This window comes from Hylobates moloch, unplaced genomic scaffold, assembly GCF_009828535.3.
Source record: "Hylobates moloch isolate HMO894 unplaced genomic scaffold, HMol_V3 SCAFFOLD_9, whole genome shotgun sequence".
NCBI classification, from domain to species: Eukaryota; Metazoa; Chordata; class Mammalia; order Primates; family Hylobatidae; genus Hylobates; species Hylobates moloch.
In genome coordinates, this window is record NW_026652284.1 from 24182977 (window position 1) to 24252155 (window position 69179).

A 69179-nucleotide genomic window follows, 5' to 3' on the forward strand; every position below is an offset into this window, starting at 1 on the left:
GAGTTCATCCCCTCTCTGAGCTTTCCTCATCTGTAAGAAATGACAGGTAAATCTCTGCCTTGGAGGGTGGCTGGAGAACTGAGAGACAGAGGCTGTGATAGCTCATGGCCAGCTGTGAGTTGTGGTACTTGCTGGTTGGATTAGCAATTGAGGAAACTGGTTTGGAAGGGGTTAAATGGAGACCCTGCCTCCCAGCCAGGAGCGAATCAGGGCTGGCAGGGGAGGAGCCAGGCTGCTGCTAAGGAAAGAGATCTAGATGGGCCAGATGCCGACTGGAGAGGGATGGGAGGAGACACCGTAGGGTTTGGGGGGCTTGGTACAGCGGCCCTGGCCTCTGCACTGTGATAGCTCCAAGCCAGATGGTGCAGGGCAGCTGCTGGGCTGCAGGGAAGAGGGGCTGCACTTCCTGAGCTGGTGCAGCGACAGAGTGGATGAGGACCAGGACCCCGAGCCTGCCTGGCCCTCCAAGGCGGGGGACACCGGCTGCACCCAGGCTGTGACCTCAGCTGACTCCGATGATCCACATGGGACGCAGGGTCTAATTTTAGCTCCAGCCACAGGGGCCACAGCCCAGGAGTGTCTGCCAGCGGGCACAGGGGCAGCCAGGGCTGCTCAGGCAAGGGGAGGAGTGGGAAGACCAGCCCAGCTCCCTTCAGCCTGTCCCTCGCCAGGCCGCCCCCTGTGGGAGCTCTGACTGGTCCCCATGGCCTGGCAGACAGCCCTCCTCTCAGTTGAGGGCAAGGTCAAGGGGTGCAGCCAGGAGGGCAGGGGGACACGGCCCTGCATTCTGGACAGGGTTTGCATCAGCCAGAGCAGTGCCCAGGGGCAGGGGTCCCTGCTGGGAGGGAAAAGACTGGCTTGGTCGTCCGAAGGCCGAGAAGGCAGAGTCCTGAGAGCAGGGGGGCCAGGCCAGCAAGCTGGGTCCCACCTGGCCTCCTCCTGCCTGGCTGGTGACTCACTGTCTGACCTTAGACAGGCGGCCTGGTCTGGGTGGGCCTCAGTCTTCCCATCTGTACAATGACAGCGCAGGACTAGCAGGTCGGTCCCAGCTCTGGTCTCCTGCCCCAGGCCCTGCTCTTCCTGCTTGCTGGCAGAGGCCTCCCAGCTTCCCCAGCCCTGACTGTGGGTGGCCACATGCAGTCGTGGAGGAGAAGAAAGTCCCTCTGGCTGGCACTGTCAGCCTCCTGGCTCCTGCTTGTCCTGCTGGGAGGCTTCTCCCTTCTCCGCCTGGCATTGCCTCCCAGACCTCGGCCCAGGGCTTCCCAAGGCTGGCCCCGGTGGCTGGACGCAGAGCTCCTGCAGAGCTTCTCCCAGCCTGGAGAGCCCCCAGAAGATGCCGCTTCACCTCCTCAAGCCCCTCATGGTGGCAGCTGCAACTGGGAAGCCTGCTTTGATACCTCAAAGTGCAGGGGCGATGGCCTTAAGGTATTCGTGTACCCAGTGGTTGGACCCATCTCTGAGACTCATCGCAGGATCCTGGCTTCCATTGAGGGCTCTCGCTTCCACACATTCAGCCCTGCTGGGGCCTGCCTCCTCCTCCTCCTCAGCCTGGACGCCCAGACTGGAGAGTGCAGCTCAATGCCTCTGCAATGGAACAGGGGCAGGAACCATCTGGTCCTCCGTCTCCACCCAGCTCCCTGCCCCAGGACCTTCCAGCTGGGACAGGCTATGGTGGCTGAGGCCAGCCCCACGGTGGACTCCTTCCGGCCTGGCTTTGATGTGGCCCTCCCTTTTCTCCCTGAAGCCCACCCGTTGCGAGGTGGGGCTCCTGGCCAGCTGCGGCAACACAGCCTCCAGCCCGGGGTAGCCCTGCTAGCCCTGGAAGAGGAGAGGGGTGGGTGGCGCACAGCAGACACCGGCTCCTCTGCCTGCCCCTGGGATGGGCGCTGTGAGCAAGACCCTGGACCTGGGCAGTAAGTGAAACTTTTGCCTTGGGGGCTGGATGGGAGGGGGTTGGAATAGACGCAAGCCCAGAGACGAGGGTAGAAGGCAGGACTGAGATGGGAGAACCAGGTAGTCCTGGCAGACTTAGGCCTCAGCTGCAGCAGGAGGGAGCCAGGTTAGATGGCAGAGAGCACTTCCATTAAGATGGGGACTTGAAGCAAGGGGTGTCTAAGGTAGGTTTTGGAATTCTCCCCCGGGGATCTTTCAAAACATAAAACACGACTCATTCCAAACCTCCTACCCTAATATTTTTTTCCCCACATCCACTTATATAGTGCTTACTCTGTGCCAAGCACTTATATAAATAATGATTATAATAAAATATGCTAGTTGTTAGCATTTAAGTGTTTGTGTACCAGGCACGAAAGCTCAGACGGGTTAAGTAATTTTTCTGAGGCCACCTAGCCGGAAAGAGCCAGTATTTTGGTCCAGAATTGCCTATCTCCAAAGCCTTCAGTATGAGAATTCTGAGTTTTAAGCAAAAGTTTATGATCAGCCTCATCAAATGCCTCAGAAGGGCCTCACAGTCACAGCTGGAAGCTGCTCCTGTGTCTAATTTTGGGGATTAACCTCTCAAGGAAACAGCCTTTGGCTATAGCAAATATGACGTAGGTCAGATCTAAAGAATTTCCTGCCAGTGAGAGGCCCTTGACATATATAAGGGGCTGGGGGCCTGTGGGATGTGGTGAGCTTGTACAGAAACTCTTTTCCACCTGGGCTATTTGGGTGATGTGCCTCAGGTGATAGTTACCCCCTAAGCACTCTAACCCTCTGTGTCCCCAGCAGGCCAGCAGCCTCTAAAGGCTAGCTGGGCAGGCAAGAACGGCAGTCCTTCTGAGGTTGTCCAGGGCCCCGGTGGCAGAGGGTTCCTTCTGTATCCCACCCTCTCCCAGGGCCAACCTGAGTCGGGAACTGTCACTCTGGTATCCTCCCTTTGCTCCTCCCACAGGTCTCTCTCCCTATTCTGAGCTCCACTCCCTCCCAGGAATTCTTGCCTCTGCTTGGGGCTCCTGGGACTTCTCTTGGCCAAAGGGCTCTTGTGGGAATGGGGATCCTTCTACTTCCCGAAGGTACATGGAGGCCTCCAGGGAGCCCTCACAGCCAGGACTAAGAACGGACTTGTCCCGGTCAGCCCCAGGGTCCTTTTGCCGGGACCTGTCTCCTAGTGTTCTCCAAGGTGGGAGCCTGAAAAGTCAGGGGTCTCCCCCAAGCCCCTGCAGCTCAGAGCTCAGGCAGAAGCTCACTTTGGGCGACAAGGCTCTCCCTTTGCCACGCCCTCCCTCACTTTTCCGATGAGGCACTCAGGTACTCTTGCTTGCGGGAAGTTCTTTTTTCAGCTGACTTTAGTTACCGCTAAGCACAGTTCATTATTGATGAACCTGAAAGTGATTTCAGTCTGAACTTTGAGAAACTGGAAGTTAGGGAACTGCGCACAGCAGGTAGGTGCTCATTAAATGTTTACTAATGGATCTGAAATTGGCCACAGACGGCCACGGTTTTCTAATTAGTGTGGGTCACCCTCTGAGTAGCATTTTTGATAAGTTTTATTTCCCAGGGGCGAAGCTTGGCAACCTTGGACTCTGACCTTCAAGTTTTGTCTGTGGCCTCAGCCTCCCTAAAGGTGACAGGACTTGTTTGAGCCTCAGTTTCTCCGAAGTGCCGGGCACTGCCTGGGCCAGACAGCGTAGGGACAGAGTGAGAGAGATAGCCTGAATAAACAAGTCCCAGCCAGAGAAAGAGGCTATTCACAGTCCCTGCCACCGCCCCACATTCACTCAGCCGGGCAAGAGTGGGGAGGGGAGGAGGCTACATTTGAGGAGTGCCTGGCTTGGGCCAGGTGCTGTGCCAGGCACTTAAGTCACTGCTGATCCTGTCATGCACCCTTCAAGGGAGGTATTATTATCTCCATTTCAGGGAACAGAAAACTGAGGCCCAGAGAGGTGGGGTAGCCCAGGGTGACAAGGTTCCCTGTTCTCCATGGGCCCCTCACTTTTCTAATCAGGCGCTTGGAAGCAGCGGAGTTGGGATTCAACTCTGTACTTCTGGCTCCAAAGCCCATGTTTTTCCACCTTGGTTGAATGGTCTCTTGTTGCTTTGGAATAAATCTCCACCCATTCAAATTGTTATTTATTCGTTTTTATGAATAGGTAATTCATTCACATGGTACAAAATTCCAAAGGCACAAAAGGGCATAGAGTGAAAAGCCTCCCTTCTATCCTTGTCTCTCGGCCACCCAGTTTTCCTGCCTGGAGCCAAACACCGCTTCCAGTTTCTTACGTGTCTTTTCTGAGAAACTCTGTGTGTGTACGAGCAATATGTATATTCTCCCCCATTTTTTAACATAAATTTGATGCATGCTTCAAAGTCCCCCAGGCTGTATCCATTGGGAACAAGGGGCACAGTCAGTACCTAGGGCCCATGATACTTTTATAGGCTCATGAAAATATTTTCATTTTTTGAAAATCAGGGCTGGGCACAGTGGTTCACGCCTGTGATCCCAGCACTGTGGGAGGCTGAGGTGGGTGGATCGCCTGAGCTTAGGCAACATGGTGAGACCCTATCTCTACAAAAATTACAAACATTAGCTGGGTGTGGTGGTGCAAGCCTGTAGTCCCAGCTACTTGGGAGGCTGAAGTGAGAGGATCGCTTGAGCCCAGGGTGTCAAGGCTACAGTGAGCTGAGATCACGCCACTGCACTCCAGCCTGGGCAGCAGAGTAAGAGAGACTCTGTCTCAAAAAAAAAACAAAAAAAACAGGCAGAATTAAAAATGAACTTTCAGGTAGAAGAAAAAAAAGTGGTGTTTTTTTTTTTTTTTTTTGAGACGAAGTCTTGCTCTGTCACCCAGGCTAGAGTGCAGTGGCACAATCTTGGCTCACTGCAACCTCCACTTCCTGGGTTCAAGCGATTTCCCTCCCTCAGCCTCCCGAGTAGCTGGGATTACTGGCACGCGCCACTACGCCCAGCTAATTTTCGTATTTTTAGTAGAGATGGGGTTTCACCGTGTTGGTCAGGCTGGTCTCAAACTCCTGACTTCAAATGATCTGCCTGCCTCGGCCTCCCAAAGTGCTGAGATTACAGGCATGAGCCATGGTGCCCAGCAGAAAATGTTTTAATATATAATATTGCTTGTTTTTATAACAACACAGTTATCAACTATATTCTTTTTTAATGGCAGGGGGGACTGTGAAGGCCAAGGTGCCTAGAGCACATGGAAGTCACAGTGCAGCCCTGCCTATGGCCAGGCCCCAGCAGAGCACTGAGGCCATGGGCACAGCCACACTGACCACCCTTGGGCACTGAGGCCCTGAGTCTATGGCAGGTACCTTACATGGTCACAGAAGCCTAAGACTTCTTCAGTGGTCACCACATAGATGCACAAGTTTCCTCTGTAACACACTCCCTGTTCCCCACCAAAGGTGCTCATCCAGTCTCTACTTATTTACCTTTACTGATGGGGAACTCACCACCTCCAAAGACCACCCAATGGCTGCACGCTCAGCCAGCTCCATCACTAGAATTTCTGCTGAAATTGACCTCCCACATACCTGGTCTCTTAGTCCCCGATCTATTCCCTAGTGTCTCACTGAGCATTTGGCAGCACCCACTGAGCTCCCATTCTCCACCAGGCACTCTGCTAGGCCCTAGGGATACTGAGATGAGGGAGGTACAGCCCCATCCTCAAGGAGCTCAGCCTTGTAGGAGAGACAGGCAAGTCAATTGTTTGACACACATTGTTAAGCAGAGAGAGGCTGCACCAGCTGCCTCCCTGGCTCCTCTACTCAAGAGCTATGTGACCTCTTTGGGCTTCAGTTTTCTCATCTGTAAAATGAGATAATAACAGTGCATACCTCCCCTCCTATCTCATAGAGGTGCTGTGAGAATGAACTGAGTTAATACATGTAAAGCACTTAGAACAGTGCCTGCAGCAAAGTACATACTCAATATAGGTCAGCTTGGATGGATCATTACTACTGCAGTCCACTGGGAGGTGGGAGCAGAGAAAGCCATCTCTGGAGAGATCAAGGAGGGTTTCCCAGAGGAGGTGATGTTTCAGCTTAGACATTAAGACAGCATAGGAGAAGGCCAGGTGTGGTGGCTCACGTCTGTAATCTCAACACTTTGGGAGACTGAGGCAGGAGGATCACTTGAGGCCAGAAGTTTGAGACAGCCTGGGCAACACAGAGAGACCCCATCTCTTAAAAAAAAAAAAAAAAAAAGCCAGCACGTGCCTGTAGTCCCAGTTACTCCAGAGGCTGAGGCAGGAGAATTGCTTGATCCTGGGAAGTCGAGGTTGCAGTGAGCTGTGATGGCACCACTGCACTCCAGGCTGGGTGACAGAGCAAGAGCTTGTCTCAGAAGAAAGAGATGAGTAGGAGGACTTCCTCAGGCTGACAAGGCAGGGAGAGGCTCTCCAACATGAGGGAGAAGGGATCTTAAAGGCACAGAGGATCAAGGGAGGTTAAGGCTCAGTGGTGCAGTTGATTCAGCCTTAACCTAGAGGTTTTCAATTCCTTAGAGGTTGACATAGGGGTGAAGGGGGCTGTACCTGGTTGGCTTCTGCTGTGGCTTTTCATGAGGTGAAGGGTGTCCTGATGCTTACTTGTGGCTTCTTCCAGGGAGGGCCTGGTGGACACTTAAGCATGGAGGGAGGACAAAGAAGGCTGGGGTCCCCTGGAAGACCCCGAAAGCAGCAGCTCTGGGGTGGTTCAGATAACTTGGGGTCAGGAGCTGGCACATCTCTGCTCTAGTCCCAGCTCCACCCCAACCCTATCTGTGACCCTGAAGAAAAAGATGAGTAGGAGAACCAGTCCTTGGGTCTCTCTGGGCCTCAGTTTCCCCATCTGTTCAATGGGGCCTGGCCCCGAGGCTCCTAAGTACTCCCGGGTCTGCTTCTTGGAGGTTCAGGCTCAGAGCCAAACAGGCTGTAACTGAGGAGGGTCCTAGGACCCGTTGGGCCCTAGTCATGAGTCCCACATTGAGCAGGCCTGTGTCCTGGTCCCTCCTTTTATCCCTCCTGCGGCTGGGTCACAGGCAATGGTCCCCTGGGTGGACAATTGCCGGGCTGGCTCTGAGGAGGCTGGGACTCCTGCCCTCCCCCACAGGCACACACAGCCTGAGTGTGGCCCTGGGCTAGGGCAGTGGAGGGGGTAGGTGGCAGGAACAGAGGGAGCCTGGCCTCTGGGCAGCAGTTTCCTGTGTGGTTCCAGGCTGGGGGCCCAGCCCACCTCATGACAGAGGAGCCTTTCACGGGCCTGGCTTTTAGCGTGGGGGAGGGCTGGGCTCAGAGGCCACGCAGGCAAGGGGTGCTGAAAGTCTGCCTGTGGCCGAGTGGGGGAGGGCAGACGTGCACGTCTAAGTCAGGCAGGGCCTCGGAAACAGCGTCCTCTGCCTCCCATTTTACAGATGAGGAAACTGAGGCCAGAGAAAGGCGAGGGAGGTGTCTAAGGCCACTGAGGGCAGAGGCAGAGCTAGAATGCAGGGCTCCTGCCTCCTAGTCCAACCACAGATGCGTGGCCGGTGTGAGGCTTGTGTTTGTGTTAGTGCGTCAGTGTGCGGCTGTGCATATGCATGAGTGGGTTTACACATTTGGGAGTGTGGGTGTGGGGTGCTCCCATTGAGGGAGCCCAGGGGACGAAGGGCACTGTCCAGGCTCATGTGTGGTGGGACCTCCCCATCTGCCTCTTTAGGACCCAGCGCCAGGAGACGCTGCCCAATGCCACCTTCTGCCTCATCTCTGGCCACCGTTCCAAGGCTGCCTCGCACTTCCTCCAAGCCCTGCAGGTACAACCCCAATTTGAGTATCACCCGTCCTCTGTCCCTCAGCACTCATGAGCTGGTAGAGTACTCTGGGTCCAGGCCAATGAGAAGGGGCAGTAAGCTGCCTGCTCCTTTACTCCTGGACTCAGGTGTGCCTGTGTCCCCATTCACTGCACCCTCTGCAGAGCAATCATAACCGCCCCTCCCTGAAAAACCCCATGTTCCTGTCCTCTTTGCCCTTTGCCCCCAACAGCAGCAGCTACTGACTTGGAAGTGGGCGGGGGGTGAGTATGTGCAGGGTGGGGCTGGGCTCCCCAGTGACCTCCCTGCCCCCCAGGCCGGCTGCATCCCAGTGCTTCTCAGCCCCCGCTGGGAGCTGCCCTTCTCCGAGGTCATCGACTGGACCAAGGCAGCCATCGTAGCTGATGAGAGGCTCCCGCTTCAGGTAGCTCAGAGTCCTGCCCACGGGGTGGGAACTGGACCCAGGACAGGGGAGGGAACCAGAATCCTGGATCGAGGCTGGCCTCTGTCCTCATTCCTATCTGCCTTCTATGGATACTGGTGAATTTCTCCTAGCACCAAGTCTCCCCTCTGGGGCTCCCAGAGGGTCTGATGGAGCTAGAGATTCCTAAGGGTTCTGAGAGCAAGTCCTGATCCTCTTCCAGCCTCAGTTTTCCCATCTCCACAATAGGATGAGCTAGACCAGACAATCCCCATGGGCCTAGCTCTAATGGCCTGTGACTGCTTAAATACCAATTTAGGGGAAGGCTACAAAAAAATTCAAACTCAGAGCGCCTCCATGGGGACTGGAGTGGGAAAGCAAAACGCATGGTGACTTTTCCATCTGATGAAACTAATTTTGTCCAGCTCTGAAAAATGTATGTGTGACCTGCCTTGAATCCCCTGAGAATGGTAGAGGGGGTTAATAGTAATTACCATATTTTTATTGAGCCTCTACAGTGTACTAAGCAATTAATGAGCAAATACTCAGAGAGGTTAAATAGCTTGACCACAGTCACATAGTTACCAAGTGGCATTCAGACCCAACTCTGTGTGACCCCTGAATGCTGCTGCTTCTTTTTTTTTTTTTTTTTAGATAGGATCTTGCTCTGTTGCTCAGGCTGGAGTGCAGTGGCATGAATATGGCTCACTGCAGCCTCGACCTCCTGGGCTCAAAATTGCTCTATTACCTGGCACTTTTCTCCCTCTCTGCCCCAGGTCCTGGCTGCCCTCCAGGAGATGTCCCCTGCACAGGTCCTCGCCCTGCGTCAGCAGACCCAGTTTCTATGGGATGCCTACTTCTCCTCAGTGGAGAAGGTCATCCATACCACTCTGGAGGTGAGGGGGCTCACCTGCTGGGGGTCCTGACCCTTGCCTCCTGCTTCATCCCTGTCACCTCTCCATACTTCTCTGCCCCAGTGTTTGGGGACCCCCCCTCCTCCTTGAAGATGGTCCTGGGATGAATCTGAGACTTGGCTGTGAGATTTGGGGCAAGTTTCTTGTCCAATCTTGGCCTCAGTTTCCCCATCTGTACAGAAGACTGCTGTGGCAAATAGATTTCAAGGCATGCACTAATGCCAGTTGACCGCCAACGGCTGCCTGGGGTGCTATGTTGGGAGGGATTCTGAGTCCTGAAAGAATGTCATGACCCATTAGTGACATCTGTCATGAGTGAGGAAGGAAGGGGAAGCAGTGACCCTGCCACCATCTCCCACCTCTGGAGCAACATCATGGAGTGCCCCCTACTCTAGGCTCAGATTCTGACCCCAGGGGTCTGGTGATGCAGCTGCCACCCTCCCCAGAGCTTGGAAGGGGAGGTGTGGCCATGGTCACACAGGCCACTCGCTCTGCTCAGCTCCTCTCTCATTTCAGGTTATTCAGGACCGGATCTTTGGAACATCAGCTCACACCTCACTGCTGTGGAACAGTCCCCCAGGGGCACTCCTGGCCCTGTCTACTTTTTCCACAAGCCCCCAGGACTTCCCCTTCTACTACCTGCAACAGGGTATGCCCTGGGGATGGGACAACCTGAAGTCCCCTCAGCTCTACCCAGGGCTGCCCCAGCCTCATCTGGAGAGCCCCACCAAGACCCTTCCCAAGTCCCGACATTTCTCCTGGCCCCCGGGGTTCCCTACTCAGGTCATTCTTCATGGGGTTCTGTTCCCTCCCACTCTAATAGCCTGTGTCTCATTCCCCCAGGCTCCCGCCCTGAGGGCAGATTCAGCGCCCTGATCTGGGTGGGGCCCCCAGGCCAGCCCCCTCTGAAGCTCATCCAGGCGGTGGCAGGCTCCCGGCACTGTGCCCAGGTCTGCCCCCTTCCCAGCTGGAGTCCTGGGATCCAGGGTTGGGGGTAAGGGACAGGGCAGGGCCCTGATGACTTCCAGACCCCAAAGATGACCACTATTTGAGGGGAGGCACGGGGAAGATTTCCAAGTGTTCTTGCTGCCTTCTTCTGTAAGTCCCAAGATTCTGTTGCCTTTTCCCCATGGAAATTGATGAAGCCACGTGGAAAGCAGATGTCTCTTGGGGAGGCTGGAGAAGGAAACATTCGTTCCTTTACTCCGCGGTCATTTTCTGAGCACTAGGCCCTGGGCTTAAGGCTGAGCAGATAAAAAGGAAGGAAGGATTCTGCCCAGAGATTCAGACTGGGTTCGCATTTTCTGGCACACAGACTGTCAAATCTGACTTCTAGAGAAGCCAGATAGACTAATAAGAGTCCTTGTAGAGGAAGTGAAGCAGTTAGCTCGGCCAGGGTGCACACAGGAGGGCTCCAAACAGGCCATTGAGCTGGGCTGGGAGTCATAAAAGAGCCTGAGGAAGAGAATGAAGGCTTCGAGAAAAGATGGGGATGGAGCATGGAGTCAGGGCCCAGGCTAGGGACTACCACAGACAACTCTCTTGAGTTCTAAAGCCACAGGTCACTACCCTCATGTCACCAGAATCCCTGCCTTCTACAAGCCCAGAGGCAAGGCGAGAGCCGCGGTGAAAGGACCATGGATCCAACTAAACCCTTCTCGCATGTGCAGTTTATAAAGCTGACTTCTCAAACTTCTTCCACCTTGAGAAAGATCACTCCTGCCCCTCGCAACCCGCCTTCTGCCCCAGACCCCAGACTTCAGGAACAACCCCCTATCCTCTAGATCTTGGTTCTCTGGAGCAATGAGAGGCCACTCCCATCCAGGTGGCCGGAGACAGCCGTGCCCTTGACAGTCATTGATGGGCACAGGAAGGTAAGAGATGAGGAGAGCCATGAAAGGGGTGGGCCCATGCTGGGAGCTGGGGGAGGGCACCCATGGGGTGTTTTATGAATACTTGGGCCTGAGCCGCAGTTGCGCCTGAAGAATGACACAGAGGTTTCAGCCGCAGGGCTAATAGTAATGATTCTCTTCCCTCCCTGGTCCCTGTGAACTGTGCTTCCAGAGCACTGGGGCTTATGTGATGGGGGAAGACAGAGGAGTGCGCTGACATCTCAGATGAGGAACAGAGGAGAAACCCGGGATCTTGAGAAAATACGGACCAAGGGCAGCACACGGGGCCAGGAAGGGGAGGCTTCTGGGAACCGTGATTGGTGTGAACCACCTGCCTCCCGCGTGGTTGTGGACAAGTCCCTTCGTCTCTCTAGATCTGTTTCTTTCAAATGAGGGATGTTTGACAGCTCCTCCCAGAGTTGATGCGACAGTATGACAATGGAGGAATCCCAAGATGTCAAAAGTGGAAGGGCCCCTAGAGACCAACTGCCCCATTTGACCAAAGGGGAAACTGAACTCCAAAGAGGTCAAACGAGTTGCCCAGGTCCCAAAACGAGCTCTGCACGGGCTTGCCATATTCGAGGCCCAGGTGTCTACACTGTGCCTGAAGGGAGGCTTTATTCATGGCCCAGGAGTCTACACTGTGCCTGAATGGCTCCTACTTATTGGATGGGGGTAGGGGGAAGGTTCCAATGGCTGAGTCCCCCTCCCCGCTCCCTGCAGGTTAGTGATCGCTTCTACCCATATAGCACCATCAGAACAGATGCCATCCTCAGCCTCGATGCCCGCAGCAGTCTTTCCACAAGTGAGGTGAGGGCTGGGCCCAAGAGAAGCCCAGTGTGGGTAGACACAGAGCCAGAGGGCCCTGGCAGCCCCTCAGGTTCCCAGGGTTGAGGGGACCCCAGGTCATGAGGTCCAGCCTCTTGCATTTGAAACCACCCCAGCAAGCCAGGCAGCCTCCTCTTTAGGAGTCTCGTGGAGGCTTCCCACGGACTCTTTTGAGATATTGTTTTTGTGGCCCCTGGAAGCTTTCATGCCACACTTCCAGCCAATTCCAAGTCTTGGCTCCCACGCCCTCTCCCCTGAGTCCTGCCCCGGCCCCTCAGCCAGGCTGCCCCTGCCTCCATTTCCCTGGATGTTCTAGGCATTTAGGAGGTCCCTCCTCACAGCTCACTTGAGTCCCTCTCCAGGTGGACTTTGCCTTTCTGGTGTGGCAGAGCTTCCCAGAGCGAATGGTGGGCTTCCTGACGTCAAGCCATTTCTGGGACGAGGCCCATGGTGGCTGGGGCTACACTGCTGAGAGGACCAACGAATTCTCCATGGTTCTCACCACAGCCGCCTTCTACCATAGGTACAGACCCCCATCCTGCACAGGGATCAGAGGATCAGACAGAGACCCTCCCCCAACCCCGAACGGAGCAGGGTGGCCTAGACCCCAGGGATCCAGGTCCAAGGCCCATATCTGCCACTTCCCAGCTGTGGGATCCTGGGCAAATCTCCTCACTTCTCTAGAGTTTGTTTTCTCATCTGTAAAATGGGATGGATTCGCCTCCCAGGGCTGGTGTGAACATTAAATGAAGTCCCTGGCACAGAGGTTCCACAAATGGTAGCTATTGTTATTTTCAGTAGAGCCATGCAGTGAGTAAGGGCAGTGTGTGGGTTTGCTGGTGGTGGGGTGACAAGAAAATAGTCCTGATGCTTTATAAATGTGGATGTGATGAGTTGGGGAACATCCCAGGCCTTCCAGAAGCTGCCTGAAGTGCTCCGGTCTTGAGGCAGGGACTGAATTCTTTAAGACCTCTTTAGAGGGGTCCCTTAAACATGTTTAAATCAAATATGCATAACCTGGAACCTCTTGTAGATTACTCAGGAGCCCGGCAGGGAATTCTCAGTAGAGTGAAGAATAACCTAATGTCTGCGAGATGAGGTTGGCCTGAGGGCCGTGTGAAGTGAGACTCACCTGGAGCAGTATCAGCCTGGTTCATCCACAACTGTTCTTTGGGCTTCCATGTTTGATGGCTTTGAAACCAGCTGATCCAAACCCATCTAATTCTGGCTCTGAGTTCAGCGCTCAGAGCCCAAGGATGGGGGGCCCAAGGAGCTGTGAGGGAGAGGGCAGGGAACACACCACTGACTGCGATGAACCACGGGGCACAGCACAGTGGAGAGCTGTTCACGCCAGGGATGGGAGCTCTCTGAGGCAGCCAGGGCTCAGAGGCTTGGGGATGGGGGTCAAAGGGAGAGGTGAGGTCAGGAGGGAGAATGGGGCCTGGGGATGGATTTGGCTGCAGTCTCTCCCTGTCTTTCCCCCTTGCCCAGGTATTACCACACTCTCTTCACCCACTCCCTGCCCAAGGCTCTGAGGACCCTGGCAGATGAGGCACCCACCTGTGTGGACGTCCTGATGAATTTCCTAGTAGCAGCAGTCACCAAGCTGCCCCCTATCAAGGTGCCCTATGGCAAGCAGCGCCAGGAGGCTGCTCCACTGGTGAGGGCTGAGGGGGATTGGTCGGAACTGGCAGGGATTGAGCGGGATGCCAGAGAGGATTCCCTCTCACTGTCTAATTCCAGTCTTTCTTGCTGCACGGGCGTGGGGAGTTCGGAAGGGCAGAGAAGCCCGTTAACGCATTGCTTCTTTCCCTCTTAGGCGCCTGGGGGCCCGGGGCCCAGGCCAAAGCCGCAGGCCCCAGCCTCCGGCTGCATCAACCAGATAGCGGCAGCGTTCGGCCACATGCCCTTGCTGTCCTCTCGTCTGCGTCTGGACCCGGTGCTGTTTAAGGACCCAGTGTCCGTGCAGCGCAAGAAGTACCGCAGCCTGGAGAAGCCCTAGGGGGCGACCCGCGGAGACCCCAGCAGAGGTCCCAGCACAGCTTCCAAGGGTCGCGGCGCCTGCCTGCGGGCTCCGCTCTTGGGACACTGGAGAACCTATCATGGCAGCCAGCGGGCCTACACGTCGGACCCTGGTTGGCCAATCACAACAGGGGGGCGTGGCCTTACCTTCTCCTGCCCGCCCTCAGGTGCGGAGCATCTGCTGAGGCTGAGCCCCGCGCCCGGAGCACCGCTCTCCGCTTCTCCACCCAGCTAACTTCTTGTCTTTCAGAGCATTGCCTCCTCCAGGGACTTGCCTGGCCCTCCTCCCCCACCGCCCCCGATGGGTTCGGTCTCCTTTGCGCTTTCGCAGCCCAGTGTTTGCCGCGGTTGCCGCACGGTCAGGCCCCAGGACTGGCTTGCGAGCCCCGGGGGGCGGGTCGTGTCGTGTCCTTTTCTCTCTGGCTAGGCAGGTGTGCCGCAAATACGTGACGAATAGATGGATGGCAGACATTAACTACGTGTCTGTCCCTATGAAGGCGGCGGCGGGACAGGGTGAGCGGAGAGACAGAACTGCCCCCGCCCCACCCCACCACCCATTCCTAGGGTTCCTAGTCCCGGGAAGGCAGCTACCCAAAGACGCCTGGGTTGTCAGGCTCAATCCTTGAGCCTCAGCCAAGGAGCAGAGGGGTGCGGGTAAACGAGGAATGGGGCGAGGAAAGCGGGATGGGAACAAGTGGCCTGTCCCCGCAAGGCCCGCGGCTCTGCCTCGGCTGTCTACCCTGCACTACCGAGACCGACCACTAGAGGTCAGCGCCGCGCCGCACTGTTCACCCGCATGGCCAGAGAGCGGCCGGGAAGTGGATGGTGAACGCTGTGGGCAGCTCGGGGGCTGAAAGCTGGGAAGAGGAATCTGAAGAACAGCCCCATCTCTTTGGCCTGCACACTTGGAACTCAGTAAGAAGGGACTGTTTCTAGGTGGGCTGGGAGCGAACAGGGACTGTCCCGAGCGGTACAGGTGAGAATGGAGTTGGCCGGGGCTGGGGGGACACTAGGTCCTCCGGGGTTCACCCACCTGGAGCTGGAATTATCACTTCCGAAATAAAGCGCGTGTCCTTGCCCCCTCACGCTCCAGGCTGTAAATACCCTTACAGCAGCTGCTCGAGGGAGGGGCTCAGGGCTCGCCTGGGAGCGCGTGCGACTCCAGAGGGTGAGGGTGGTGGGTCCAGCCCAGGTCCAGGATGTCAGGTGTTTTCCTGCTTTGATGGCCTCGCAGCTCTGGAAACTCCCGTGACTGTCTCACTGGCAGGAACATACTGTCCCCTTAGGCCTCTCCAAGGCCTTCCACCCCAACCCCCCAGCTTGACCTCGGCGGGCCCCTGGATGACTCAGGTCCTCCCTAGAGCCAGTCACAGCTGAGTGGCAGAGTGGGTTACCCTTGGGAGGCGTGGTGCTGTGAGATGCTTGAGGTACAGGGCGGACTGGAAATTAAAGAGGTGGGGGAGAGGCAGTCTGGCCCGGAGTCAAGAACTGAGGGGTGGTGGGAAAGCATACAGCTGCAGCCCAGGCAGCCTTCCCAGGGTGGGGAGGGAGCTGGGTGCCAGGCCCAGCCAGGTGAAAGAGGCACCTTTCCAATCACAGCTGTGACACCCAGGACACAACTGCCTTGGCATGTCCTCACCCGTGGGCCGGGCACTGCTGGTCCCAGTGGTTCGTATTGTACCAACAGGCAGCCCAGACCAGGTCCCCAGACCCTGCTGTAGAGGAAGGTCTACGGAAATGAGGCAGAACTCCCAGACCTGCCTGCACTGGCTATGTGACTTCAGGAAAACGATTCAACCTCTGAGCCTCAGTTTTTTCATCTATAAGAATGCAGGACAGCAGTGATGGTCTCTCTCTCTTTTTTTTTTTTTTTTTTTTTTAAGCTGGAGTCTCGCTCTGTCGCCCAGGCTGGAGTGCAGTGGTGTGATCTCAGCTCACTGCAACCTCTGCCTCCCCAGTTCAAGCAATTCTCCTGCCTCAGCCTCCCGAGTAGCTGGGATTACAGGCACAAGCCACCACCCCTGGCTAGTTTTTGTATTTTTAGTAGAAATGAGGTTTTGCCATATTGGCCAGGCTGGTCTCGAACTCCTGGCCTCAAGTCATCTGCCTGCCTCGGCCTCCCAAGGTGCTGGGATTGCAGGCATGAGCCACTGTGCCCAGCCAATGACTGTCTCTTGAGAGGGGTGTAACGACTTGGCATACAGCAAAGCCCAGGATCAAGTTCCTGGGGCCTGCCATGGCTTGGGTGGGGGGTGGGGAGTTGGGGAGGTTGAGTCCCCTGAGACTGTGGTGGAATGGAGCACCCACCGGCAGCCCCCCACCCCTCTCCAGGCCAGTGCTTTCCACAGACTTTTCACAGACCTGGAGGGGCTGAAGGACCCACCTACCTAGAACACAGGCGATCAGGATGACAGTGCTGGGAAGGCACAAAGAGGTCGTTTCACAGATGGAATGACAGAGATTTAAAGTGGGAGGCAAGTGACCAAACCCACCTCCTCCCACCTTGGGCCAGAACAGTCAAGACAAACTCAGCTCTGCCCCTGGGGAGCCTGGGAAGCCCACCTGGCTCCTCAGTGAGGCAGCCTCAGGCCACAGAGTTCCCTGTCTCCAGGATGATAAAAGTAACCAATCTTCAACAACCACACGTACTTGGCCAACTGGCTCTTGCTCTCAACCCTGTGAGGGAGGCATCAACCCTGTCGGTCTACAGATGAGACTGTGGGGCAGAGGCCAACTCGCCCAAGGCACTTGCTTACAATGGCAGAGACAGACCTTGTGACACAGGACTCACTGATAACTGGGCATGTTGTCTCGATGAGTTGGGGACAGGTCTCCCCTCTTGCATCTTGTAAACACAAGCCACCCCTAAGTCAGGAATCTTCACACACAAGCCCAGGAAGCTGCGGTTTCCCTCCTAGCTGGCCTCTGGACCGAGTGCAGCCCCACTTCTTTCCCTTTCCCTCCATCATGCCAGGTTCCGACTGGGTCAGGCCAGGTAGGCAACAGAGCTGGCCCAGCCATATCTTTCTGGAGACTCTGAATCCCCTGGGACACTCTCAGGGCAACAGAAGTGCCAGGGGGCTTCGAGGCTGTTAGCACAGAACCCAAGCTGAAATCTCTCTACCCCCCCCCCCCCCGCACCACCTGTGCCAAAGTTGTTTTTTGTGTTGGCACAGCTGAGGGAATAAGGAAAGAGGAAACAGGTCCCTTACCTAGTAAGAAGCCTCTCCCCTCCAGGAAAGGGAACATTTGGCTCACAGCTGAAGTGACTAAGGCACAGACAGGCCTCAGGTGCCTCCTGGCTCCCTGCCTCAGGGAGGCTCAACTGAGAGTGTGAGGGTCCTCACCCCCGTGCCTATTGCTGTAGGCAGAGGGAGGGGCTCAGATTCATAAAGGCAAAGGCCAGCCAGACTGAGAATGGGGGGTGAGGCAGGCAGTATGGCTGCGCTGGGGCCAGCCTCTCCTTGGACGTCCCGTGGCTCACCACCTTTGCCCCTGCGAGTGGTAGAACATTTGCTGAGGATTAGGCCCGAATACAGCCCTTCCAGAGCTGGCCCAGGAGCTGGAAGAGCAGGGTCACACTAGCTTTATACTCGCTGAGTCCCTGACCCTGGCGCTGGCTGTAGTCAGATGGGAGGCTGGGAAGCGCTCCATTCCTGGAGTGGGGCAAGGCTCTGCACTGAACATGGAACAGAGGTCAGGAGGGGGACCCGGTTTATAACACAGCTGGGGTAGGCAAAGTCCTGGCTGGGCCTGGGGGACACTCAGTCCAGCCACCTGCAGGTCCTGTTCGTGCCCCTGTGGGTGCCTGGCTGAGCAGTCAGTCTGAGGGGCCCTGGCATGCCCGACAGTCCCTCATGTCCTCCGAGTAGGCCTCGATCTGGATGGTCACGGTGTGGAAGTGGAACTTCCCTTGGAGGCGGCTGCTGGCTGTCTTCAGCACAGCCTGGGCGTCTGTATTCTGAGCTGGGGGCCGAGAGGACACAGCGGGGGAAGCCATTTACTCTGGCCCTTTGGAACCATCAGGAGCCCAAATCTCATACCCCATCCCCAGCAGAGCAGGATGGGGGACCATGAACATGGAGAAGCCCCCAGATTCCACTCCTCTGCCAGGTAGCCTCCCAGCCCAGACCTGGCTCATGCCTGAAAGAGCTGGTAAAGCACTGGCCTTAAGGCCAGGAATCTGCCACCTACTGCCATATACTAGCTGTAAAAGCCTGGGCAAGTAACTTTACCACCCAACCCCAGCCTCAGTTTCTTCATGGATAAATGAGATTGTGATGATCAGATGGAATAATGTGGATCAAGTACTCAGCATGAGGCTGGGCTTGATGCATGGGCACCGTGAGCATCTGGGGTCACCTGGACCCGCTGGGGATGGCACCAGGCCTTTGGCTCCCTGTCTCCCACCCCACCCTGAGTGTCCCAAGCACTCACCAATGGCGATGTGGACAGACAGAACAGGCTGGGCCACGGTCAGTGCCCAGATATGCAGGCTGTGCAGGGCTTCCACCCCCTCCACCGACAGCAGCAGATCCCGAACAGCTGTGAAGTCAACGCCCTTGGGGGTCCCTGAGGACGGCAAGGACGGGGGAAACTAAAGGAAACTACCCCTCTCACGCCTGCCCATTGGTGCAGGGCCGGCTCCTGCTCCTCAGGTGTCATCCCCTCAAAGAAAACCTCCTTGGCCTGCAGGTCTGAGGCTGCCTTCACCTCCCAAGCTCTCCGCCCTATCACTCTATTGTGTTTCTTCTCCACTCTTAACACTGAAGTTATTTATGAATGTACTTATTGTCAGTTTCTCCCTCTAAAATGGACACTCCATGAGGGCAGGACAGTCTCCTTTGATTACCACAGTATTCTCGGTGCCTAAAACAGCACCTACTCCATAGTAGGTGCTCAAGAAATATATATATATATATATATTTTTTTTTTTTTTTTTTGAGACGGAGTCTTGCTCTGTCACCCAGGCTGGAGTGCAGTGGCGCGATCTTGGCTCACTGCAACCTCTGCCTCCCAGGTTCAAACAATTCTCCTGCCTCGGCCTCCTGAGTAGCTGGGACTACAAGTGCATGCTGCCATGCCCGGCTAATTTTTGTATTTTTAGTAGAGATGGGGTTTCACTGTGTTAGCCAGGCTGGTCTTGAACTCCTGACCTCAGGTAATCTGCCTGCCTCAGCCTCCCAAAGTGCTGGGATTACAGGTGTGAGCCACCGCGCCTGGCCAATAAATATATTTTTTAATGGAAAGAAGGAAAGAACAGATCCTGAGAATCCTTGGACCCACCCAGGGCACGATCATCATCTTCATCATCATCGCTTTTATCTGGGTTAGCATGTGCTTGGAGAAAAAGCTCTGACCTGCAGCCGAATACTGCTAAGCCTAGGCCAGCACCCTACTCCATTCCAGACTGACCCCGACCATGCAGAGGCCTATGACCCTGGCCCAAGACCCCAGGCCTAGAGCATAAGAAAGCTAAGGTGCAGGGCCAGGTGTGGTGGGTCACATCTGTAACCCCAGCACTTTGAGAGGCCGAAGTGAGATGATTGCTTGAGCCCAAAAGTTTGAGACCAGCCAGGGCAAGATGGTGAGACCTCCATCCCTTTTTTTTTTTTTTTGAGACGGAGTCTCGCTCTGTCGCCCAGGCTGGAGTGCAGTGGCGCAATCTCGGCTCACTGCAAGCTCCGCCTCCCGGGTTCACGCCATTCTCCTGCCTCAGCCTCTCCGAGTAGCTGGGACTACAGGTGCCCGCCACCACGCCCGGCTAATTGTTTTTGTATTTTTAGTAGAGACGGGGTTTCACCGTGGTCTCGATCTCCTGACTTCGTGATCCACCCGCCTCGGCCTCCCAAAGTGCTGGGATTACAAGCGTGAGCCACCGCGCCCGGCCGAGACCCCCATCTCTACAAAACATTTAAAAGTTAGCCAGACATGGTGGCATGCGCCTGTGGTCCCAGCTACTTGGGAGGCTGAGGCAGGAGGATCACCTGAGCCTGGGAGATTGAGGCTGCAGTGAGCCGTGGTGGCACCACTGCACTCTAGCTTGGATGACAGAGCAAGACCCTGTTTCAAAAAAAGAAAAAAAAAAGGTAATTCAGGGCAGACCAGATCATTCTCCAGCACTGACCGTTCTCCAACCCCACAAAGTACAGCCATGTCCCACCAGGGTGTGGCATTGTTTGGTCCCCGAGATGTAGGAAAGGCCTGTGCTGCAGTGGATTCAGTAGCTTTGTCCAAGGCTGACTGTCCTTCTCAGAGTCTCTCTGTCCCCTCTGTGCAATGGGAAGCATCATCCTCACCCCCTCTCTCTTCCTGAGAGAAGGCAGCCAGAGCCTGGGGAAGTGTATAGGGGAGGCCTGGAGAGCTCCGGATGCTACAGATGTCCCCCAGAAGTCACCTGACCTGGCAGAGGAGGCACCCTTAGGGGTAGGGGGAAGGGAAGACTCGGGCTGGGGGATGGTTCCAGGAACTGCCACACCTGAAAGCCCAGGCTCTATGTCAAGGTCAGCCCGGGGGCCCCAGGAGGTTTTCCAGCCTATGCCGGGGCTCCAGATCCTGGCTCCCCGCCCCTGTGCTGGGATGCCCCAGACACACACATGCCCTATTTGAGCTGATTAGAGCTTGACAGCCAAGAGCAAAAAGGGAACCACAAAGCCCAGGTTACCTTCCATCAACACCAGGATCACATCTCTCAGAATGGTCAAGGTTGTCCCCAGGACCAGGATGGAGAAGACGAAGGTGCAGATGGGGTCTACATACTTGTATTCTGGCTGCAGGAAGACAGGAAGGCAGACCTGGAGTTCACCATCTAACACCTCAGCTTCCCTTCTCCCCTCCCACCCAGCACTGTTGGGGAGAGGTGCTCTCTCTGCTGGGTGGGCATGAGCCTCGCCCCGGCCCTGCCTCCCAGTTTTCTGCTCTTTATTTCACATCTGCAAGAGCAGAAAGGACAGACCACAGTTCAGGATAAGGCGATCCCTTCCCACCCCTCCTTCTCAAGGAGCTGAGACATGGACAGAGCAAAAAGGCATCTTAGATCCCATCTGATCTGCCATCCATCCCCATTTGACAGATGGGGAAATTGAGGCTCCATTAGAGCAAGTAAACTCACCCAACATCGCGTGGCTAGCAAGGAGGAGAGCCAAGCTTCAGAGCAAACGCCTGCCTCCTTCCACTACAGCTCCCTGCCTCTATGTGATGGGCATTGCCCAGGGTTTGACAACACACAGTCGTAGGTTTGAATCTGGCTGTGTGCTTTACTGGCTGTGTGACACTGTGCAAGTCACTGAACCTTTCTGGGCTGCAGAAAACACTACCACCTACCCTTCAGGTTGTTGTGGGGATCAGAAGTGCTGACACTTGGTAGGTATTGGATAAATGTTCCTTTCCTCTCCCCACCCTTTTCCCTAGAACTGGGAGGGAGCTAGAATCTGAAAAGGACCCCCTGTAGAGAGTATACTCAGGTGGTCTACACTCCCCTGCCACCCCCACTGCCCTGTGTCCCAGCTCTGACCTTGAAGTATAAAATATAGGCTGCCACTAGGACACCCATGCTCTGCAGAAAGTCCCCGATCACATGGATGAAGGCAGCTCGGACGCTGGGGTTCTCCTCCTGCTGGTTGGTGGTGCCGTGGCTGTGCCCGTGGCCAGACTGGTGAAGGGTCAACCCCATTCTATGGAAGTGGAGACAAACCCAAGGGCTCGCTGAGGTCGCAGATGGAGGTCACCTATTAGGACTAGCCAACTTGTAGGGCAAAAATCTCAAGCCCCCAAACCTTGTGATCTCTTTGGTCATGTGAGAAGTCCAACCCACGTGGCCTTGGTTCAGACGGCCATGAGAGATAGGGCTCAGCGCCAATGCCAGGCTGAGTCTGGGCACAACAATGCCACAATGCCAAATCTCAGAGCAGGAGGGCATTAGGGAGGTCACTATAAGTTCACTCCATCATGTCACAGATGGGGAAACTGAGGCCTCTGAACAAAGAAGAGAAAGACCCTGAAAGAGACACCCATTGTCTCTAACTGAAACCAATTTCAGACTTGGGTTCTGCCCCTAGGGACAGCTACTCCTGCAACAACTGGCCTGTTCCCGCCCCACTTCATGTATGAAGCCACCAAGGTTAGTCCCTGACATGTATCAGGGAGTGGGTAAAGTGGCTGACGACTCCGATTTACAGCTCCCAGTGTTCTTGGCCTAGGCCTAAGGTGGGACCCAGGTGTTCCAGGTGCCAGAGCTCAGACCATTAGGGAAGTTCTGTCCCTGTAGCATATGCTGGAAAGTGGCACGGTCTCCTTCCAAAAAGCAGACATAGGTGTGGGTGTGAGAGGCGGGAGGAGGAGGGGAGATGAGGGAAACTGGGGCCCCACTCACATGATGTTCACAGCCACAGCGCAGCCCGACGTGATCAGCATGGTCCCCCCGTCAATTTCATAGTCCCCAGAGATCAGCCGCTCCACAGCCAGGTACACCAGTACCCCAGTCACGACCCAGATGGACAGTACAGAGACCAGGGCTCCCAAGATCTCTGAGGAAGAACCCAACCCCAGCACCCACCTTGGCATGGGCCTGAGGCTAAGGAGGCTTCCCCCTTCCTTCAGGATCCTCCCCACCCAGCCCCCACACAGAGTCAGGGCCTGGGTCCCACTGGGCTCTGCTGAAGGTATGGCCGGCATGGCTGCCCCTTATCCCACCCCTCATATATCTAGGAAAGTAAGAGCCAGAAGGAACTAATAAGTCATCATCTGAATCCACCTTTTTGGTTGTACATGTAAAGAAGCTGACTTATTAAAATATGTGCCTTTTGTTCAGCTAGTAAACTGAGGCTTCTGGGGAAGACAGGCTGGGCCATCTCCCACAAAGAGGAAGGTGACGACGCAGTCCCGGGTGAACGGAAGACAGGTTAAAGCCTATACCTTCCAGCAGCCTTTGCCGGCCTTCCCCTCCCCCCAGAGCTGATCCACAGAGTTATGTGCAGTGTTAATGCCATTGTCATTTGTTCTTGAAGCTTGGCTACCTCACTTCTTAGGAAGGTCAACTTTGCTTCCCTGCAGACTGAGAGCTCCTGGATGACTGGGACCAGGGCTCCCCCATCAGACCAGGATTTCCCAGAGGACAGAGGCCGTGGTTGACATCCTCTTCCCCCATCCAGATCACCCTCCTGGCCTCACTCAGGGGAGGAATGGAGCATCCACCCTTTACAGCCACCTAAGAACCACTGTTCTAACCCACCCTCTCTCTCAACCCCATCTCCAGCCAAACCGCGATCCTCACCAGCTCTCTGCCAGCCGAAGTTCATGGTCTTGGTGGCTGGCCGGGAGGACATCCAGAGGGAGAAGAGGCTGATGAGCATGCTGGCAAAGTCTGTGAGCAGGTGCGCTGCGTCAGTCATGACAGCCAAGCTGTGTGCCAGGTACCCACCTGCAGGGTAGAGGGTCCTTATCAGCTTCCCAGAGAGCTGGCTCCCAAGACTGTGTGTGCAGCAGGGAGACCACAGGCTCTGGAAGAAGACATTCTGGGCTCAAGATCTCTCTACCCATGAGCTGTACAACCGTGACAAGTGACCTACTCTCTCTGAGTCTCAACTTCCACTCTCTGTGAAACGGGCCACCAATATCTACTTAGAGGGTGAATGTGCACATCAAGTTCAAATAGGGACTGGAATGCATAGTAGATACTCAGTAAATGCTCTTTCCCTCTAGGAATTCAGGCCTTCCCTTAGCTACTAGTTGTGCGTAATCTTTGGCAAGTTTCTTAACCTGAACGTGCCTCAGTTTCATCATCTGTAAAATAAGGAGAATAACGTCACCCGTGTGATAACAGAGGTTGTTGTTAGACCTGCATCAGATAATGTGTATATAAAGGCTTAGCGTAGTGTGTGTCCAGTAAGTGGGACTTTTAGTGTCAGTATTGCTGGGAACATCCAGTCTATCCATGCACCAACTTCATTTAATTAGCCCAAAAGTGCTTACCAACGACTTCTCCGATCATGAACAACAGGCAGATGGCAGAGGCTACATACAGCTGGCGCCGGGCCTTCCCCTTCTTGGGGTCACAGTGACTGTCAGGACCCTTCTGAGCATGGCAGTAATGGTTGCTCTGGGCAGCCAGCTCAATGGCCTGCAAGTCCAGGCCAGGTCGGGGCAGAGGGATCCAGCCAGCCCCGTCCTGCCACAGAGATCCCGTGTATGACCTGGCCAGAGAGGAAGAGAGGGAACGCTCAGCTCTGCGATGAGGCAAGGAGGGCCGACTCTAGTCCCATTTCTCTGTGAGGCCTTGTGTCCACTGGGAAAAATAGCTAAGGACGCTCCGAGCTCGACGATCTCTGAGGAGTGACCAGAGGTGAGAAGCCTGTGTTCAGACGGGGATGCTAGGGGAGTGGGAGTCTTGGGGCCCGGGGCCCGGGATGTTCCCTCCTCCCCAATCCCTTCAGAGGCCAGAGGAGGCGAAGACCCTGGGAACCGGCCAAGGGGCGTGCTGTCCAGTGGAGCGCGGGGAAGGAACAGAGCGCAGGCTCTGGGAGAAGAGCAGGCCCCCTCCAGCGCACTTGGGACACAGGGCCTCCCCGGGGCGGGGCTGCCTGGGGCAAAGTGCTGGGCGGGGCGGGACTCCAGGCCTGGGAACCGCCAATCCCCCGGCCCTAGGCCCCCCGGCAGGCAGGGGTCAGGATCTGGGCTGGGCCCCAAGGGAGAGACGGTCCTTGGGCCACAGCCCATTATCTTCGTTCCCTCACCTCACCCCACCCCTCCTGCATGGTCCCAGCTCAAGCCGCCACCAAAACCAACCACTGCTAGGATGGCAAACGCGGAGGTGCGTCGGCTGCCACCAAAACTCCCGCCTGTCCCCAGGCTCTCGCCTTACCGGACTGCGGGCCTGGCGTCCAACAGGTGCTGCTTCTCCGTGGCCTCCATGCAGTCCCGCGCCGAGTCCCGGCAGCCGCGCGGCCGCCCCGCCGAGTGCGCCCTGGAAGTTGCGCGCGGGACTCCGGGTGGCGCTCACCCACCTGCCTGGAGGGCCCCGCGAGGTGCGCTCACTCCGGCCCGGCTCCTGCGGCCCCTGAGCTCCCCCGGCTCCCGCTGCGGCTGCAGCTCCGGCTCTGGCTCCGCGCGCCAAGCGCTCCCGCGTCTCGGGTCCGCCGCTGCGCCCCGCGGCCGCCGGCTTTATCCGGCCCTCGCCAACCCGTGTGAAGCGGCCGTCGGCGCGTCGTGTGCAAAAGCCCGCGGGGAAGGGGGGGCGGTGGCCGGCTGCAAAGGGCGCCCGGCTGTGGCCCCGCACACCTGTGCCTGCGCCCGTGGGGCCCGCGGAGCCCACCTGCCGGCCGCGAGAAGTCTGCCAGCCTTCGCCCGGCGCGGCGCCGGGTGTTGCCGAGTGAGGACGGGGTGACGCCTGCGCCCCCTCTCCCGCGCGGGGTGGGCCGCGTCCCCACCGAAAAGTTCTCGACTTTGGTTTGTAGAAATCCGCTTTGGTGGTCCCGACGGCAGGAATGTGGCTCCTTGCCTCGGAAGAGGGTCTCCAGAGGCTACTGGGGCCGCGTCTGCCCCCTCCGACTGGCGGCTGCCCTGGGTTTGTTTGATCATGCTCCCCTCTCAGGCCGGAGCCCCCCCCCCGAGGTCGGCTTGCGTTGCTGCCCTCCTGCTAGGAGGGTCCTGGGGTGGGGTGGGCTGCGCCGCCCTCAGGCTGGGGCAGTGTCTCTCCCTAGGACCGGCTGGGACTGATCGACCCATCCTCGCCACTGAAGCAGCGCCAGCTCCTCCTCTCCACCCGCACAGAGAACAGTGTCATCGGCAGTCACCATCGGGGCAGAGGCGACCACTGCCACTGCTGCCACCCCTTCTCCCCTCCCCCGCAGCGGCTCCTGGGAGCCCCGGGAAGCCCGACAAGCAAGCCTGGGAGATGCAGGCCAGAGGTGCCACCGTGTTGGTACCGCTGGGAGAAGCCCTGTCCTTCCTGGCCAGCTTGGTGCCCCACCAACTCGAAGCAGCCTCCTTCCCTGGCGGTTCTTGGGGGCTGGGGAACCTGTGGTGCCCACGCTGGCCTCTGACAGGTGCCCTCTGTGTCGTAGGAAGCTGCTGGAGACCTCCCTGTCTGGTCAATTCGTCTCCCCAGCACACTTGGTCGCTAGGACATAGGCTTGGTGGGTATGGCCTTTCGCATAGACATGAGTCAGAGGCGCAGGCCTCTTGCCCACACCACTGGGGACAGGAAGGGGCTCTTTCAGTCTCTCGTCTTGTAGGAGACGGGGTGCCAGGAGTGAGGATGTGAGGTGCGCCCGCTCTGCTTGGGTCCTCACTGAGTGCCTCTCTGCCTTCTCTGGACTCTGGTTTTCTTCTGGAAAACTTCAGACACCCTGGTTTTCTTCAGGTCTACTCTGAGCACCAGCAGGCTCAGCATTACCTGGAGAAGGTGTCACAATGCAGGTTACAGGTCTCTGCATCAGACCAACCGAACCAGAATTTCTGGGTGTGGAGCCTGAATAATTCCAGGATTCAGTAGGTCTGGGGCAGAGCCTAGGAATCTGTATTTATAAAATTCTCTGGTGCTATTGTGTCATTATTGTTCATTTTTATGTATAGTGGTTATTATTATTATTATTTTTTTTTTTTTGAGACAGAGTTTTGTTTCTGTCGCCCAGGCTCGACTGCAATCTCAGCTCACTGCAATCTCTGCTTCCCGGGTTCAAGTGATTCTCCTGCCTCAGCTTCCTGAGTAGCTGGGATTACAGGCGCCCATCACCATGCCCAGCTCATTTTTGTATTTTTAGTACAGACAGGGTTTCACCGTGTTGTCCAGGCTGGTCCTGAGGTTATGATTTTTTTCAAAGAAAACCTTTATCTAAAGTATTTAGGGATAAAATGTCATCTGCGTTTTGCCTTAAAATAATCCCAGTGGGGAGATACGGTACTGGTATAGAAGAAACAAGTATGTCACCAGCTGTTGAAACAGAGTGATGGGTAAATGGGGTACACCATAACTATTCCCTCTACTTTTCAGTATTTAAAAAATTTTGGCTGGGTGCGGCAGCTCACGCCTATAATCCCAGCACTTTGGGAGGCTGAGGCAGGCAGATCACCTGAGGTCAAGAGTTTGAGACCAGCCTGGTCAACATGGCAAAACCTTGTCTCTACTAAAAATAAGAAAATTAGCCGGGCATGGTGGCCGGCGCCTGTAATCCCAGCTACTCAGAAGTCTGAGGCAGGAGAATCGCTTGAACCCGGGAGGCAGAGGTTGCAGTGAGCCGAGATCATGCCATTGCACTCCAGTGTGGGCAACCAAGAGTGAAACTCTGTCTAAAAAAAACAAAAAAAAATGTTTCAGAATTAAAGACTTGGGGAAAAATAAACCTTTCCTGGCAATTCTGATGTAGCAGCCCATGGAACTGTATTCAAGATTCATTGGAAGAACCCCCTTGAAGCCAGCTTTCCTCTCTTGCAGCATGATTTTAAAGGAAGCATGTTGATCAAGAACCCTTCATACCATCTTAAGGGTTCTAGTTTGCAAGTACAGGAAGAGCCCTTCCTATGGCGAAGGAAAGATCCCCTTAGTTGCAATTAACAGGTATCTTCCTGGAATTTAACCTTTAACTGATTGCTCAAAGTCTCAAATGCTCTCTCTTCTCTTCCATAAGTGACAAGGTATGGGGCTGAAATGCTTGTTGCTTACATGATCAGTAGCCTGGAGAAGTAACAGAATGTACACACGTTATAATACTGATTCTTGTGATTTCAAGGTGATGAAAGCCTCTCTCTTTCTGGCCTCAAATTTCTCCTTCTGGACTCAAATCCCTTCAGTTTTCTATGGGAGGATACTTTAGGAGACCAAACCATAAAGAAAAACAAGTATGTGATTGTCAAAAAAACAAAAAATTGACCGCTCGTCTTTCTGCTACCCCAATCAGAAAGAGGAGCTGTGATGTGGTAGAGGGGCACATGGAGGGCTTCTGAGGGCTGGCAATGTTCTTTTTTTATTTTTAACCTGAGTGGTAGTAACATAGGGTTTCATTTTACAATAGGTTATTAAACTCTACAACTGGTTTTGTGCACTTTTAAGGGTGTGTGTGTGTATTACGCCCTGTTTTAAAAACTAAAAATGCTTCAGAACTTGAGAAAGGACTGGAAATGAGAGCAAAATCTGATTCCTTGAAATTCAAAGTTAGGAACCGAGTTAGCCTTAGAAAGACTCCCAGAAGTGAAAATGGGCAGAGGTTGTGAGGGTTTCTGAGCACTGTCCTAAAGCAAGTTCCACATAACTCTAGTTCTGGAGGATGTCATATGAATAAGTTGGGAAATTCAGTCCACACACACAAAATGAGAGACTTAGGGTCTCTCGTTCCAAGCACCATGGACTTGATGGTCCTCGTCTAAAGTTAATTTGCTTTCTTTACGGTGGGGTGACTCAGACCCCTTAATTTGCTGCTGTGATCTGAATGTCTACAAGGGGGAACAGGCTCTGCAATGCTCCTCAAAGTCGTAAGTCCCTGGTGTATCAGCCCCAGTGAATGCGCTGCCTCGGATTCGCTCAGCCTTGTCTCTCTCCAGGCCCTTGGCTTCTTGCTCATGGAGATCCTGGATGCTACTGGGCCACGGTCATGAATTCATCCCCTACTGCCGGTGGCTGACTTGGCCTTTCCTGGCATGAGTCTGGGCACCAGCCTGGCCCCCATTGTGTTCACTGAGGTGGAGACAGCAGGTGCCCCACCCTTGTCCAACCCAACTGGACCGTGGAGGCCCTGGCACCTCCCACCATTTCCAGACTCAATTGAAGTATCACCCAATGTGGCAGGTGACCTTGCTCCCCCTGCAGCTGTGCCACCTGAAGTCAAGGCGGAATGAACAGTATGGGAGGCAGGAGACAGGAAGGAGCCAGCAGACACATTTCTTTTTTTTTCTTCTCTCAGATGAAGGACTTTGAATCATGTTCTGTTCTTTATGGCCTGCTGGAAACATTTCACATGACTAAGCAGCCAGCCCAGTCTTTGGTGAAGCTGTGGCCAGCTCAGCCACGCAACACCTTGCCTGGCTTCCCTCCTTGCCTGCCTCGCTTCCATTTTCCTTCCCTCTGTTGGCCTTGGGAGTGTACCTCGTAGGGTCTTAGAAAACAATACCCTGAAATGAAGGCCTCCCTCGGAAGCAAACATTTCTCTTTGACCTTCTCCTGCCCTCCTGTCTCTGGTCCTTTATTCTCCCCCAAGGCTAGCCATAAAAACTACAATCCCTCTTCTCCAAAAGCCTGCCGTAAAACCTAAAAATATTACTCTAATTTTCCCCTTTCTTTCTGTGTAAAACTGGCCATAGGAAATTATTTGACCTTTGTCTGATTGTAGGTCAGAAGACCCCCATCCAGAGAGAGTCCTGCGCCATATGAGGAAGGAAGGAATGCTGCGCAGAGAGGCCGAAAAGAATCTCGACAGACAGGCCTCGCGGGGTTCCCCACTCAGTCTGTCAGCATCAGATCAAGCTCTTTTGTCCAGGCGTATTTCTACACGGCCGTCCATACTCTGTTAAACTGAAGGCTAAAAATGGACAGTTTCTCCTGTATCTTTGGGTCTTCATTCTGAAGGCTCTTGTATCTCATAAAACCATGGTCAAATAAATTTGTGTATTTGTGTGCCTTTTCTCCTATTAATCTGCCTCCTTTTTTTTTTTTTTTTTTTTTTTGAGATAGAGTTTCACTCTTGTTGCCCAGGCTGGAGTGCAGTGGTGCAATCTTGGCTCACTGCAACCTCCGCCTCCTGGGTTCAAGCAATTCTCATGCCTCAGCCTCCCAAGTAGCTAGGATTGCAGGCATGCTCCACCATGCTCAACTAATTTTGTATTTTTAGTAGAGACAGGGCTTCACCATGTTGGTCAGGCTGGTCTGGAACTCCTGACCTCAGATGATCTGCCCTCCTCGTCCTCCCAAAGTGCTGTGATGACAGGCATGAGCCACTGCACCTGCCCAGCCTTAATCTGCTTCTTCTTGATGATTTTCAGTGAACCTGTAGTGAGCACGGGGAAGGCCCTATAACCTGCAACTAAAGCATTTGAATTTTGCCTCAGGCTCTGTTTTCTGGAGAACCAGAGCAACAACACGTTGAACTTGTTCTTGAAGGGCCAGCTCAGGGCTGGCTTTCTGTGGAGTCCACATTGGGAAATGGTGGTGTCAAGAACTCCTTCACTGGGACCTAAGCCTAGCCCTGCCATTGCCTCCTACCAGGGGTCCTGTTCATTCACACTCAACCCTCATCTCCAGGAAAAAAAGGCTGAATGAAACCCCAGCTCCTTTGAAGAACAGGAAGAGAGCATTGTGCATTTATTAAAACAACATATAACACAAACTCAGTTACCACCCCATATGTCTGGGATAGGCACTGAAATACAGCACGTCGACCCTGTAAGTGCTACCCCATCCTCCCGCTCAGGAAAGGAAGTGGGCAGCTGTATCAACCTGGCTTCCTTCCCCTCTTTCTGACAATCACAGGTCACCCAATGACCGGGCATTATTATACAAAAGTTCCTTTACAAAAAGCACCAAATTGGCATACATATACAAGTATATACAAAAATCACATTTTAAAAATGTACAAAATATTCCATTTTGCACCAATGTAGAAAAGTGTCCTGTGTGATTGTTTCAAGCACACTTCCAATTCTGGTTCAGTGTCTGCTGGACGCAGCGGTGAGGGTCCTACCCTAGTCCCTGCACTCTGAGCAGAGAGAAGACGTTACCTCCCCATTGCCCCTCCAGGGGCCCTGACCCCTCCCACCCTAGGCCTGTCACCAAGGCCGCTGGGCCCCTCCCCACCCTCTGCAGTCTCTCTGTGTCTGAGGGCCTCTCATCATCCAGCTCCTTACTGGTGTCCTGAAATGAAGAAAAAGATACAGAGGCAAGTGGTGAGACAGGGACTCAGGAGGATCCAAGGCTTACCAAGCTACTGTTTATTCAAACAGGAGTTTGAATAAAACATCAAACTCCAATTCCTCCTGGTCTCTTCCTTTTAAAACCAAAATAGAATTTAGCTGCCCAAACATTATGGATTGTACATCAGTACAAAACTCCAAAAGACTACCCCATAGTTTTCAACTGGATTGGAATTTAGTTTCAGTACCTGTGGTTTGAAAAATAACATTTGCAAGCATGTGCTAATTAGCAGACGTCCTTCCTATGCACCAGACACCGTGCTGAATGATTATCTTATTCACTCCCCACTACAACCTTTTGACGTCAGTACTGTTATGCCCCCATACACAGATGAGGAGCTCAAGACTCAGAGAAATTGTGAGCTGCTGTGATTCAGAACACAGGCTCCTAATCAAACTCTGCCAGGCTGGCAAACTCAGATGCCTACAAGGACCCAGCAGGTAACATGAATGAGTGAAGCAAGCGGGATTGATGGTGGTGGGGCTGGGGGCAAACTGGCAAGGGCATGTCCCATTTTTCATTTTTCTTTTCTTTTCTGTTTTTTTTTTTTTGAGACGGAGTTTCACTCTTTTGCCCAGGCTGGAGTGAAGTGGCGTGATCTCGGCTCACTGCAAGCTCCACCCCCCTGGGGTTCTAGCAATTCTCCTGCCTCAGCCCCCCAAGTAGCTGGGATTACAGGTGCCCGTCACCACGCCTGGCTAATTTTTGTATTTTTAGTAGAGATGGGGTTTCACCACGTTGGCCAGGATGGTGTCGAACTCCTGACCTCAGGTGATCCACCTGAGCCTCAGCCTCCCAAACTGCTAGGATTACAGGCGTGAGCCACCGTGCCAGCATGTCCCCTTTAAAGGGGAAAGCCACTGCCCAGAGCCAGCACTCTGGGACTACAAGGAAGTTCAAGTCCAGCATTGTTTGCTTTTTCTAAACTTTCACAAGGTGAAAATGCGGATTCTTAGTTGAAATCTCCTTTTTCTTAACCCTTAAAAAAAAAAACAAACCTAATTTTAAAAATGTTAGCAATTAATTTTTTCTTTTTAACAGACAGTGTAGTGTCCTTCTCTGTTGCCCAGGCAGGAGTGCAGTGGTGCAATCACAGCTCACTGCAGCCTCTACCTCCTGGGCTCAAGCAATCCTCCAGCCTCAGCCTTCCGAGTAGCTAGGACTACAGATATGTACCACCACGCCTGCCTAATTTTTAAATTATTTTTGTAAAGACGAGGACTTGCTTCGTTGACCAGGCTGGTCCCAAACTCCAGGTCTCAAGCAATCCTCCCGCCTCAGCCTCCCAAAGTGCTGGGACTATAGGCATGTACCACCACACCCAGCCAGCAAGTAATTATTTATTTATTTATTTATTTATTTATTTGAGATGGAGTCTCACTCTTGTCACCCAGGCTGGAGTGCAGTGGCATGATCTCGGCTCACTGCAACCTCCACCTCCCAGGTTCAAGCGATTCTCCTGCCTCAGCCTCCTAAGTAGCTGGGACTACAGGCGCCTGCCACCAAATCCAGCTAATTTTTTGTACGTTTAGTAGAGACAGGGTTTCACCATGTTGGCCAGGCTGGCCTTGGCCTCCCAAAGTGCTGGGATTACAGGCTCCAGCCACCATGCCTGTCCAGCAAGTAGTTTTTTTTTGTTGTTTGTTTGTTTTAATTTAAACACAATGCTGACCAAACAAAACACCTCAATGGGCCCAGCCTCGCTCGTGAGCCCCTGTCTTTTCCTTCTGCTGTGCCGCAGTGCTTTCCATTTAAGAAGATCATTTAGATGTGAAATGGGAGCATTTTATTATGAATAGTTTGGGGTTTTTTTTCTTCTCTAAGGGTAAAGAGAACAGGACTTTACCCTCAATAGGATTAAAGCATGTGCTGGGGACAAGTCTCAGCGTCATTGCCAATGTCTAACACGGTGCTTTGCATATAGTAGGTACCTCAGGTTGTTGTGGAATGAATGAAGGAAGGAAGGAATGGAGGTAGATGAATTTCTTACCTTCTTCCTTCCCTTCTGGGGAGTCTTCCTCTTCCTGATCTTCTTCTTCAATGAATTCTTCCTCTTCCTCATCTGTGACAAAAAAAATTTGTGTTAGGATGGGGCTGGTTCCTTGAGGAGCTACTTGAAGAGGAACCAGGCAGGACAGAGCACGGTCTAAACCCCTTCCCGTGCCCAGTCAGGTCAAACGGCCACACAGAGACGGCAGTGGTCTGGGAGGGGATGGGCTTGCCAGACCCACAGTGCACAGAGGCTCTGCTCCTGCAATCCCCCGCACTCCGTCCCAGGGAGCTGGGCTCAAGACGCTTCATTGCTCCAGCAACAGCAGCTTCTATCACTTGCTCTGCCTGTGACCAGGGAGGGGACTCTGAGGAAGCACACTCTGTGCTTCTGCACATCTCTCAGGTAGGCAGATAAACATCGCCTGGGGAGGAAAAACCTCCTCCATCCCCAGGGATCAGAGTCCTTGTCTTGAAAGAAGCTACTTAGCCTATGAGATCTGCTTGTTCAGCAGCCCCTGTCCCGTTTTGCTCATTCCTTAGCCTGTGGAGGGGAGGGGTGGACATGATGGGGAAGCACTTCTGGAGCCACCTCTGCTCCCTGAAGCTGAGCACCAGAGGGACAGTGACTGAGCTGCAACTCATGTCCCCACTTTTTCATCCTGAGATGTCACCGTCAAGCTTTAACAGGGAACATCTCCCTCCCCCGATCTTCTCCCAAGCCATCTCCTTAATCTTTTGGGGCCCTGAAGGGGCCACCACAGAGTCAGGACATTTGTCAAGAGTATCTTCAGGCCAGGTTTGGTTGCTCATACCTGTAATCCCAGCACTTTGGGAGGCTGAGGCGGTCAGATCACCTGAGGTCAGGAGTTCAAGACCAGCCTGGCCAACATGGTAAAACCCTGTCTCTACTAAAAATACAAAAAATTAGCCGGGTGTGGTGGCATGCACCTGTAATCCCAGCTACTTGGGAGGCTGAGGCAGGAGAATCTCTTGAACCCGGGAGGCAAAGGTTGCAGTGAGCTGAGATCACACCATTGCACTCCAGCCTGGGTGACAAGAGCAAAACTCCGTTTCAAAAAAAAAAAAAAAAAGTATCTCCAAAATGACAACCAAAATTCCAGCCAAGTAACTGGGATCAGAGTATAACCCGGGGAGTTCTGTTGTTTAATCATTATCACAATGACTACTCTTAATAGCAGTTGCTGAGTACCTACTATGTGCAAGTAGTGTGCTAAGTGTTGAATCTGCATCGTCTTATAAAATCCTCACAAGAGTTTTGCAAGCCAAATGGCCCTCAGTAGAATTTGCATGGGCTACTTGCTAGCTGTGTGGCCTTGAACAAGTGGCTTACCCTCTCTGAGCTTTAAGTTCCCTCAACTACAAAATAGAGATGGTAACAGAACCTACCCCATGAAGTTGTGTTGAATGATAAAGCTTATGTTAAGAGCTTAGTGCCTAGGACAAACAGAATGTTCAGTAACTGGTGACTGTTGGCACTCTCTTCATTTTACTTGTGGAGAAACTGAGGCTCGGGGAGATTATGAAGGCCAGTGCAGGACTTCACAATATTATGTTCACACCGTATCACCCACTCTTGAATATCTATTTCTTTTTTTTTTTTTTTTTAGACGGAGTTTTGCTCCTGTTGCCCAGGCTGGAGTGCAATGGCGTGATCGCAGCTCACCACAACCTCTGCCTCCCGGATTCAAGCAATTCTCCTGCTTCAGCCTCCCGAGTTAGCTGGGATTACAGGCATGTGCCACCACGCCCAGTTAATTTTGTATTTTTAGTAGAGACGGGTTTTCTCCGTGTTGGTCAGGCTGGTCTGGAACTCCTGACCTCAGGTGATCCGCCCGCCTTGGGCCCCTAAAGTGCTGAGATTACAGGCGTGAGCCATTGTGCCCGGCCGACCCACTCTTGAATATCTTAGCTTAGGGAAGCCGACAGTGGAGCAGCTCACTATAGCAGTGGATGTCCCCAAGGCCATTGGTATCTCTGCTTTGGGATGTATTTTGTCCTTACCTATGAAAGGGGTATATCTGGGGCTCTGAAAACAGACTTAGCACCAGATACTGAAGGTTTTCAGGAGAGAGACACAGGAGGTGCCAAGAAGCTCTTCTCTTTCTCACGCCAGCCCACTTACAGTTCTTCCTTGTTCCTTCATCATCCCCCTGTCCCCCAACCTCAGCTGGTCATTGGAGCACCACCTCTCAGACCAACACAACAGTCAGCAATGTGGGATCTGCCCTCTCTTTCTCTGTTGCCTTTTAGCTGTGTTTCCCTTTTAGCTGTGTGACCTTTAGTAAATTAACATATTTGTTTCCATTCAGTTTCTTCATTTCCTTTGTTATTTTCACCCTTATTATTGTTATGGTTGCATTGTTACAATTATTCTAGGCACTCTATGGAAGAGTAATTATAAACAGAAATGAGGACATGATGAATTTTTTTTTTTTTTTTGAGACGGAGTGTGACTGGCTCTTTTGCCCAGGCTGGAGTGCAGTGGCACAATCTCGGCTCAGTGCAACCTCTACCTCCTGGATTCAAGTGATTCTCCTGCCTCAGCCTTCTGAGTAGCTGGAATTACAGGCACATGCCACCACGTCTGGCTAATTTTTGTATTTTTAGTAGAGATGAGGTTTCACCATGTTGGTCAGGCTGGTCTCGAACTCCTGACCTCAAGTGATCTGCCCACCTTGGCCTCCCAAAGCGCTGGGATTACAGGCATGAGCCACCACAGCCAGCCAGAAGTTGGCTATATGAATTTGATTGATATTTGGGGATCTTTATTAGTGTATCTGCCTCCCCATGGGGCTCAGTGGGAGGGATGCTGGTTTCCAGGGGTCAGGCAGGCAAATAGACAAGTGGCATCACCACCTCCTTTACCTGTCCCAAAGTCGATGGCTCTCAGGGCATCTGCTATGTGCTCTAAATTCAAAGTAAAGTAGTCCATGTTCTCAAAGCCCTGCTCTGTCTTCCCCAGCTGGCAGCCCTTGGAAGCTTCCACAATGCTGCAGGGGAGACAGAGAGAGAGGCAGGATGATATCTCTGGGGCTGAGTGCAGGGAGGAGAGGGCACATGCCTTGCCCACGCCCAGGCCTTCTACTCAGAGGCTCCCCTGGAGGGATGGAGTATTTCCTCTCCAACCTGAAGCACAAGGAGTGGTCCAAAAAGTCAGGGATGCAAAGAGTCAGGGAAGCCAGCCTGGAGTGAGGCCCTCCCAGCAGTCTTAATGCCCAGGACGAGGCTTCCTGGACAGAGGCCCTGGTGGGAACTAGGGGCTTGGATCATAGCTTCTGGGGAGACACTGACCTTTTGATGAGTTGCTTGGCAGTCTGCAGGGGGAGAGAGAACAAAGGATTAAGACCGCAGAAGAGGTAACCCCAGGAAATCAGCAAAACCAGTGAACTAGGTGTTGTAGGTGGATATTTGGTGCTATTCCCTAGCCCAGTTGTGACCTGCTCCCCACTCCAAACTGAGCAGAATTTGGAACTTTTCCCTCTGTCTGTGGTCTGTTCAGGTCTTGGTCATCACCCTAGGACCCACTGTCTTGACAGGAAGCTTGGATTCTAGGGGTATCAATCCCAAAACTCCTAAACCCTGAACTCCCCAATCCTAACCACCTTTTCATACCTAATGTCTAGCACAAAGCCTGGCCCACAGTAGAAGCCTAGAACATTTTTATTGAACTGAACTATGAAGTCTTATAACTGAGCCTTTTCTGTCCTCCCCAACAAGCTCTCTGAGGGCAGGGCTGTGTCTGGTTTATCTCCTTGTCTTCCACCTCAGTGCCTGGCCTGCAGTAGGGGCTCAATTAATAGTCCATAAATGGGACACTGTATTTTGCAGCTCACAAAGTCATTTCATAAACATCCTCTTATTTGATCATCATAAAATCAGCAAGAGGAAGGTGGGGGGTGTTACATGCCCATTTGACAGATGAGGAAACTGAGGCTCACAGAGGTTTAAATGGCTTTTCCAAGGGCCCACGGGTGATCAGTGGAGAAGCATAACTTGAACCTTAGAGCTGCAGAGTTGAACTGACCCCACGCAGACCCTTCTAGTCCTGCTCACCAAGAGGAAGGTGGCTCCCCCAGGCTCGTCCAGGGACTGGATGGCAGTCTCCACCAGCTTTGTGGACTTGTCCAGCTGCTCCTGGTACTGCTGGATGAGGGCCTCGATGAAGCTAAGCTTTTCCTCCTGCTCCTGCGTGATCCGCTGCAGCAACTCGCTTTTCTTCTCATCCAGGATGGCATACAATGTGTCAAACTTCTGGCTCAGCTCTTCCTTCACCTGGTGACTGTTCTCCTGAGGACGGAAGTCTCGCGGTCACATTCTGTAGGGTCCTTATTCCCTGCCCACTACACTCCCTTCCTGGGACAGTGGCAGGGAATCTAAAGCTAGAAGAGCTCTCACTACATACATCCCCACACTACAAAACATGAAACAAAGGCTTAACAAGAAGAAAACGCTCATCTGGCCTCACAGCTACTTAGTATGCCAGTGATATTTGGAGGCTGACGCCTTGAAAAACAGCTAGCCCCTTCTTCCAAAATAGAGGCTCTAGGGTCACATGACACAACATGTTCTTCCTTTTTCCTGGACCCTGAGGACAGGGTCCCCCAACCTCAGCTGGTCATGGGAGCATCACCTCTCAGACCAATGCAACAGTCACCCAATGTGGGATCTGCCCTGTCTTTCTCTGTTGCCTTTTTTTTTTGAGATGGAGTCTCGCTCTGTCGCCCAGGCTGGAGTGCAGTGGTGTGATCTTGGCTCACTGCAACCTCCACCTCCCAGGTTCAAGCGATTCTCCTGCCTCAGCCTCCCGAGTAGCTGGGATTACAGACACGCTACCATGCCTGGCTATTTTTTTGTATTTTTAGTAGAGATGGGGTTTCACCATGTTGGCCAAGATGGTCTCGATCTCCTGACCTCATGGTCCGCCCACCTTGGCCTCCCAAAGTGTTGGGATTACAGGCGTGAGCCACGGCGCCCGGCTCTCTTTTGCCTTTCAGCTGTGTTTCCCTTTTAGCTGTGTGACATTCAGCAAATTAACGTATTTGCTTCCATTCAGTTTCCTGGGCCTCCCATATGTCCCAGGTCACGCTCTTCCCTCCCTTTCAGGACCAAGACTGGATTCGGGAAGCTCTGCATCATTTGGTCCTAGGAGAGGTGGAAAAACAGCTCCTTTCCTAGCACCCTCCTCAACCGAAGCTCCCTTCTATGTTCTGTTCTGTCAAATAGGTGTGACAATAGCATCTCATTAGACCGGGAGCCTCTCAGGGGTGATCACAATGTTCCCCTCCTTCTTACCCTTCACCCAACTCTTCATCCACTAGCAATTATGATGACCCCTTCCCCTCATCTCATCTCCAGATCCCTACCCCAAGTGAACATGGAAAATCACGGAAGCTTTTTTCAGGGATAGAAAAGTTCCCTTCTGCCCTCAACAGTCTCACTACTCAAAGTGTGATCTGTGGACCCAGCAGCTTGGGCAAATCCTGGGAACTGGCTAGAAATGCAGCTCTTATGCCTCATTCCAAACCAACTGAATCAGAACCTGAATTTCAACATGATCCCAGCGTAATTTTCATGCACTTTAAAGTTTGGGAAGGGTTGGTCTATAGCGCACGGAAGAACTGTGCTCTGAAAACGATTTGTGCTGAATAAATACTGAGAATTATTGATGGGACACTCCCTGAGCTCAGGGACCATGTCTCTCTGGTTCATTCCTCCATCCCCCACAACTTGGGTGGGGCCGGACACACAGCTGTGCTTAAGAAGCATTTGTTGGGAGAGTGGATGAATGGATTAGTCCCTCCCCTGCCATCCCTGCTTGGCCACCCCAGGCCCCAGGCCCCAGGCCCCAACCTTTAGCCACAACCTACGGGTGAGCCTTCCCCAGAGACCAGGCTGCCCTGGAAAGCTCCAAATCCCCAAGCAGGACTATTCTGTCCCCTCACCTTGGTCACTCGACAGGAGTCCTCCAGCTGAGTGATGATGGTCTGCACGCGGTCATTCCCCGCCACCAGCATGGAGATACAGTTATTCAGTTCAGTCTAGATGCGGGTGTGGGGGTCAGGAGAGGAGAGACACAAATAGCCTCAGGGCCTACCCACTGGGGCATGGCAGCAACATGGCTCCCTCCCTCCCCTCTCTGCTAGAAAGAGCCTCCAGTAGGGATCTGGCCCCTCTTTCGGGTATAGCTCAGCTCCAGAGTAGAGGATATTAGAAAGATACTGCATCCCGTATTTTACAGATGAGGCCAAGAGCAGGCAAGTGAGCTGCCCAAAACACACAGCAAGGAACTGGCAGAGGAGGGGCTTGTTTCTAAGAAAGAAGGGACAAAAAAAGAAACAGAGGTGGAGACGTCTAGAAGAGAGAGACTTAGAGAAGAGTGGGGAGTGGGGAAGAGAGAATATGGAAAGGGGGTGTCTACGGCTTACTGCACGGACAGGGTGGTGAGCCCCCACAGGCCCAGGGGCCCAGGGAGAAGGCTCTAAGCTGCCTCCTGCTGCAGGGGAATGTGAAGACTAGGAGAAGAGGTGAGAGGCACAGGAAGAGGTATCTGGGGGATGGAGAAGCCGTGGCCTGAGAGGACCCTAGTGGCCTGGCTGGGGCGTCTGGCCGCTCCCCTGTGGCCACACCCAGGTGCTCCCGAGTGGATCTAAGTATAACCATGAGCTCAGCTGCCTCCCCCAGGAAGGCCAGGGCTGCCGTCCCTGTGGCCTGGGAAGTCCCTCCTGAGGGACTATTCCTGAAAGGCCAGATCAGCAGATCTACAGGGATCAAATCTGCCTCCTGAATCATCAGGCCATGCCCAGCAGGCCCAGGCTGGGGGTAAAAGTGGCTGGAGCCAGTACCTTTTGTCCCTGGAAGACACTCTGCAATGGGGCCACCTCGCAGGCCTTGTGGACCCCAAACACCTTGCACATGGAGCAGGTGGGCACCTCACACGTGAGACAGTAGATGTTGATTTTCTCATCTTCATGCTCCTTGCACATGGGGTGACTGCCCTTCTGCAGCGGCCGACTGCAGTGGAGAACAGTCACAAGTCATGGGGGTCCTGTGTGCCTGCATCCCCCTCCCCAGCTCCAATGCACCAGTCGCAGCTACTGGGGAGGCTGAGGCAGGAGGATTGCTCAGCCCAGGAATTCAAGGCTGCAGTGTGTCTGTGAATCTCCAGATTTATGCCCTGGGCTCTCAGTGTTTGGCTGCCCTAAAATCTTTTCATCTTCTGGGGACCAAGGACTTGGGAAGCAAATGACACCAAATCTGTCCCCACATCCTAAGAGGGAGTTAGCCTGAGGCTCTGCCAGTGCCAAGGACACAGAAAGGGCCATAGAATTGCAGGGTCAGACCTGGAGATGTTTTGGAGAAGAGGAAACTGGGCTCCAGAAAAGTGAATTGACTCATCCAAGGTCATACAGCAAGTAAGGGCAGAGGAGGCTAGAGTTCAGTTGCTCTAACTATAGTCACCTTAGCTTTGGTTGCTGCAGGCTGGGCTCTGAGCTAAGAAATGTATACTGATGGCCTCATTTAATTCTATATTTAATCTACCAGACTGTAACCTCCATCAGGTTAGGGAAACTTGCCTGTTTTCTTCACCCGTGAGCCTACACTGTACAGTGCCTGGCATAGAGGAGGTGGAAATTAAACAAAGGTAGAAAGAATAAATCAATAAGGCTGGGTGCAGTGGCTCACGTCTGTAATCCCAGCACTTTGGGAGGCCGAGGTGGGAGGGTCACCTGAGGTCAGGAGTTCGAGACCAGCCTGACCAATATGATGAAACCCCGTCTCTACTAAAAACACAAAAAATTAACCTGGCATGGCGGCATGCACCTGTAATCCCAGCTACTTGGGAGGCTGAGGCAGAGGAATCACTTGAACCCAGGAGGCAGAGATTGTGGTGAGCCGAGATCGCACCATTGCACTCCAGCCTGGGCAACAAGAGCAAAACTTCATCTCAAAAAAAAAAAAAAGAAAGAAAGAAAGAATAAATCAATAACTAGCATAGGAGTCAATAATATTCACCATCTTGAATTTATTAAGATTCTCCATAAGAAAACAATTTTTTTAAAAAAGAATATTCACCACAGAGTCAGTCATACCTTCTCTCTTTTCTTAGCTTCACCACTTGCTAGCTGTATGGCCTTGGATAAACCTCTGACCCTCTCTGAGCCATGAGGTTGCCCCTGAGGCTCAGAGAAGGAGCAGCATGTATGCCCCATGTTATGGTGACTGGTGATGGGTAGCCCAGGGCTGTCCAACAGCCCAGCACAAGCCTGACTTCTAGTCCAGAGATTCTTCCAAAGGCCCAAGTCTCTTCCTCTGCTTTCTCCCCTAACACATATGCTTAGAACTACCTTTCTTCCTTGAGACCTCCGACCTGTTATTTGTGCTTCTCTTGGGACATCAGTCATTTCCTAACCTAGATTCACTGGGGTTTGGGGGGGATTTTTTTGTTGTTGTTTTGTTTTGTTTTGATTTTTTGCCCAGGCTGGAGTGCAGTGGTGTGATCTTAGCTCACTGCAACCTCCGCCTCCTGGGTTCAAGCAATTCTCACGCCTCAGCCTCCTGAGTAGCTGAGATTACAGATGTGCACCACCATGCCCAGCTAATTTTTGTATTTTTTAGTAGAGATGAGGTTTCACCATGTTGAGCAGGCTGGTCTCAAACTCCTGGCCTCATGTGATCCATCTACCTCAGCCTCCCAAAGTGCTAGGATTACAGGCGTGATCCACTGCACCCAGGCTTTTTTTTTTTTTTTTTTTTTTTTTTGAGACAGGGTCTCACCATATTGTCCAGGCTGGAGTGCAGCAGTGATTCACAGACACACTGCAGCCTCGAACTCCTGGGCTGAGCAATCCTCCTGCCTCAGCCTCCCCAGTAGCTGCAACTGGTGCACCATGCCTGGTGTAGATTCGATTTTTTTAGTCTTCTGTCTCCAGCTAGACTATACACTCATTGAAAGCCAACACTACCTTCGATTCCCAGCCCCGAACAGAACAGGTATCTTGCAAATGTCAAATGGTGACTGTTCCCATCAGTGTCAATGCCTCACCTCCAAACAGCCTTACGTGACTGATCACACTCTGGGCTCTATTGTCCTCTCAAGTTCTTAAATAAGCCCCTTTCCGGGCTTGGCTTTTTGCATCTTTTACCCCAGGGTCCCTATGCTGGCAGGGGTCTGCCATTGCCACCTGCCTCTATCCCCTGATAAAGGGATGGCAGGGAGTGCAGAGGTGAGGCAAGAGCCTGAGGGTCTGGTTCCTGCACCCACAGCCCTCCCAGATGTCCAGTCTCCCAAGCTCAGACTTTGGCATCGGGGTTCATATCCAGATTGTTCTTTTACATTCATTGTTGTGATTTTGGACAAGTGATTTCACCTCTCTTGCCAGGGATTCCTCCCAGAACTACTGCAATCATGGTAGAAATTGTCTATAATGAATGTGGAGTGCCCAGCACAGAGCAGACCCTCAATAGAGGGCAGCTGTCATTGTCATTCAACTGTGCGGAAAGGCCTCAAAGGTTCACATGGAACATGCTCTTCAGAGGTCAGCACTGGGTAGGCTAACACTGGTGTGGAATTGATTTTATTATTCCTTATGATCAACAATAGGTTTGCATTTTGTAGTGTTGTGCTCTAGTAACGTGAGAGGCAATCTAGCGCAGCAATTAAGAATATTCGCCGGGCGCGGTGGCTCACGCTTGTAATCCCAGCACTTTGGGAGGCCGAGGCGGGCGGATCACGAGGTCAGGAGATCGAGACCATGGTGAAACCCCGTCTCTACCAAAAATACAAAAAATTAGCCGGGCGTGGTGGCGGGCGCCTGTAGTCCCAGCTACTCGGAGAGGCTGAGGCAGGAGAATGGCGTGAACCCGGGAGGCGGAGGTTGCAGTGAGCTGAGATCGCGCCACTGCACTCCAGCCTGGGCGACAGAGCAAGACTCCGTCTCAAAAAAAAAGAATATTCACCGGCCGGCCAGGCACGGTGGCCCACACCTGTAATGCCAGAACTTTGGGAGGCCAAGGCGGGTGGATTACCTGAGGTCAAAGTTCAAGACCAGCCCGGCCAATGTGGTGAAACCCTGTCTCTACAAAAAATACAAAAATTAGCTGGGTGTGGTGGTGCACGTCTGTAATCCCAGCACTTTGGGAGGCCGAGGTGGGCAGATCACCTGAGGTCAGGAGTTTGAGACCAGCCTGGCCAACATGGTGAAACCCTGTCTCTACTAAAAATACAATAATTAGCTGGGCACATTGGCACGTGTCTGTAGCCCCTGCTACTTGGGAAGCTGAGGCAGGGGAATCACTTGAACACAGGAGGCGGAGGTTGCAGTGAGCCAAGATCGTACCACTGCCCTCTAGCCTGGGCAACAGAGCAAGACTGCCTCAAAAAAATAAATAAATAAAAATAAAAAATATTCTCACACCCTCTCTCTCTCAGCTCTACCACTTGCTAGCTGTGTGGCCTTGGACAAATCTCTGATCCTCTCTGAGCTTCCATTTCCTCATGGTAAAATGGAGACAGGAATGCCTTCCCAGGTTACTACGAGAAGTAGATAGGAAAAACGCCTGAAAGTGCTTAGTACAGTGCCTGCACACAGTAGGTACCCAATAAATAGTTGATACATTAACCATTTTCCATCAATATCTTATTTGACAGCCACAATAACAGATCTTACTGTTTCTGTTTGCAGACAGAGGAAATGACGCTCTAAAGGCTTACCCAAGATGGTACAGTACATTAGTCACAGAGGCTGACTAGCAAGCACAGTTCCCCGGGCCAGGGTTTTTTCACCTGAGATCTGGTCTGTCACCTTCCCTTGGGCTGGGCACTGCCTGCAGGCAGATGCTTGGTGAAGGTTTTGGACCTTAAAGGCTGTGAGGTCAGCACTCCAGGAGTCTTACCAGGATGTCCTGATTTGTAAAGATCTTTCCTGTAGCTGTGTCTCTCCCAAATTTTTGTGTTGTGTTGTGTGTGTGTGTGTGTGTTTAGATGGAGTCTCACTCTGTCACCCAGGCTGGAGTGCAGTGGCACGATCTCTGCTCACTGCAACCTCCGCCTCCCTGGTTCAAGCAATTCTCCTGCCTCAGCCTCCTAAGTAGCTGGGATGACAGGCATGTGCCACCACGCCTGGCTAATTTTTGTATTTTTAGTAGAGATGGGTTTTTGCCATGCTGGCCAGGCTGGTCTCCAACTCCTGACCTCGAATGATCCACCCATCTTGGCCTCCCAAAGTGCTGGGAGTACAGGCGTGAGCCACCGCACCCGGCCTCCCAGTTTTTTTGTCTGTTTGAGGCATAGTCTCACTGTCACCCAGGCTGGAGTGCAGTAGCACAATCATGGCTCTGCAGCCTTGACCTCCCTGGCTCAACAATTCTCCTGAAGAGCTGGGACTACAGGCATGCCCCACCATGCCCAGCTAGTTATTAAACTTTGTAGAAACAGGGTCTCACTATGTTGCCCTGACTGGTCTTGAACTCCTGGCCTCAAACAATCATCCCAACTTGGCCTCCCAGAGTGTTGGGATTATGGGCATGAGCCACCACGCCTGGCCCTCTCTCCTCAGTTTGAGGCCAACCCTTCACAACCTCCACCACTCACATATTCTGCCTATTGAATGAGCTGCTATTTTATTAGCAGGAAGACTCAGAGCTAGATTGACTGGGTCAACTCCCAGCTCTTTCACTTCCCAGCTGGGAAACCTTAGCTAATTGACTTCTCCTCTTGGGCTTCAGTTTCCTCATCTGTGAAATGAGGATAATAAAGTCATGCCTGATTTATGGAGTTATTGGGAGGTACTTAGATGAAGCATTCCCAGCGCCTGATGCTGTTCCTCGTGGCACACGGGAGAGTAGCTGTTGCTGTCCTTATAGACAACCTGGCTGTTTCTCACTGGGCGTTTTCTCTGCTGACCAGGGCCACTTAGCTGGCCCCAGGGCCTTTCTTTCCCTCTCACATCTCATCTTTCCCCCAGTCTCTGTCTTGGTATCACCTGGAAGGGCAGCCTAATGTCTAGGCCCCTTCCCATCCGCTGAGCAATCCTGAGAGCTGGGTTGGGGTGTATGGGTCTCCAATCCTACCTCTAAATGGCTCGTGTAGCTAGTCCAGCTAGAGGCCTGGATCCTGAGCAGATGAAGGAGGGGGAAGGAGCTTGGGGGAGCTGAGCACAACATGGTTGGGAAGGAGGATGGGCCCCCAGCACGCACGAGAACCGACCTGGAGCACTCCTGTTTGTAGATGTCGATGATGTTCTCCACCAGCAGGTTCCGCTGCAGGCCGTACACTCCGTGACGATCCATGATTACCTCGTGGCGGCAGGTGGGGCAGCGGAAACGGCCTCCAGACATGGACGCTGAGCTGCCCCGGCTGGTCCAGTAGGGATTTGCAGCCTGCAGGTGGCAAAGGTCAAGATGAGGCCTGGGCTCCCTCCTCAGCCCTTCTCCTTTCTAATCTCCTCTTATCCTTTCCTCTGCCTATCCCAACCACCCTGGTCAAACCTAATGACCTGGAGCTCCGCAGACTGCGATGAGAACCAGTCCTCACACACAGAGCACCTGAGAAGCAGCTAAGCAGTCGTCAGGATGGGGAGGCAGGAGACCTGGGTTCAAGTCATGTTTATTCTCTGAGTGATTTTGGGCAAGCAACCTTATCTGTCTAGGCCTCAGTTTGCCCACTTATGAAATACGTATTACAATGAGAGCAAGCTCCTAAGGCTGCTACTTTAAAGATAATATCGTGAAAGAACATTTTGTAAAGTGTCCCTGGGGAACCTCGCATCCTGCCTCCCAGCCAGGACACCTACCTACCCCCTTCCTTTCTCGGGGAGTTGGAGCCCCTTCTGCCCCCATATTGTAGGGAACAGCCTCGAAAGAGAAGATGCCTCTACTGCCCCCTGCCTCCTTGCCACCCTCCTCCCAAAGCTCTGGGCCTCTTGCCACCAGGACCTGGCTCCAGCCCCAGGGGTCTGGTTTCTCTCTCCTGTCCCTGCCTCCCCTGCTTATCACTTGAGGCATTTGATTCTTGATTGGAGAGTCAACAGCAGTGCTCAGGGCAGGGGTGGGGGAGCTGTGGGCAGGGTGGGGAGGGGAAACATGTGTCATGGAGAAGAACCGCAGCAGCCAGAGCCGCCTCCCAGCCCCCTCTCAGCCCTGTCCAGAGGTCTCTGCAGGGGTTCACTTCCGAGGGGAAAGAGCCTGTCCAGGCTGGAAGGCTAAGGGAGAAGAAGGGTTTCATCACAGGGAAGCCAAGTAGCAACCTGGGGCCCCCGGATGAAGCTGCACCCGGCACTTACCTGGAAGATGTCGTTGGCACACTTCCGGCACAGGTTGTGCTGGCACGGCAAGATGACCACTGGCTTGGTAAACATCTCCAGGCAGATGGGGCAGATCAGCTGCTTCTCCAAGTTCTCCATGGGATTCCCATCCTGGATCAGGCTCGACTTGTAATCCATTCTGTGGGCAGGAATGAGAGCTGCGCCTAGCTGCCTCCTCTACTAACTTCGCTCTAAGTAGACCTGGGGGGTCTTGCCTTTGTCACAAAACACGGGGTCGGATCCTGTTGGCTTCCTTCTCCTGGTGCCCGAATTCTGTCTTGGTCTGAGGCCCCTCTGATATTTATAGCTAGATCTTGGTCACATGAGCCCCAGGAGGGGACCAGCTGAGCATTCCGATGCCAAGCGGCTGGTGGGGCTTGAGTTTCCTCCAGGCCTGAAAGACTGGCCCTCTCAAATCACATGCAGGGATGAGCAATCACTGTTCTGCTGGGACGGGGGTCATAAACAAGAACAGCCTGTTCAGAGGCAGGCTTATGGCAAGACTGGGTACCCAGAGCTTCCTCCAGAAATTGGTCTCCCCCCGGCACCAGGCTAGTGGGTCGGGAATGGGACCCAGCAAGTGAGCCACTGGGATTCAAGGGGTTAATAGCCAATGCTATGATGAAAATGTCCGATGAATGAATTTTATTCATTCATCAAACATTTTTCTGAGTACTAGTATACATCAGGCAACTAGTACACATCACAACGTGACAGATGGATGAGTGATCTCTTTCCCTGCCCCGAGAAACTCACAGCCCAGGAAGGGAGATAGAAAGGATTGTGCAGTGGCGTGATCTCTGCTCACTGCAGCCTCTGCCTCCCAGGTTGAAGCGAGTCCCCTCTTTCAGCCTCCCAACCTCAACCCCCTCCCAGCCTGGCTCAACCCCTCACTGACCTAAATCAATTCCATCCCCTCCTCTGGAGTCCTGGGCAGCTCCTAGATGGAAGGGTCGGGCAGCCGCTCTCTCTGAGCCCATCCCTCTGCCTCAGACTTCAGCACAGCATTTTGCTGGAGATGATGGAGACCCCCACCCCAGCCAGCCCATCCTCCATCCCTCGGCCACTTATTTCACTTAGTGCTGAAAAGCCTCCCTTGAAACACAGTCCAGTCCCCTCATCTTATAGATTTTGAAATGGGACTAGAGAAGAAAAGGATTATATTCAAAGTCAGTTAGAAAGTAAGTGGCAGCCGGGTGTGGTGTCGCACACCTGTAATCCCAGCACTTTGGGAGGCTGAGGCAGGTGGATCACTTGAGGTCAGGAGTTCGAGGCTAGCCTGGCCAACATGGTAAAACCCTGTCTCTACTAAAAATACAAAACTTAGCTGGGTGTGGTGGTGGGTGCCTGTAATCCCAGCTACTCAGGAGGCTGAAGCAGGAGAATCACTTGAACCTGGGAGGCGGAGGTTGCAGTGAGCTGAGATCGCGCCACTGCACTCCAGCCTGGGTGACAAGAGCGAAACTCCATCTCCAAACAAAACAAAACAAAAAAGAAAGAAAGTAAGTGGCAAAGCCAGAAATTTTATTCATTCATCAGACATTTTTCTGAGTACTAGTATACATCAGGTAACTAGTATACATCACAATGTGACAGATGGATGAGTGATCTGTTTCCCTGCCCCAAGAAACTCACAGCCCAGGAAGGGAGATAGAAAGGAAAAACCCACCGGGCACAATGGCTCACACCTGTAAACCTAGCACTTCGGGAGGTCAAGGTGGGCAGACCAGGAGGTCAGGAGATGGAGACCATCCTGGCCAACATGATGAAACCCCGTTTCTACTAAAAATACAAAAATTAGCTGGGTATGATTGCACGTGCCTATAATCCCAGCTACTCAGGAGGCTGAGGCAGGAGAATCGTTTGAACCCAGGAAGCGGAGGTTGCAGTGAGTCGAGATTGCGCCACCGCACTCCAGCCTGGTGACAGAGTGAGACTCTGTCTCCAAAAAAAAAAGAAAAAAGAAAGAAAGGGAAACCCCTCATGCAGTGCCACAAAGCCCTGCCTGGACACTTAGAAGGCTTCCCTCAGCTCGCTGCACACATTTTAATTTTTCTCCATGTATTTTAGGACATCTTCCACGTTGGCAAGTAGAAGTCATTAGAGCAGTTGCAGTGGCTGATTTTTTTTTTTTTTTTTCCGAGACAGAGTTTCACTGTGCCGCCCAGAGGCTGGAGTGCAGTGGTGCCATCTAGGCCTCCGCCTCCCAGGTTGAAGTGAGTCTCCTGCCTCAGCCTCCCGAGTAGCTGGGACTACAGGTGTGTGTCACCACACCCGACTAATTTTTGTATTTTTAATAGAGATGGGTTTTCACCATGTTAGCCAGGCTGGTCTCGAACTCCTGACCTCAGGCAATCCACCTGCCTTGACTTCCCAAAGTGCTGGGATTACAGGCGTGAGCCACCGTACCTGGCCTCCAGTAGCTGTTTTTAAGGTAGCATCTAATGAAAGGACTGTGGGGTCATCTGGTGCAAGGGCAGAGATACAGAGCAGTGGTATCAGGGCCCAAGATGAGCCTAAGAGGCCGTGGAATACTCAGGAGGAGTATGAAGGATTTCAAGAAAGAGGAATGATGGGAGCAATGAGACAAGACATAGAGCAGAGAAGCAAACCTTGGAAGAGAGGAAATGGGAGGAGAAGAAGAGGAACAAGTTACAGAAAAAGGAGGAGGCCTTAAAAAGAAAGGGCTGGAGGATTTCGAGGAGAGAGTTGTCCCCCCAAAATTTTGCTGAGCACTTAGGTTTTGCTGAGCACTTACTATGTGCTATGCATTGTGCTAAATGCTTTGTGTGCATTATTTCATTTTACCATCTCAACAGCCAATAACAAAAGACCCATAATATCCCCATTCCACAAGTGAGGAAACTCAGGCACACAGGTAAAATAACTTGTACGAGGTCCCACAGATAGCACGAGGTGGCTCTAGGACATGAACCCAAATATGCTTGACTTAGGAACCCAAGCTCATCACGTAGACGCTATTGAACTGTGTTTGGGTCAAGTCAACACTGACCGAAAAAAGGCCACCTTTCCTTCTTGTTCATGGGACCTCAGTTTAGTTCAGGCATTGGCAGCATTGTGCTCCAGGGAGATGGCCCTCTCCACTGCCACAGGACATGAGTCACACACAGTTTAAGCCTATCATACAACCCCATTCTCTTTTGCCTAATGACGCAGTTACGGCCAATGAGACGCAAGGATATGTCTGTTGGCTAAAGATAAAGGATTTCCTCCACGATACAAATGAATGTGCAAGAAGAAAGCTTTGTCCTTACCTTTGAATGGGGTTGTGAGAGGGTAGAGCAGCTGTCTTGCAACCACAAGGGGACAAGGCTGAGGATGATGTCAACACCCTGAGGATGGCATAGAGGAACCGTAGGAGGCACCTGGGTTAGAAATGCCATCATTTTGTTGCCAATTTATCCAACTCTAGAGCTGCCCGTCTCTTGACTACTTAAGACGTGAGATTACAAATGCCATTATAGTGTCATTACTCTGTTACTTGAAGCAGTAAGCACCTCATAAACATGCATGATTCCAACTCCCATATGCTGATGATTCTCAACTCTCTAATTCCAGTTCCGACTTCTCTCTCCCCTAAGCTAAAGATTTGTTGGAGATTTCTACTGGGATGTTCCAATAGTATCACAAATTCATCATACTCCAGCCAGAATACACCATCTTTCCCGATACCTAGCTCCTCCCTCCATTTTTCTTGTCTCGCCTCTTAGTGAACAGCACTGCTATCCACCCATTTGCACCAACCAGGAAGCTGAGAGTCATCTTAGGGCTCCCTCTTCTTTTCATCACATGCCTACTTAATCTCTGTGTCAGGCATGGCCCATCTTTGCATCTCACTTGCCATATTACCATCATCTGCTTGTGAGTCCAACTCTCCCTCTGGACTTTGAAGACATTGAGGGCAAAGATGGTCTCTATTCATCTCTGTACCCCCAATGCCTGGCACATAGTAGCACTCAACAAATGTTTCTTGGCTGGGCACGGTAGCTCACACCTATAATCCCAGCACTTTGGGAGGCCGAGGTGGAAGGATCACTTGAGCCCATGAGTTAGTGTGAGCCCAGCATGGGCAACATAGTGAGATCCTATCTCTACAAAAAATAAAAAATTAGCTAGGCTTAGTGTTGCCCATCTGTAGTCCCAACTACTCAGTAGACTGAGGTGGGAGGATTGCTTGAGCCTGGGAGGTTGAGGCTGCAGCAAGCTGTGATCACACCACTGCACTCCAGCCTGGGTGACAGAGTGAGACCCTGTCTCAAAAAAAAAAAAAAGTTTCTGAAATGACTGGACAAGTGAATGAGTGGGTTAAATATAAAGGAGCAGCTGCATCACTGTCAGACTTGGTTCAGATACTTGAGCAAGTTTTTTTTTTTCTTTTCTTTTTGAGACAGAGTCTCGCTCTGTCACCAGGCTGGAGTGCAGTGGCACGATCTTGGCTCACTGCAACCTCTGCCTCCTGGGTTCAAGTCATTCTCCTGCCTCAGCTTCCCAAGTAGCTGGGATTACAGGCACCCATGACCACGCCCAGCTAATTTTTGTATTTTTAGTAGAGACGGGGGTTTCACCATGTTGTCCAGGATGGTCTCGATCTCCTAACCTCGTGATCTGCCCGTCTTGGCCTCCCAAAGTGCTGGGATTACAGGCGTGAGCCACTGCGCCCAGCATTTTTTTTTTTTTTTTTGGCTGAGATGGTGCAGCCAATGGAAAAAAAGTACTGGAGATGGGGTTTTGGGGATGATGGAGTAAATTCTAAAGCCTTGGGAAGGAGAGGGATGCTCCAACCTTTGAGTTGGAAGGATAGAAGGAGAGGAATGGATGGAGGTGTTGGGAGGTGGAGAGAAAGGTGTTCATATTTGATGACCTTGATAAAGAGAGCATTGAAGTCAACTTCTGAGGCTAAGGAATCAGTGGTGAAAAAGGTTGGGACTGGCCAGTGTGGAACACAAGAGGAAGTGCCCTGGAGAGAAATGGAAGGATTGTCTAGGGGCAGAAGAGCCTCACTGATGTTTCCCAGTACTGATGTGTCATTTGCGAGGAGCCATTCACACGGCCCCGTTGACTTTCTCTAGCCACACTTGGCAATCTAGGTGCAGACGCCAAACAAATGGACAGTGGGATCGACTCCAGCCGGGGTGCTGGCAAGGCCAGTGCTGCTGAAAGTCAAGGGGTGAGGAACGGAAATTCCCACGTGGGCTGTGCTGGGCATCAAAACATGTCATTTAATCCTCACCACAGTCCTGCAGGGGAGGTTTTATGATCTTCGGGTTTTTTCGCCGGAGGAAATGAGGCTCAGAGAGTTAATTGGCTTGGCTGGAGTCACACAGCCACAAGTGGCAGAGCCGAGCTGGGGTTCATATCTACGGCAGCCTGATTCTTCAACCTGTGCTCCCCTCACTGGAGGATTTACTGAGCGCTTATTATGTTCAGGCGTTGTGCTAAGTCCTTTCCATCCATCCTCCCATTCAGTCCTCCAAATAACTTGGTACAGCAGGGATCATAATTTTCCCTGTTTTGCAGGTGAGCTTCAGAGGCCCAGTGAGGATAAGTCACACAGCCAAAGTCCCCCAGCAGTGGGTAGCAGAGCCAGCATCAGAATCAGGATGTGATAAACCAGCATCATTACAGTTATAAGAACATACCGTAAGACTATAGTACTGGCAGATGAAGAGACAATTATGGAACACCAGTGGTGTGTCCGGACCCAGAGCTCTTAACCACTACATTTACTGCCTCCCTCTCTGCAAGTCACTTCATTTATTTTTATTCCTTATGAACGAAAGTTTCAAACACACAAAACTAGGGAGAACAGTATAATGAGCTTATGTAATCAAACCCAGCTTAACTCATTCATCATTGCCCCAATATTCCCACACACTTCTTTTATCTTTTCTTTCTTTCTTTTTTTTTGAGACGGTGTTTTGCTCTTGTTGCCCAAGCTGGAGTGCAATGGTGCGATCTCGGCTCACTGCAACCTCTGCCTCCTGGGTTCAAGCAATTCTCCTGCCTCAGCCTCCCGAGTAGCTGGGATTACAGGTGCATGCCACAATACCCGGCTAATTTTTGTATTTTTAGTAGAGATGGGGTTTCACCGTGTTGGCCAGGCTGGTCTCAAACTTCTGACCTCAAGTGATCAGCCCACCTCGGTCTCCCAAGCTACTGGGATTACAGGCGTGAGCTACCATGCCTGGCCCATGCTTCTTTTTTCTAAATTTTTTTTTTTTTGAAACAAAGTCTCACTCTGTTGTCCAGCCTGGAGTGCAGTGGCGTGATCTTGGCTCACTGCAACCTCCACCTCCCAGGTTCAAGCGATTCTCCTGCCTCAGCCTCCCGAGTAGCTGGGATTACAGGCACTTGCCATCATGCCCAGCTAATTTTGTTTTTACTTTTAGTAGAGACGAGGTTTCACCATGTTGGCCAGGCTGGTCTCAAACTCTTGACCTCAGGTGATCCTCCCACCTTGGCCTCCCAAAGTGCTGGGATTACAGGCGTGAACCACTGCACCCAGCCTCTTTTCTTTTCTTCTTTTCTTTTCTTTTTTCTTTTCTTTTCTTCTCTTCTCTTCTTTTCTTTTCTTTCTTTTCTTTTCTTTCTTTTCTTAGAAGGAGTCTCACTCTGTTGTCCAGGCTGGCTGAAGTGCAGTGGTGCAATCTTGGCTCACTGCAACCTCTGCCTCCCGGGTTCAAGCAATTCTCTGCCTCAGCCTCCGTGCCCAGCCTTTTCTAAAATATGTTAAAGAAAATGTTAGACATCAAGTCATTTCACCCATAAATACTCCAATATGCATTTCTAATAGATAAGGATTTTTGTTACATAATCACCATGCCATTATGTTAACAAACAATAATTAAGGTTTTTTTTTTTTTTTTTTTTCTGAGACAGGGTCTCACTCCGTCGCTCAGGCTGAGACCTCTGTTGTTTTTGTCTCATGGATCTCTTTTAAACTGTAACAACCATCATCCCTCTCATTCTTCTGTGCCATTGATTTGTCAGATAATTATTCTGGGTATTATGATTCTAATTTTTGCATATCAGGCACTGAAGCTTAAGGGACTTGTAGAAAGTCACCCAGCTAAGCGACAGACCTGTCATTTAGAATTGCTCCCAAAGTCTGTGTCATGAGTGTAGGAAGCTGTAGTGCCCAAGAGGGTCCCAGCTGGGTAGAAGACAGGCAAGGCATCAGGGAGAATGGTCTAGGCCTGGCAAGGAAAAAGGGGAGGTAGAGGGTAATAGCAATTATAATGCTATTTTTTATTGATTCAATGCTTGCAAGTGGCTGGGCATCTACAAAGAATTTTGAGGCACTATTTTATTCAGTCCTCACACAACCATAAATAGGTTATCCTTAAATTTTTTTTAATCGACAAGTAAAAATTGCATATATTTATGGTGTAACACATGATGTTTTGATGTATGTATATATTGTGGAATGGCTAAATCAAGCTATTTAACATATGCATGACTGTGCATACTTATTGTTTCGTGGTGGGAACACTTAAAATCTACTCTCTTAGAAATTTTCAAGTATACAGGTCATACTTATTGTCCTCGTTTTACAGATGAGGCACAGATCAGGGTGTGGAGTTGCCCCACGACCCACAGCTCATGTAGGCAAAGCTGCAACAGGCCTGTTTAACCCTCAAAGTCTATGCTTTTTCTTTTTCTTTTTTTAGACAGAGTCTTGCTCTCTGTCACTCAGGCTGGAGTGCAATGGCGCTATCTCAGCTCACTGTACCCTCCACCTCCTGGGTTCAAGCAATTCTCATGCCTCAGCCTCCCAAGTAGATGAGATTACAGGTGCCCACCACCACGCCTGGCTGATTTGTTGTATTTTTAGTAGAGATGGGTTTTCACCATGTTGGCTAGGCTGGTCTCTAACTCCTGACCTCAGGTGATCTGCCTGCCTCAGCCTCCCAAAGTGCTGGGATTACAGGCATGAGCCATCGTTACCAGCCTATGTTTGTTTGTTTTTTTAATTGTCTCTAGAAAGGGGACTTTTCAGAGATATGAGACTTTTTTGACGCCTCTTGGTTCAGAGGAGAAAACCCTGGCCTAGGGCCCAGACACCTGGGCTCCATCTCCATCTCTGCTGGAGACCTGAAATGTGATGCCCAGCAAACCACACCCACCCTTAGTTTCTTCATCTGCCAAATGGACCATCTACAGGAGATGATCCTGGATGGTCCTTCCACGTCCCCAGTGGCCAAGTTCTCAGAGGAGTGCTCCAGTGATGACACAGGCCCAGGGGGTGGTGATGCTGGAGAGGAAACCACTGTCCGTCTCCCCTTTCATGTCCACATAGTTCAGGTTTGTGGAAGTGCTTCCCTGGTACATCATGGAGCAGATCTTTTTCACGTGTGTGTACCTGTTCTCCCTCATTTCCTCCCTAGGAGTGTGAGGTCTGCCCTGCCTTGCTCTGGATTTCCCCTCCAGCCTTTGCTTGGAGCACCCTCAGGAAGTGGAACAGGCGTGGCACAGGGACTGTTTTTTTTTCTTATGGTTTAAGATCCCCATCACATGCTTTGATGTCATCCTCATTGAAGAATCATCCCAAATCACAGGATCAAACCAATGGGTCATTTGATCTAGTGGTTAAAGCTGGAGCAGTTGGCAGAGGCAGGTCTATGGGGTATGGGACATGAGGCAGTGCCCTCAGTGCCAGGGCAAAGTCCACTGGACCTGGCCTGCATGCCACAGAAGGGGAGCAGAATGTCCCAGGACCTCCTCACTCATGGCCTGGGCTGGGAGCCACACAGGCCTCCTCCCACTGTCCCCAGGGCCAGATAATGCTTGTGGACAGCTACAAGGGCTCTGGGGAGTGGGTGGTCTTTAGAGAAAGGGACTGCCCCAGGGCGAATGGAGGCAAGTAGGGTCAGGAGGGGGCTCTGCAATGATGATCCTGAAATGAAGTATTGGAAGTGCTTTATAAACTGTGCAACATATAAACTGTGAAACGCAATAAATCCTTACTATAGGACCCTAAGAGTGCAGAGCAACAAAGAGGCTGCCCCAGGACGAATGGATCTGAGTTCAAGTTTTGACTTTTCCACATATCAGCTGTTTTATCTTGGGCAGGTTACATGACCTGTGTGTGTGAGTTTCCTCATCTATGAAACAACAAATGGGTAGAGTAATGATGTCTGTGGGCATTTCTAGTCCTGAGAGTCCAGGGTTCCTGGTGACCATCCTCCCCCAGCATTCTATGCCTTGCTGAAAACTGATGGCACAGAAGTGGGAGTCCATTTGCACAGGCACATAGCACACGTTTGACACATGGCAGACACTTAACAAACGTTGTTAACATTATCACAGTTGGGAATAACACGGGTTAGCATTTACTGAACAGTTAGTATGGGTAACCCCATGGCTTGCGTACCATCTGTTGTTGCATAACAAATTATCCCAAAATGTAGCAGCTTAAGACAATAACAAACATTTATTATCTCATACAGTTTCTATGGGTTAGGAATTCAAGAGCAGCTAAGTTGGGTGGTTCTGGATCTGGTCTCTAAGGAGGTTGTAGTCAAGATGTTGGCTGGGGCTGGGCGCGGTGGCTCACGCCTGTAATACCAACACTTTGGGAGGCTGAGGCAGGAGGATTGCTTGATTCAGGAGTTTGGGACCTGCGTGGGCAACACAAAGAGACCTTGTCTCTACAAAAAAAAAAAAATTAGCTGGGCATGGTGATGCGTGCCTATAGTCCTAGCTACTCAGGAGGCTAAGGTAGGAGGATTGCTTGAGCCCAGGAGGTCAAGACTGCAGCAAGCTGTGATAGTGCCACTCCAGCCTGGGCAACACAGTGAGACTCTGTCTCAAAAAATAAATAAATAAATAAATATATATATATAGGCTGGGGCTGCAGTTGAGTTTAGCAGAATGCTTGACTGGAGCTGGAGGATCTACTACCGAGATGGCACGCTCCTGGCCGGCAAGTTGGTGGGAGGCCTCAGTTCCTAAGTACACATACCTCTCCACAGGGCTGCTTGAGCATCCTTATAACATGGCACTGGCTTCCCCCCAGGGCCAGTGATCCAAAAGAGCAAGACAAAAGTGGTACTATCTTTTATGACCTAGCCCGAGAAGTCACACACTATCATTTCCACTGTATTCCATTGGACACACAGACCAACCCTGATACAGTACAGGAGGCAACTGCACAGGACCTGATTACCAGGAGGCAAGAATTATTGAGCTCTATCTTGGAGGCTATCACAGTCTGTTCTAAGTGTTTTATAGGTATTAATTCATGTGTTAATTCATGACATTGATACCACTATCATCCCCATTTTACAGATGAGAAAACTGAGTCACACTAAGATTAGGTGACTTGCTTAAAGTTACACTTCTAGGAAATGGACTGGGGTGTTGTGATGGACTGAATGCTTGTGTTCCCCCAAAATTCACATATGGAAGCCCTAACCCCAAATGTGAAGGTATTTGAAGATGGGGCCTTTGGGAGGTAATTAGGGTTAGATGAGTTCATGAAAGTATGTCCAATGGGATTAGTGCCCTTATAAGAAGAGACATAAGGCTGGGCAGCTGGGCAGATGGGCATGGTGGCTCACGCCTGTAATTCCAGCACTTTGGGAGGTCAAGGAGGAAGGATCACTTGAGCCCAGGAGTTCGAGACCAGCCTGGGCAATAGAACAGACCTTGTCTCTACCAAAAAAAAAAAAAAAATTAGCTGGGTGTAATGCCACACACCTGTAGTCCCAGCTACTTGGGAGGCTGAGGCAGAAGAATTTCTTGAGCCCAGGAGCTGGAGGCTGCTGCAGTGAGCTATGATCACACCACTGCTCTCCAGCCTGGGCCACAGAGAGAGACCCGTCTTTAAAAAAAAAGGAGAGAGACACAAGAAAGCTTGCTCTCCTTTCTTCTCTCTCTGTTTCTCTTGCTGTGTCTATGTCTCTCTGAAACTGCCTTTGCAAAAATTATAACTAAGGAAACTATGACAGTGAAAGATTTCAGATCTAACCAACTCCGTCTTGCTTCTAACCTTTAAGCAGTCCTTGTTCATTCCTGGGCTTAAGCCAAACTAACCTAGGGAGGAATTTAGTTTGACTCTGAAACAAAATTGATAATAACCCTTTCCTGAAAAGACCCCCTTCTTTTGTTGGGACCAGTCTGCTTTTGTAGGACTAACAACTTAGCTACAAGATTAGAAATTATGGTTTAGGGGTCATGCAGCCTCTGACTCCAAGAGTCTGAACCTCCTCCAAATTGCTCCTGTGGACATCACTATTGTAAAATCTAAGATCAGTGCTTAAGATATTTCGCAGATCCCGCACTTGATGGATCAGCTGACACCACCCAGGCCAGTAATCTGACTTAACCAGTTCTGCGATCTTACCCAGGAACAGAAGACAGCAAGAAACCTTGACTTTGACCCCCTTTATGATTCTATCTCCAACCTGACCAATCAGCACTCCCCACTTCCAGAGCCCCTACTCACCAAATTATCTTCAAAAACTCCCATCCCCGAATGCTAGGGGAGACTGATATGAGTAATAATAAAACTCCAGTCGCCCACACAGCCGACTCTGCGTGAATTATTCTTTCTCCATTGCATTTCCCCTGTCTTGACAAATCGGCTCTGTCTAGGCAGCAGGCAAGGTGAACCTGTTGGGCGGTTGCATCTCTCTCCCATTCTCTACGCATACACACCAAGGTAAGACCATGTGAACACATAGCAGGAGGGTAGCTACCTACAAGGCAAGAGAAGAGAACTCGGAATAAAATCACCTTGATCTTGGACTTGCCAGCCTCCAGAACTGTGAGAAGTAAATTTCTGTTGTTTAAGCCACCCAAGCTGTGGGATTTTAGCAGACTCATCAGGCTTTGCACTCAGAGGGTTCAGGATTTGACTTCAGAGCGCTGACTGTTTAGTCCTTGTTCTTAACCTTTCCCTCTTTCTCTGGTGCTAACACAGGTCCTGGCGCCCCCTGATTCCCGCCTGGCCCCTTGGCTGGGTGAGAGGCTCTCTTCACTGACAGTGAGGCCCGACGTGCCACTGGGAAGATTTGGAAACAGGACTGGGGGAAGCCTCTGGGGCAAACTCCAAGTCCAAGGGTTCAGTGCTGACCCAGATGTTCCTTTGTTTATACCCCTGGGAGACAGTCTTGGGGGCTCAGCTGCCCATCCACCTGGCCTGCCGCTCCCCACCCCCACAGCTTGCACCTGGGGTTTGCCACACACACCCTCAGGGACTATCCAGATCGCAAACAGTGAGCAGGAGGAAAACAAACTATATTTAAACCAGCAGTTGCTTCACAAACAAAGCTGGTGGGGGGAAAACACTAGAGACATGAAAAGACCAAATGTCAAAATCCATAATACGTTAAAATTTTAAGAATAAGCAAAAGATATAAAAAGGCAATTCACAGAAGAATAAATGTCAACGTCCCCAAAAACAAAAACGAAAAAAAGTGCTTATCCTCACTAATTTAAAAATATCACATTAAAACCACAACAAAATCTGATTTTTCTTTGATCTAATAGACAAAAGTATTAAAGATTAATAACATCCAAGCTCGGTGAGGGGTAGGGACATGGGCACTGGCCCTGCTCTTGGCCCTGGGGGAGCAGGAGAGTGCAATCTGACAAAGAAAAATGTTAACTATGCATACATGTGACTCAGCAATTATATTCTGAGGACTCTATCTTATCAAAAAACTAGAAAGATAACAGAAAGACATAATTAGATAGATAGATACAGATATGCAGATATAGAGAGCTATTTACACACCAGGACGTTTTTGCAATTTTGTTTGCAGTAGCAAAACCTTGGAAACAGCCCAAATGTCCATCAATGGGACAAATAAATAAATTGCCGTATGGTCACCTAGTGGAATATTATACAGAATTAGAATAAACAAATCTTGCCACACGTAACAACATGAGGGAAGCTCATAAATAGAATGTCAAGCAAAAGAGGACATCCTGTATAATTCTGTTTATATAAACTTCGAAAAAGGCAAAACGAATCTGAGCTGTCAGCATTCAGGATGCTGGTTATCCTTGAGGAGGCCAGAAGGAAGCATGGGGCCCCTGCGAGTGCTGATGATGGCCTGTTTCTTGACCCGGGTGTGGGTGGTGCAGGTATACTCACTCTGTGAAAATGCCTTGAATTGTACACTTAGGAATTGTGTACTTATTTTGTTTTTTTGAGACAGAGTTTCACTCTTGTCACCCAGGCTGGAATGCAGTGACGCGATCTCGGCTCACCGCAACCTCCACCTCCCAGGTTCAACCAATTCTCCTGCCTCAGCCTCCCGAGTAGCTGGACCTACAGGCTAATTTTTGTATTGCTTGATAGAGATGGGGTTTCACCATGTTGGCCAGGCTGGTCTCAAACTCCTGACCTCAAGTGATCCACCCACCTCAGCCTTCCAAAGTGCTGGGATTGCAATGTGTACTTTTCTGAATGTATATTATACTTGAAGAAAAAGTTTACTAAACAAAAACAACAAAAAGCACACCCCAATAAGCATTCCAAATGTCCATGCAGAAAAATAAATACTTATATATATATACGCATAAATATTCCTCCAATTTTAAAACAATGGACATTGAGCTTTCCATATTGAATACCAATATCAAAAGATGTCAGCAATATATTGTTAGGCACAAACAGAAAAACACATGCCTATTAAATGTAATCTGATCCTATTCTTTTAAAAAATATTATACATGGGTATGTAAATACACGTATGTATCAAATATGTGGTACAGGCATAGAAAATGGATGGAAAGAAATCTCCAAACTGTTAAAAACTAGGAGCCAGGGCTCCTTAATGAGGCCCTCTAAAGGCTCCTTAATAAGCCCATTTAACGAGGCCCAGCAGGAAACTTGAGCCACAGCTGAGCAGAACTGGGCCCTTACCTCTGTCAGAACTGGGCCCTGGCACAGCCCTGGGTAGGCCAGGGCCCACTTAGGATCAGAGTTTCTGGAAGCACCATGCAAGGCGAGCCCTGGGGGCCCTGGAACAGGCAGGTCAAGGCCAGGGGAGTGGACCCTGAGAGGTGGGATGAAGACATGAGAATTAGCCCTGGCCTCATGGGCCCCAGTGGTGTTGGGGGAAGTGGGGGGAAAACAGCCCTATCTGGACACACCAATTAATCATCACAACCCTCAGGACACCAAGGTCATAACGTTAGTAGGTAGAACAGCCAGGCCTTCATCCCAAATCTGTCTGAATCTCAAATTAGAGGCTCTGCACTGGGCCTGGGAGGGCGTGGTGAAGACAGCAGAAAGGAGCAGGGTGCCCTGTACAAAGACGCAGAACCCCACGGCAGGAATCACAGAAGTGGCTTTGGCCCAGTGCCCGCAGCTAAGCCACCCTCTGGGGTCAGAACTCAACCACTAAATCTGGCCCCAAGGGCCACTCCGTTAACTCAGCACTGACACCTCCAGCTCCAGCTTCCAGCAGCCTGGAGGCTGGCCCCACCCAAAATAGATCCCAGGAGCCAGAGCCAGATCTGTCTACTGTGCCTCTGTACACAACCACCCCCAATCCCCCTACTCACTCTCTACCCTACTTTCCCCTGCCCCCTTCACCCGCCCCTGTGTTCTGAGTCACTCGGGACATGATGACTATTAAAGAGATGGAAAGAGTAGGGGCAGAGGAGCAGGGGTGGCTGGAACAGCCTGGGTCCCAGGTTCAAGTCCCCAGAGCTGAGCCAGATGTGGCCTGGCCGATTGTCCTAAGCAACTTAGAACAAACAAATTTAGCGGGTGTGGGACAGCAGTCAGCAGTTGGGAGCCTGCTGTGTACTGGGTTTGTTCAGTCTGTACAACTGTCGGTATTAGTGTCTCCATTTTACAGATAAAGAAACTGAGTTCAGAGGTGAAGTAACTTGTCCAAGGTTACCTATAGCTTCGACCACTGAACCAAGGAAAACGTAGATTTTGAGCACAGTCCTGCTACATACTAGGAGGAAAGCCATGTGGCTTGGGCAAGTTACTTTACCTCTGTAAGCCTCAGTTTCCTCATCTATAAAGATGATATTAAATTAATATTTAACTTATAAAATTGTGAAGATTCAAAAAGGTAATGTTAATCCAAGTGCTGTGGCACACACCTGTAATTCCAGCTGCTCAGGAGGCTGAAGCGGGAGGATCGCTTGAGCCCAGGAGTTCGAGGCTGCAGTGAGCTGTCATTGCACCACTGCACTCCAGCCTGGGCAACAGAGCAAGACCCCATCTTTAAAAACAAAAAAAGGTAATGTTAAAACTCTTAGCATGGTATCTGGTACATAGAATGTCCTTAGAAAATGTTTGTTTTACTTTTTTTTGAGACAGGGTCTCTCTCTCTCTCTCTCTCTCTGTCTCTGTTGTCCAGGCTGAAGTGCAGTGATGCAGTCACAGCTCACTGCAGCCTCAACCTCCCAGGCTCAAGTGATCCTCCTGCCTCAGCCTCCGAGTAGCTGGGACTACAGGCATGCGCCACCACACCTGAGTAATTCTTTTTATTTTTTGTAGAGACAGGGTCTCGCTATGTAGTCAGGCTGGTCTCGAACTCTTGCCCTCAAGCAATCCTCCCACCTTGTCCTCCCAGTCTTAGCAAATGTTATTATGATTAATTTAATTATCTGACCAATGAGAGAGTTTACTCCCTCAGAGCAGTGGGGTTAGAGAAAGTTTTTAACCTTCCTAGATCAATCCAGGATGTCTTCCTGAAAGAAGCAGCATTTCTGTCCCATTTTAACCTGAGACCATGAATTCCCTAGGTATATAAGGTTGTGATGGGGTAAGCATGGGGAGCATTTGGTAGAAGAGGGCACAACTTGGATAGGGAGAATTGCCTCAGTCTGGGTGTGGGGGGTCAGGCCAGGTCTAAACACAGGCAGGACTCCAGATCTCGTTCTCGGAGAATGTCCCAACATCCTGCTTGGGTACCTTGGATGATAAACAGGTTGTCACCCTCCAAACCCCAAGTGAACCTGATAAATCCTGGCAAAGCTGAGGCGAGGAGAAGACGCCCATCTATAAATACTCAGTGACTCAGGCTCGGTGTCGTGTTGAAAGAGCTGCTTGTGTTTATGGCTCGGTTGTTCTGGAGAGGCCATCCAGCTCTAGGAGGAAGGTCCAAGCTGCCCTGAAGTCTCAGACCTCCCAGTTTTCTCTGCTGGGGCAGGTTTGGGACCTGGGGCCAGACCCACCATACCCTGGCTTAGTGTCCAGTCTGTTTTGGGACTCTGAACAAACCTCTCACTTCTCTGAGCTTCTAGCCATGCAGGAAATGAAACATGTTGACTCTCCCTACTTTGGCCAGATAGGCTGTGAGGCAGGATGGTCTAGTGATCACGCACTCAGGTTTTTGGTGCCAGATAAATATAGGTTCAAGTCCCAGTTTCATTTCTTAACTAGCTATGTAACTTTAAGCCATTCAATTCATTTTTCTGAGCCTGTTTCCTGAACTATAAAATGGAGACAATAATGGAACTTTCTTCACAGAGTTGTCATGAGGATGAAAGAAGAGAAAATATATACAGCACTTAGCACAGTAACTGACAGGTAATAAACACTCAGTTAATGATAGTATTATGATTGCAAATTAAGCTAACTGTTTAAAATACTTTGAAAAGGGATATTGGAGATCTTGGTGCCCCCAGAGAGATATTTTGGGAGTCAATGATTACCCAAGAACTTCAACCACCTCTCTGCTTCCCAAACAGAAAGAGCCAAGCTATGAGGAAAACAAGACAGTTCCCCAAGGTTGGTAGGGAAAGGGCAAGGCACTGTCACTCATCAAATACCTACTGTGTGCCAGCTGCTGTCACCTCCAACATCATCTCACTTACTCTCCAGCCACCAGCAAGGTACAACTTCCCTACACAGACCAATAAACCCAGACTCTGTGAAATGAACTGAATGGCAGAGCTGGGATTTGAGCCCAGGTCTGAGTACTTTCAAAGTGCTTGTGTGTGGTCCTATCACACTATGGTACTTGGCTGCCTCCCTGGTCTAGGAAGGTGGCCAAGGAAGAGACAGAAGTGAGAGAATGAGGAAGGAAGATTCAAGGTGCTCAGCAACAGTCAAGGGAGAGTGTAGAGATTTAGAAGGAGATGGGAGGTGGGGAGCTGTCTGGGAAGAACACATGACTTTGAGGTGACTGTTCTATGGGTCAACCAGCAGGCAGATGGAAAAGTACAGCTGAACTCAGAAGAAAGATCAGACTGGAGGCTGGGAGCAGTGGCTCACATCTGTAATCTCGGCACTTTGGGAGGCTGAGGCGGGAGGATCATTTGAGTTCAGGAGTTTGAGACCAGGCTGGGCAACATGGCGAAACCTCGTCTCTACAAAAAATGCAAAAATTAGCTGGGTATGGTGGTGCACACCTGTGGTCCCAGCTACTTTGCAGGGGTTGAGGTGAGAGCATTGGTTGAGCCCAGGAGGCGGGGATTGCAGTGATCTGAGATCACACCGCTGCACTCCAGCCTGGGCAACAGAGTGAGACCCAGTCTCCAAAAGAGAGAGAGAGAAAGAAAAAAGCTGGGATGGGGTTGTGGGGAAAGAATCCTTTGCTCAAGGCTGTCTGAAATGACTTCTAAACTTACAACCCCTCAAGACCCTCTTCTGCATGGCTTTGAATGCCGTCTCTGCAGCATCCTACCTCCAGGCCTTTGCACATGCTGTATGATCTGCCTAGAATAGTCTTTTCCTCCTCAGCTGAGATGTCACCTCTTCAAAGAAGCCTTCTTTAACCACTCTATTTAAATAGGCCCTGTCCCATTACTCCTGGACTGAGCACCTGCTTGGTTCTTTCTCAATATTTATCACAATCTATATTTTACCCAATTTATTTGTCAGTTGTTTGTCCCCACCCTCCGCCCAAGATAGTATCTGTTCCATAAGTGCAGGGATTGGATGAGCTTGTTCACTGCTATCTACAGCTCCTGGAATAGCGCCTGGCATACAATGCAGCTTAGCGTGTTTATGGAATGAATGAATGATCCAGTCCCACCTGTCTCCTAAAATCCTGTCTCCAACTGTCTGCTCGTTGGAATTATTTCCCACTATTTCTCCATTGCACCCTCCTCGTTCTCCCCTTCTATGGTCCCCTATTTGGAATACCCCCTCCCCTCTGCCCATTCAAGCCCTGCTCAAGGCTGAGCTCCCTTGGGAAGCCCACTCACCCCCAGATCAAGTGAAGTGAATAATCTATACAACTGTACATGGTGGCCCTGCTCAAAGCACCACTACTTACCTTGAGTAAGTCACATCAACTCTCTGGACCCTATTTTCCCCAGTTAATTCTATCCTTGGGACTGTATCCAAAGGAAATCATTCAACACCAGAGAAAAGCCAGAAATGGCCAAAGACATACCCTGAAGTATTATTTAAAATAGAAAAAAGCTTTTAAAACAACAAAAATGTTAAATGTTAATAATAATAAAACGCTACTGTGTAACGAGTGCTTAAATGGGTCTGGCAGTGAGCAGCTGTGGTTCAGAGCTGTGGTTAAGCACACAGGCTCTGGACCCACAGCCTTACCACTTACTGTATGATCTTTTAGTTTGTTTGTTTGTTTGTTTGTTTGAAACGTAGTCTCACTCTGTTGCCCAGGCTGGGGTGCAATGGCGTGATCTCAACTCACTGCAACCTCCGCCTCCCAGGTTCAAATGATTCTCCTGCCTCAGCTTTCCAGGTAGCTGGGATTATTATAGGCAGTGTGCCACCACACCCAGCTAATTTTGTATTTTTAGTAGAGACAGGGTTTCACCATGTTGGCCAGGCTCGTCTTGAACCTCTGATCTCAGGTGATCCACCTGCCTCGGCCTCCCAAAGTGCTGGGATTACAGGTGTGAGCCACCACGCCTGGCCCTGATCTGTTTTTTTTTTTTTTTTTTTTGCTCTGTCACCCAGGCTGGAGTGAAATGGCACGATCTCAACTCATGCAAACCTCTGCCTCCTGGGCTCAAGCAATCCTCCCACCTTAGCCTTCTGGGTAGTCGGGAGTACAGGCATGAGCCACTGCACCTGGCTGTACTGTATCTTGAGCCAGTGATTTAACTTCTTTGAGATTCAGTTTCCTCATCTATAAAATGAGAATGATAAAGTTTCCTTCCTCGTAGAGCTTTTGTTGCTGTTGTTATTGTTGTTAAGTAAACCTTTTACCGACTGTAATCCAAATACCGAATTGTACATGACTAAGTGTGTAGCTGAATAAATTTTCACAAAATAAGCATTGTTGTGTAATCAACAAAAAAAGATTATTTTGATGATTACATGAGACAACACATGGGAAATATTTAGAGCAGTGCCCGGCACAGAGAACACGCTGGGATGGGTTGCTCCTGTTTCATGGCCATTGTGCTAAGAACTCTCTTTACATGCATTATTTTTATTTAATTTTGTTTTCCTTTTATTTACCTCACAATAACCCTATGAGGTAGGCACTAATATTACCCTCATTTCATATAAGGAAACTGAGATTAAGAGAAGTTAAATATACTGCCCAACATCACAAAGTTAGTAAATGACAGAGGTAAGAGAGGAACCCACGTCTTTTGCCAAAACCTCCTTCCAAAACTCCTTGATATATAATGACTCCCCAAGACATCTATTGCAGCATCAGCTAATAAGCTATTTTTAAAAAGGATATTCAATGACCATCTAGGTAAACTGTGGTCTGCTGAATTCTCTTTTTTTTTTTTGAGACGGAGTCTCACTCTGTCACCCAGGCTGGAATAATGCAATGGCTCGATCTCGGCTCACTGCAGCCTCCGCCTCCCGGGTTCAAGCAATTCTCCTGCCTCAGCCTCCCAAGTAGCTGGGATTACAGGTGCCCACCACTACACCTGGCTAATTTTTGTATCTTTAGTAGAGATGGGGTTTCACCATGTTGGCCAGGCCAGTCTTGAATTCCTGACCTCAGGTGATCCGCCCACCTCGGCTTCCCAAAGTGCCGAGATTACAGGCGTGAGCCATTTTGAGCCCGGCTGGTCTGCTGAATTCTCGAGTTGATAAAATAAATATCTGTTGAGCACCTACTACATGCCAGGCACAGTTCTAGGCACTGGAGATACAGAGAACGCAAGAAAGAAAAGTTCCCTTTTCTCCCCAGGGAGCTTATATTTTGGCAGGAGAAGACAGATTTTTAAAAACAAAGATAATTTCTGATGTAATAAATGCTATCAAGAAAATAAACCAGGCCGGGCACGGTGGCTCATGCCTGTAATCCTAGCACTTTGGGAGGCCAAGGTGGGCAGATTTCCTGAGCTCAGGAGTTCGCGATCAGCCTGGGCAACATGGCAAAACCCATGTCTCTACTAAAAATACAAAAAATTAGCTGGGTGTGGTGGCGCGTGCCTGTAGTCCCAGCTACTTAGGAGGCTGATTCAGGAGAATCCCTTGACACCGGGGACGGAGGTTGCAGTGAGCTGAGATCACACCACTGCACTCCAACCTGGGTGACAGAGTGAAACTCTGTCTCCAAAATAAAAAGAAAAGAAACCAGAATCGACTGGGAGCAATGGCTCATGCCTGCAATTCCAGCACTGTAGGAGGCCGAGGTGGGAGGATCACTTGGGCCCAGGAGGTAGAGACCAGCCTGGACAACATAGAGACATCCTGTCTCTACAAAAAATTTAAAACTTAGCTGGGCATGGTGGCACACGCTTGTAGTCCCAGCTACTCGGGAGGCTGAGGGAGAAGGAGTTCAGGAGTTCGAGGCTGAAGTGAGCTATGATGGTTCCACAGCACTCCAGCCTGTGCAACATAGCCAGACCCTGTCTCTATAAAAAATAACAATAATAAAGTATTCTAAAAAAGAAAGAAAGAGAAAGAAAGAGAGAGAGAGAAAGAAAGAAAGAAAGAAAGAAAGAAAGAAAGAAAGAAAGAAAGGGAAGAAATTTAGTTGGTTGGGTGTGGTGGCTCATACCTATAATCCCAGCACTTTGGGAGGCTGAGATGGGGGTATCGCTTGAGTCCACAAATTCAAGACCAGCCTGGGCAACACAGCAAGGCCCCATCTCTACCAAAAAAAAAAAAAAAAAAACCCAAATATGTATGTGTATATAATATATATGTGTGTGTATATGTAAATATAAATATATAAAGTAGAGTAATAGGATGGAGAGAGACTTTCATTGAGGGAGACTGCCTTGGATGCTTTAGATATGATGTTCAAGGGAGGCCCCCTGAGGAGGCGACAGTCGATCTGAGACTTGGATGATGTGGAAGAGCTGACTGAGTGACAACCTTGGGGAAGGACACTCCAGAGAGAGCCTCAAGGGTATGCAGCCATTCTAATATATTGTATTGAGACCTGGAAAAAAGTAAAACAAGGCCGGGTGCGGTGTCTCACGCCAGTAACCCCAGCACTTTGGGAGGCCGAGGCAGGCGAATCACCTGAGGTCGGGAGTTTGAGACCAGCCTGAATAACATGGAGAAAACCCATCTCTACTAAAAATACAAAATTAGCCGGGTGTGGTGGCGGATGCCTGTAATCCCAGCTACTCGGGAGGCTGAGGCAGGAGAATCACTTGAATGTGGGAGGTAGAGGTTGCAGTGAGCCAAGATGCGCCATTGCACTCCAGCCTGGGCAACAAAAGGAAAACTCCGTCTCAAAAAAAAAAAAAAAAAAAAGTAAAACTAAGATGACAACTATTACAATACGTGGGCTCACCTGCTCCCAACCTTTGCCAGATAGATAACGTCCTCAGAAAAGCGAAACAGTCAGTTACTGAGGTGCTGTGATTATGGGTGTTTTGGTTTTCTTGTCCTTTTCCAAAAAAATCTGCTGTTGTTACATTTTTCTTTTTGCAACTTTTTTAAAGTACAGAAGAAAGAAGAAAGAGTCCAGGAGTCTCATACAAACCAAATAAGAGTTCTCTGATTACTACGAAGGCTATGCATGTGAGAAGAATGTATTATCTTAGTGAACATGCTGTGCAATCTCAAGGGAGTCACACTCCCTCTCTGGGCCACAATCCTCAACATGCAGGATATCACATCACCTGCTATACCTGCCAAATATGGGGTTCTCCATAGGCAAGAGCACTGGCAAAGTCAAGCCTTTCTGCTATTCATACGATACATACTTTTAAGAACACCTATTTTTTTATTTTTAATTTTTTTTTTGAGATGGAGTCTCACTCTGTTGCCCAGGCTGGAGTGCAGTGGTGCAATCTTGGCTCACTGCAACCTCCACCTCCCCGGTTCAAGGGATTCACGTGCCTCAGCCTCCCAAGTAGCTGGAACGACAGGCACACACCACCACACATAGCTAATTTTTATATTTTTAGTAGAGACAGGTGTCTCACTATGTTGCTGGTCTCTAACTCCTGACCTCAAGTGATCCACCCACCTCGGCCTCCCAATGTGCTGGGATTACAGGTGTGAGCCACTGCGCCTTGTCAGAACACTTACTTTTTGGTAACAGAGGAAAAGAAACACTGAGCCATTAATAAAAATCAGTCAGGATAATGATGAGCCAAGTCAACAGACTGGGAGAAAATATTTGCAAAAGACGCATCTGATAAAGGACTATTATTCAACATATACAAAGAACCCTTAAAACTCAACAATAAGAAAACAAATGGGCGAGGCACAGTGGCTCATGCCTGTAATCTCAGCACTTTAGGAGGCTGAGGTGGGAGGATCACGAGGTCAGGAGATAGAGACCATCCTGGCTAACACGGGGAAACCCCGTCTCTACTAAAAATACAAAAAATTAGCTGGGCGTGGTGGCGGGTGCCTGTAGTCCCAGCTACTCAGGAGGCTGAGGCAGGAGAATCGCGTGAACCTGGGAGGTGGAGCTTGCAGTGAGCTGAGATAGTGCCACTGCACTCTAGCCTGGGGGACAGAACAAGACTCCATCTCAAAAAAAAAAAAAAGAAAAAGAAAACAAATGACTCGATTAAAACATGGACAAGGCTGGGCTTGCTGGCTCACGCCTGTAATCCCAGCACTTTGGGAGACCGATGGACTGATCACAAGGTCAGGAGTTCGAGACCAGCCTGGCCAACATGGTGAAACTCCGTTTCTACTAAAAATACAAAAGTTAGCTGGGTGTGGTGGTGGGCGCCTGTAATCCAGCTACTCAGGAGGCTGAGACAGGAGAATCATTTGAATCTGGGAGGTGGAGTTTGCAGTGAGCCGAGATCGCACCATTGCACTCCAGCCTGCGCAACAGAAAAAGGCTCTG

General features: G+C 51.2%; 3 protein-coding genes across 5 annotated transcripts; 1 reads left to right on the top strand and 2 right to left on the bottom strand.

The window, feature by feature from the left end:
* Positions 1 to 263: 263 nt before the first annotated feature.
* On the top strand, positions 264 to 14901 carry EXTL1 (exostosin like glycosyltransferase 1). 2 transcript variants are annotated; one of them, XM_032759387.2, is made up of 11 exons: positions 264 to 1913; positions 7633 to 7726; positions 8040 to 8147; positions 8921 to 9040; positions 9575 to 9707; positions 9902 to 10008; positions 10843 to 10932; positions 11674 to 11760; positions 12141 to 12301; positions 13270 to 13438; positions 13598 to 14901. In XM_032759387.2, exons 1-11 carry the CDS (start codon positions 1135 to 1137, stop codon positions 13778 to 13780), a joined length of 2031 nt encoding a protein of 676 aa, XP_032615278.1. In that variant the 5' UTR covers positions 264 to 1134; the 3' UTR covers positions 13781 to 14901. The 2 variants fall into 2 exon arrangements, with proteins under 2 accessions (XP_032615278.1, XP_058300467.1); XM_058444484.1 differs by lacking the exon at positions 8040 to 8147 and having other exon boundaries at positions 295 to 1913; positions 13598 to 14875.
* A 779-nt stretch (positions 14902 to 15680) lies between these two features.
* SLC30A2 (solute carrier family 30 member 2) lies at positions 15681 to 24930 on the bottom strand. Of its 2 annotated transcripts, XM_032759388.2 has the most exons (8): positions 24659 to 24930; positions 23770 to 23990; positions 23072 to 23218; positions 22172 to 22325; positions 21314 to 21473; positions 20465 to 20570; positions 18238 to 18372; positions 15681 to 17766 (listed from the first exon to the last, which is right to left on the bottom strand). In XM_032759388.2, the coding sequence occupies exons 1-8, from the start codon at positions 24706 to 24708 to the stop codon at positions 17621 to 17623; spliced, it is 1119 nt and encodes a 372-aa protein (XP_032615279.1). In that variant the 5' UTR covers positions 24709 to 24930; the 3' UTR covers positions 15681 to 17620. The 2 variants fall into 2 exon arrangements, with proteins under 2 accessions (XP_032615279.1, XP_032615280.1); XM_032759389.2 differs by lacking the exon at positions 23072 to 23218.
* A 5122-nt stretch (positions 24931 to 30052) lies between these two features.
* Positions 30053 to 46283, bottom strand: TRIM63 (tripartite motif containing 63). The gene is made up of 9 exons (XM_032758424.2): positions 45988 to 46283; positions 44913 to 45085; positions 39550 to 39718; positions 38650 to 38745; positions 36761 to 36994; positions 35999 to 36021; positions 35573 to 35697; positions 32685 to 32756; positions 30053 to 30634 (listed from the first exon to the last, which is right to left on the bottom strand). Exons 1-9 carry the CDS (start codon positions 46144 to 46146, stop codon positions 30624 to 30626), a joined length of 1062 nt encoding a protein of 353 aa, XP_032614315.1. The 5' UTR covers positions 46147 to 46283; the 3' UTR covers positions 30053 to 30623.
* Between the last annotated feature and the right edge of the window lie 22896 nt (positions 46284 to 69179).

Bases quoted from the DNA above. Each gene is read 5' to 3' on its own strand.
- EXTL1 (XM_032759387.2), top strand. From the start codon at position 1,135: ATGCAGTCGTGGAGGAGAAGAAAGTCCCTCTGGCTGGCACTGTCAGCC. The intron at 1,914-7,632 runs GTAAGTGAAACT...CTGCCTCTTTAG, and splicing joins CAAGACCCTGGACCTGGGCA to GACCCAGCGCCAGGAGACGC. The intron at 9,708-9,901 runs GTATGCCCTGGG...TCATTCCCCCAG, and splicing joins CTTCTACTACCTGCAACAGG to GCTCCCGCCCTGAGGGCAGA.
- SLC30A2 (XM_032759388.2), bottom strand. From the start codon at position 24,708: ATGGAGGCCACGGAGAAGCAGCACCTGTTGGACGCCAGGCCCGCAGTC. The intron at 22,326-23,071 runs GTGAGGATCGCG...GTTCTTCCTCAG, and splicing joins CTTCGGCTGGCAGAGAGCTG to AGATCTTGGGAGCCCTGGTC. The intron at 17,767-18,237 runs GTGAGTGCTTGG...CTCGGCCCCCAG, and splicing joins GTCTGTCCACATCGCCATTG to CTCAGAATACAGACGCCCAG.
- TRIM63 (XM_032758424.2), bottom strand. From the start codon at position 46,146: ATGGATTACAAGTCGAGCCTGATCCAGGATGGGAATCCCATGGAGAAC. The intron at 35,698-35,998 runs GTCAGTGTCTCC...TCTCCCCTGCAG, and splicing joins GCCAAGCAACTCATCAAAAG to CATTGTGGAAGCTTCCAAGG. The intron at 32,757-35,572 runs GTAAAGGAGGTG...TTTTTGTCACAG, and splicing joins AGCCATCGACTTTGGGACAG to ATGAGGAAGAGGAAGAATTC.